The following is a 61,160-nucleotide window of genomic DNA, read 5'->3' as shown; positions in this document are numbered from 1 at the left end:
CTATAACAAAAAGGACAACTATATACATATACATATAGATAATCAAAAAATACTTGATATATATATATATATATATCTTAAATAGTAAAAAATATAAATAAATATATATGTTACCCTCTACAATGACATAGAACACTTCAAAGACAAATTCAACACTGTACAAAACTACATATGAATATACATTTGTATATATAAAATACAAATACAAATACAAATACATACACATACCCCCAAAAATTTTATAATACATTTGTGACATAATACAACTGTCTAATTGCAGTTGAACTACACATTTCTTCTTCTTTATGTAGGTGTCACAAATATTCTTACGAAAAAAAATCTTGTACTGCTCCTTTGATAACATTCCCTTAATACGTTCTTCAATATCATTGACTCTGCGTCATCCTATATGTGGTGCAAATCTTGGAAGTACTCTTTCCATGAATATTTGATCATGCGGCACCTATAGAACAAAATAATGACACAAATCTATATTACATGTACTTTTCAAAAGAAAAAATACAAAACACATAGTATGCATATTTTTTTTTTACATAATACATATTACATTACAAAACAAAATATATATAGCTCTGTATATGTATTTACAGAATACATTATATATATATATATATAGTTGTATTTGTTACTGTTTAAGATATGCATTTGTATTTTCTTGTTTTATATGTGTCACCTTTATATTTTGCAAATACATATGAAGATATATAACATAGTTATGTTTGTTACTTTTTAGTATGAATTTGATATGTATTTCGTAAATACATATTACAGTCATATTTTATATTTTTTGTATGGTAATATACATATGGATCAGAACATATATTGCACATCACCTATAAGCTAATAAGAATTCAAATATAGATACTACTTTAAACTAAACTAAGAACATTCCACGTGAAGTTCAAAAACTTCAAATATAGAGAATAATATTTCAAATTGCATGTTCAACAGGTCAAAATTAAGTTTCGAATTAGTTCCAAATTCAATTATGATGTATGCAGTTGAGTTTTTTCAATGTATATTTGGTAGTCAAAATTTTTCTTAATCTTCAATGTTTCATTGAAAAAAATACAATAATAATGAAACTTACCTGACGATGAGGAAGATGAACGATTAGCGGCAATCGGTGGAACTCAGAGCAGCTGGCGGAGACTTCAAAGACGTATAATTTCAATTTGGGAATAATTTGGAATCCGAATTTAAAAATTTGATGAAGCAGGATATTGATCTATAATATGAGAAAAATATGCGCAATTTAAAAAAAAGGTGATATTGGAGAGAAGTAAAATAATGGATTGAAAAAGAAAAAGATATGGTTAAATTGGAGAGACATAAAATAATAGAGTGAAAATAGAAAAAAAGAGTGAAACACGCATGTGTAGAGTTAATGGGCAAAAAATGCTACTTTTGCTATAAAATATAATTTTGTGAAAGTGTAGTTATTTCTTGTAATTATGTCTTAAGTTTGTAAGTTCCTATAATTTCTCCTATTTGTTTTCTCTGTATTTGGGCCTTTGCTTGCTTGTAATTGAGCTCCAAAATCTTAGGCCCAAATTGTGCCCTTGAGACTGGCCCATCTGTATGTCTAGATTATGCAAATAATCCAACTTTGACAAATAGCTCTTTTTTATTTAAAACACAGTCAAACCTTTTGGACTTTTGTCTTCTTCAATATTTTCCATAGTGATTCGTATTTTTAAGAGATTGTGTAACACCACACATTTTTTAGCTAGAATTTGAATCGTTCATTTTATGTGTATAGACCTAAACCCAATGATTTCTATTTAGATATAAGCGTGAATATCAATTCTTTAGGGTGGGAAAATCTTTGAAAATGGATTGAATTCATAAACATCTCTTAGCTCAAAATTGAGTTGAGAACTTTTTTACCTATTGAATTTTAGTTCATAATTTTAATTAGGTCAACTTTCAATGACTATTACTCCTAGACTATAACGAGTTATGTGGCCTACTATATATAAAATTAAATATCTTTGAGTCTTCTTTTCAAAACTACTGATCGTTTGTCAATCTAAATTTAGATTAAAAGGTTATGAGCATTTTAGTAAGACACTGTCCAGGGTGTATGATGGCCATGTGAGGCAATGTTTATGTGGTGCGAATGGGGTCGTGGGGTACAGATAGAGCAATGTGATGGGGCCCGCAGTATGACCCTCCCTTCCCAGTTGTTAAAATATGTTTTTTCCTTATTAAATCAAGGGCAAAATGGTCCTTTACCCCCTATAACTCCCCCAATCCATTTTTATAGCCCTAAAGTTGTCCTAAACTAGTAGAATCTCCCAAATTCCTCATTCTCTTCCTCCCAAGAACATTAAGAAGGATTTATCAATTCCAAAGCTTGTAGATTCCAAACTTAAGGTTCTTATTCAATTTTCCTCCTTCAAAAAGTATGTAGAATGACTTAAATTATATAGGGGTAGTACTTTAGCAAATTGTATAGGGGTAGTACTTCAAAAAGTTTCCAAATGAACTAATTCTTGAATGGAGGGGTAGTACTTCAAAAAGTTTCCAAGTGAACCAATTCTTGAATGGGGGTAGTACTTTATCACTTAGGGGTCTGCTTGTTTCGTACCTTAGAGCGAGAAAATAATATTCCAAGGATGTGTCTACCATATTGTTTGAGTTAAAGACTATAGTACAGAGACTCCAAATCTTAAGTCAGTTTAAGTAGTGAGGGAATTTCCAAATGTGTTTCTCAAAGATCTTCTCGGAGTGCCTTTCGAAAGGGAAATTAACTTTAAAATAGACCTTCTTCCAGATACCCAACCTATATTTATTCCTTCCTATAGAATTGCTCCATCAGAGCTTAGGAAGTTAAAATAATAGTTGAAAGATCTCTTAGATAAGGGATTCATCAAGCCTAGTGTTTCCCCATAGGGCGCTCCAATCATTTTCGTGTGAAAGAAAAATTTTTCTCTTAGAATGTGCATCGATTACCGTCAGTTGAACAAAGTCACAATCAAGAATAAGTACCCACTACCCAAAATTGATGACCTGTTCAACCAAATTTAGGGTGCCAGTTATTTCTCTAAGATCGACCTCAGATCCTGCTATCATCAGCTCAGAGTCAGAGAATGTGACATTCCAAAAATAGCTTTTAGAACTCGGTATGGTCACTTTGAATTTTTAGTCATGTTATTTGGTCTAACAAATTCCCTAGCAACTTTCATGGACTTTATGAATTGAGTGTTCAAACAGTACTTGGACATGTTCATTATAGTCTTCATAGATGATATCCTTATCTATTCCTGTAGTGAAAATGATTATGCAGACCACCTCAGAATAGTATTACAGACTCTTAGAGCCTATCAGTTTCTCACGAAATTTAGTAAGTGCGAGTTTTGTCTAAGATAAGTATTTTTCCTTGGCCATATTATTTTTGATGATGTCATTAGAGTCCACCCTCAAAATACTGAAGCAGTAAGAAATTAGCCCAGATCCATTTCTCCATCAAATATCGGGAGTTTCTTAGGTTTGGTTGGATATTATCAATGATTTGTTGAAGTTTTTTTATCTATTACATCCCCCATGTCCAGATTAACTCAAAAGAAAGTCAAGTTTCAGTGGGCAGATTCTTGTGAGAAGAGTTTTCAGGAGTTGAAGACTCGACTCACCTCAGCCCTAGTTTTGACCTTGCCAGATGGTTTAGATGGGTTTGTTGTTTACTATAATGGTTTTAGAGTTGGTTTGAGGTGTGTTTTAATGCAGAGAGGTAAGGTCATAGTCTATGCCTCTAGACAGCTTAAGCCCCATGAGAGAAGTTATCCTACCGGTGATCTTTAGTTAGCAGTGGTTATGTTTGCCTTGAAAATATAGAGGCATTATCTGTATGGGTGCAAGTTGATATGTTCATGGACCATAAGAGTTTGCAGTATGTGTTTTTACAGAGGGAGTTAAATCTTCATCGGAGAAGGTGGTTAGAATTGTTGAAAAACTATGATATGAGTGTTTTGTATTATCTGGGCAAGGCCAATGTAGTAGAAGATGCCCTTAGTAGATTATCTATAAGCAGTGTCGCTCATGTTGAGAATGATAAGAAGAAGTTAGTTTAGGAGGTTCATCAGTTGGCTAGGTTAGGCGTTCTTTTGGTTGACTTAGATGAGGGTAGTGTATGGGTACATAATAGTTCAGAATCTTCTTTGGTTTCCAAAGTGGAAGAAAAGCAAGATAGGGATCCCACTCTAGTTAGGTTAAAGGAGTCAACCAGAGATCATAAAGTAAAGGTTTTATCCCAAGGGGGAGATGGTGTGTTGCGTTGATAAGATAGACTATGTGTACCAGGTGTAGATGGTTTGAGACACTGAATTCTTCCAGAAGCGCATGGTGTGCGTTACTCTATTTACCCAGGAGATGCTAATAAGTACTGTAATTTGCGGGAAATATATTGATTGAGCGGTATGAAAAAGAATATTGCAAAGTTTGTAGCCAAGTGTGCTAATTATCAGAAGGTCAAGGTTGAGCACCAAAGACTTACTGGTACTATGCAGGAGTTCAGCATCCCCACTTAGAAGTGGGAAGAGGTGAACATGGACTTTGTGACAAGGTTGCTTTGTTCATGTCATCAGCATGATTTAATTTGGGTTATTGTAGACAGAATGACCAAATTAGCCCATTTCTTGCCAGTCCATACTTCTTATTCAGCCGAGGATTATGCCAAGATCTATATTAGAGAGTTGGTTAGGTTGCATGGAGTCCCATTGTCCATCATTTCAAGTAGAGGTACTCAGTTTACCTCTCTCTTTTGGAAAGCTTTTCAGAAGGGTCTTGGTACTCAAGTTTATCTCAGTCAGTCTTTCACCCTTAGGCAGATGTCAAGCAGAGAGAACTATTCAGAACTAATAGGACATGTTGAGAGCTTGTGTTATCAACTTTCAGGGCAGTTGGGACGATCACTTGACATTGATTGAATATGCCTACAATAACAACTATCATTCCAGTACTTAGATGGCTCCATTTGAGGCTCTATATGGGAGGAGATGTAGATATCCTATTGGTTGGTTTAAGGTAGGTGAGATTGTGTTGATAGGGCCAGATCCAGTATTTGATGCAGTGGAGAAAGTTCAGGTAATTAGAGGGAGGCTTAAGATAGCCTAAAGCCGTTAGAAATCATATGCAGATATGCGTAGGAGGGATATCGAGTTTGCAGTTGGAGACTTGGTTTATTTGAAAATCTCTCCTATAAAGGGAGTTTAGAAGTTTGGCAAGAAGGGAAAGCTTAGTCCTCGATATGTTGGCCCTTACAAAATCTTGAGCCAAATATCTTATGAGCTTAAGTTGCCTGTAGATTTGGCATCCGTTCACCCAGTATTCTATGTTTCTTTATTAAACAAGTGTATTGGTGATCCAGCTGTAGCTGTTTCCTTAGAAAGTACAGATGTTTAGGATGGCCTTTTCTTACAAAGAGATCCCAGTTGAGATCCTAGATCGTCAGATTCGAAGATTAAGGAACAAAGAAGTTTCCTTGGTTACAGTTTTATGGTGGAATAAGTCTGTTGAGGGAGCTACTTGGAAAGCAGAAGCAGATATGACAACCAAGTACCCTCACCTCTTTTCCACAAACTCAAATTTCAGTTTAATGTAACAGTTTTCCCTTAGATTATCTCTTTTCCATTCTCATTTCCAGCCATATAATCACATTCATGTCATTGCATGCATTCACGAACCAGTTGAGTCAGTCACCATGTTCAAACTCAGTCATGAAATCACATTTTAGTTGTGCATATTCCGCATGTGATCTCAATACCTCAAAAATTCTCAACTTAACCAGTCTTATTCGAGGATGAATGCTCCCAAGGGGGAGATATTGTAAGACCCTGCAAGATCCTAACTCGTTTCAGCTCACTCTTGCAAGCTAAAGGATTCTAAGACTTAGAAAAGTTCACTAGTGTTAAGACTTAGTCATTTCCAAATCCCCTTAAACTTTGACGATTTTAATTCCAAACTTCCCAACCTTAGAATGTCGATTTTTAAGTTGATTCATGATTGGGGTGGTCGATAGCATGTCTCGGGTAAGTTTTAGATTTTTCGGGCGAGGTGTGAGGCTTGTTTGGATGTTCAAACCAGCGAGTCAGTGCAATATGGTCGTCGTGCTACTTATCGCATTAGTGGGGTGCAACACGATACGTCACTTATCGAGTCACTGGCCACGTTCATCTTAATTAATTTTGGGTCTATGAGGGTATTTTAGTCTTTTTCCCTCACTTTATCTCAGCCATAACACGGGATTAGAGTCTTAAAATAGCATTATTTACCTCTTGTTTTAGATTTTCTCTCAATTGAAAACATTTCCTCTCAAGAACAAACCCTAGCCCTTTCAACATTCAAGATCAATCTTTAAGAAATTCACTAAGACTCTCACGAATTCTACAACGAAGGTATGTCATATATTCATTCATGGGTCCTTTTCACCCATAGAGTCTAAGAATCTGCTTTAAAGTTTAAATAATGATATTTACATGTTAATATGAATTGTATCCATGAACTTCCATGAATTTTGATTTTTATTCCATGTTTACATATGTTTTCGTTGGAATTAGCTCTTGACATGTTTGAAGGATAAAAATTGCATGTTAAATCCTTAAGCCGTAATTTTAGTATTAAAATTATGTTTCTATCACATATTTTAAACTATCTCCATGCTTTAACTCATGACCCTTAATTGTTTGGTGAAATACCTAAGTAATGATTTTGGGATAATGCTTACTTATTATGGTATCAAATACTCCCATGTGTTCTTATTGATATTTCTACCGAGTCCTGGGGGTTGTGAATACTCAAAAAACTTAGTTGTTTACTTAGTCTCAGTACTTTCAGAATGGTTTCAGATATCTTAGAGTATTAACAGTTTATCCAGTTATTATATCGGTCAAACTTAGATTAGTTCATTAATTCGTGTCAGTTCAGTTGGGAGTAGAATTTAGCACTGAGAGAACCCAGGGATGGGGACTCACCTGCCAATTGAGGGTGTGACTTTTAGCAGCAGTCCCTGCATTCCAAAACTATATAGCCAACGTAGATTTGAGATATTAACCTGCCAGTTAAGGGTTGACACATCTCACCAGAGCACCTTTCAGTAGAGAGTGACTCTTTAGTCTTTCGGTATTTTAGTGGATCCACACAGCTAGTGTTAATACCCGTGGCATGGTACTGACACCCTTCAGACTGGGGTCACAGGTTGGACCCCAATTAGCTCATATTGGGGCACGTCGATTAGATGATACCTCCTACAGTCTCAGTTAAGTATTCAGCATAGAGTTCAGTTTCCAGTTTGTTTGACCATAGCATACAATTATCAGTTATTCAGTGTCAGTATTTCAGTACTTCAGTTTATAGGCTATTTCAGTATCATGTTATATGCTTGGTCATGCATCCATAGATTTTACATCTTTCATGTATATCATGTATAAGTTATCTCATGTTATTCATTTAGTCAGCTATTATTCAAGTACATAAGCCCATATATATCAGCCTAACCCCATCTGGCATACCAGTACATCCAAAGTACTAACCGCATACTTATTTCTTGTGCTATAATGTATCATATCATAGGTTTGGATGCTCATATTCACGACCACACCTAGACCTCCCAGCGCATCAGTAGCAACAGCAGTGGTGAGTCCTTATATTCCAAAGACCATTTAGGTTTATTTCAGTTCAATAGTCAGCCGACGTTAGTTGGGGACTTGTCCCATCAATTCCACAGTCAGTTAGTTAAAGGCTTTCATACACTTTCAGACAGTTAGTCAGTTATCAGTTGTTATTGACAGTCTTTACAACATTGTTTTCAGTCATTATTTCTTAGGCATATTAATTTAAAGATATTTTTAAATGTTTAAACATTATGGCGTGTCCATCTTTGTTTTCCATATATGTGTATCCTTTGTTATCAGTTTGTTCAGTGCTCACAGCAGGTACCAACTCATGGGTTAACATGTGGTCACTTGTGACTGTAAACACCGTGTGACATCCAAGGTGTACTCTTTGGACATTACGTAAAGAGGCTAGAGGAAGTTAAGCATTGTGCCCTTGGAAGAAATGTCATAGCACGAAGTTAGTACTTTTTCTATAATAGTTTATTAGGGAGGGTCTAACAGTTATGTGTATAGGGATACCCCCAAGGTGCTAAGTGTTGTTCTTATAAATTTAATGAGAGGATATGTTTACAAGTTTAGGATAGTGACCTTTGAGCTAAGAGGTAGATAGTAAACTAAGGCTGATCTTGAATTTTCTCATGGTGGAGAGTTTCAGGAAAGAGTCATGATAAATCTACTCTAATTCTAGAAAATTCCTCCTACTTTGGTTTAAGAAGACATTCGACCAACATCTTATATATTCAAGTCATGTCTATGCGTAAGGTCAGAATTCCCTAAACAACTTATGTTCGTGCTCTAACCTCTAAACTATAAGTAATAACGACTCTTAGAAATCCAACCTTTCAATTACACAAGATTTATGTTATAAAGTTCATGATCCATAAACCTATGTCTCACTTTATGATTAGTTCTAAGAAACTATACTTTTTGTATGTTACTATAATACCCCACAAGATCCTAGATAAGTTTTCAACTATTCGTTATATGTTTAAAGGCCCCAAAGAAACTATGCCAATCCATAATTAAGTTTCATGACCTTTAACCTTGTGTATGAAGTGCTTTTGATGTGAATTATGATCATAGAAAGCACTTAGAGCAAAGTTGAGTTAAAAACACTAGCATCGATTGAGTTTTAGTATCCTATCCTACAAGGGTAAACTTTAAACGAGTTTAACATATAAAATATATAGAGTTTTGGAGCTCAAGAGCCACCAAATGATATCTCTTTGAGTCTTATTTCCATCGCTTCTGATTTCACCTTAATCCAATAGCGGAGTAGAAAGTTATGCTCATTTTACTTCGGAGTGTCCGTCTGTCAACAAGGTGATGGCTTGAGTGATAAGCCATCAACTAAGTAAGGACCTATCAACCTCGTCGTCAGCCTTAACTAGAAAATACCCAATATTACTTAGGAAAGGTGACAACTAGGTTGATAAGCTATCAACTAATTGATAAGCTATCAACCAAGTCATCACCCTTAACCAAAAAGTGTCCAAGTCCAGCTAAAGGGTGACGACTAGGTTGATAAGTCATCAACAAAAATTCCTACAATTCTTATTCAGTTTTCTTAGGGGTAATTTGTTCTTTTTCTCACAGTTAATTCCCTTTTCATGAATTAAAACCTCTAATACATGCTATTTTGCCCCATTCTCCATCAGCTATCAAACGTAAAAACTCTTCCTCTTTCCTCCAAGAACAAAAATTCAAGTTTCTTCTGAAGAATTCAAACATCCAAGGTCCCAATTCCAAGCTTCTTCTTCAAAGATTCAAACAATTAAGGTATGTGGGGTATTAATCAATGAGTTCCTTCCACCCATTGAGTCCCAAAATCCCTTTTTATTCAAGTATGAAATTTTATCCTTTTTTGTGAAAATATCTATTCTAATTATGCAATTAATCCATGTTTTCCTTAGTAGTTTTGAATTCAACTATGTCAATAAGTTTTACCATGTCAATTATGCTCTTATATGATTTAAGTCATAATCACACATACTATGTTCAAATTAATACCATGTCAATTTGTTAAATTAAGAATTTAAACCATGTGAACATATTGTCCTATCAAGTTTAACACACCCTCATACTCAAAATCATGATTTTCATCAGTTGAGTCAAATGCACTATGTTTTGGGATGACAAATTATGAAATTTTCTTACAAGTTTGCTATGATGTAATTTTACTTAAGTTATTATTCAGTGCTGGAGGGTTATGAATACCCGATACCTATATTTTTGTACATGTTTACTATTTTAAGTAACAAGTCATCAGTCAGATCATAATTCATTATCATCACATTCAGATTGTCACATTCATGATGAGCACTTAACAATTATGATATCCAGTTAACTTTAATCAGTCCCAGTGTCAGTTTAGTTAGGAGTACGATCTAGAACCAAGCGAACCTAGGGATGAAGGCTCACCAGCCAGTAGAGGACTAGACTATTAGTAGTAGTCCCAAAGTTCTAGAACTATGTAGCCATCGTAGGTTATGAGATGTCACCTGCCAGTAGAGGACTGACAATCTCTTAGGGGTTACCTGGTAGGACTGACACCCTATTTCTTTGGGACACCAGTTTCAAGGATTCACACAGCCAGTATCAGTACCCATGGCAAGGTACTGACACCCTTCTAACTAGGGTTATATGTTGGACTCTGATTAGCTTAGATTGGGGAATGTTGGTTATATCATAGCTCCCACAGTTTCAGTTAGTACTCAGTTTATATCAATTCAGGTTTTCTTGACGAAGTAATCAGATTACCAGTTATTCAGTCAGTTAGGTTTATAGATTATTCAGATCATGTCAGTACATGCTTTGCTTGGTCTTGCATTCATTTTACATGCTCATTATTCATACATGATCCTTAGTACAACTTTACAACATATCAAGCTTTACATGAGATTTACATACAACATTCATATTTTTACCGCTTCCCATATTAAAGAATTATTTTTAGCTCATGATTTATAAATTTCACTGTGACTTATCGTCTCTATGCACAAACATGTTTTAAAATGCATATTTCAGCAACTAACTTATTTCCTCGACTTTAAAGCATATTTTAAATATTTCTATGTTTAGTGCATATCCTATATACTCAGTACATTCCAAAGTAATGACCACATATGTATTTGTGGCTATATTCCTTCATAATGTAGGTACCAGATGCAGTCTACACACCAGGGCTAGATAGTTCTCAGCATTCAACTAGCAGGTGATAAGTTCTCTTATTTCAGGGACTCCAGTCAATTGCAGTTCATATATTATATTGTTATTATTCTTATGTATTAATTTGTGATAGTTGGAGGCATGTCCCATCCACCTACAATCAGTATAGTAGAGGCTTCATAGCTAGTCAGTCAGAATTATTTTATGTGATTCAAGTCCCTTCTTAAGATTTTATCATGTTGCAAACTTTTATAGTATCATATTTATTCAGATTATCTCATGATTATACGCTTAGTTATTTAACATTCATATATATATATATATATATATATATATATATCAAATCGGTTGCTTAAGTATCATGCCAGTACATGGGTTAGCTTGGGATCACTTGTGGTTCTAAGCACCATGTTACGACTAGGGGGTAGTCTTGGCTCGTGACAAACTTGGTGTCAGAGCACAAGGTTCAAGTTTCCTAGGGTGTCTATGAAGTCGTATCTAGTAGTGTCTATCAAAATGGTACGGAGATGACTGTACTTTTTTCGGGAGGCTAAAGGGCATTTAAGAAATATTCCCTTCTTTCATGTCTCAAATCATGCAGTAGAGATGTTCTCTAAGAAACTTATTCAAAATCTTACATTTCTCCATTTATGCCAACCCTGCCTTTATTTTGGGTAACAGAAATAGTTAAGCTTAAATTTCTACTAATAGAGTTTCCTCAGACAATCTCTACGGACAGTTATAGGATTACATGTGGGCTCAAAAGGGATCTCATCAGTGCCTTTGTGTTTCAAAGTTTTAAGGGTTTCAATCATGCTCATGAAAATCCTGCACTAAGCCAAAGTCAGATGTGCTCACAGATCCCTTCTTAGAATCCTATAATAGCATATGATCTAGAGTTAGAAGCATGAACCCAAAAGTTTAGCAACAGTAAATTGGGATAGTGTTTATCTAAATTTAGTTAATTATGCATCTATAGTGGTAGTTTTATGAAAGGTGAACAAGTAGGCTTGAAACAGTATATACAAGAATTTAAGTTTATTGATTTGAAATTAAGTATGATGATATGGGTATGATCCAGATGTGTACCCAAGGTGATATAGGATTGTATTATTTCTGATTTTTTAAATTGTGTGTGCTTAGACAGTACCTTTGAGTTGTTAAGTGTGAATGAGGCTAGTAATGTAGTATATGATATAGTATATTAGTAGGCTATGTAGGAAAAGAGGCATATTATGTGATTAGTGAGGCAAGTATGTTGTCGAGAAGGGTGTAAGTATGTGATGATGATTGCTAAAGCTAAAGAAAGTTAAGGATAGTATATATTAAGAGAGTGTTCAAGAATGAAGTTAGCGTAGTTCATTAGAAAGTTTAGGAATATCCATGTTAAGTGTTAGAATCTAAGTTTGAATCTTGGATGATTGAGCTAATAGAAAGAAAAGTTGAAATTCTAGATGGTATGAACTAAGGGTATGGTGATACCCCTGAAGATTCTAGGTTAGTAAGTGTTTAAGTTATTATATGATGACTTTGGGGCTGTAGAAAGCTAAGAGTTGTATCTCAGAAGAAAGTACTAGCAGTGGGCTTTGCACTTTAAGATACAGTCTTTTAGGGTGAATTTATTATTTATGTGTATAGTTATATCTCGGACTTTAGAGTAGAGTGGTTGTAGTTCAGTTTAGAGATTATTGCAGGGGTCTACAGACTTAGAATGATGGTTGAAATCTAAGGGGGAGATGATAGATAAAAAGAACCAAGTCAGGTTCTCAGATTCTAGTAGTGATGATAGTGTATTGTAGAACACCTGTAGGGGAGGAATATGTCTGGCCCATTCTTATCTTTGTGAAAATTTTTGTACTTCAGTCATCACGACATCTACACATGCCTTACAAATCAGCTCCATGATCATAGCTTATATTCATGAAATTTCCATAGAATCATGTACTCTCCCAGTTCCAAGTTTAAGAAGTTTCAATTCACTCAGAAGCACGACTCCTATTACAAGAATTTATGAACTCCAAACTCAAGTCATGCAACTCATGACCGATGTATTCATGATTTATAGTATACTCAGTTCCCATAACTCATGGTGCACCCTTAATGACCAGCGAAATTCAAATTATGTCATGTGTGTCCTCAGTTTAGATCTTTTTAATAAAATCATGCCTTTGATACTCTATTCATATAACCTCATTTAAGTGTCAAAGTTATGTATAGTTTCATGCTTTAGGTCCTCATGTTCTAACCATGCAGTGACCTTTTCTTATGAAATAATAGTGGTGATGAATAATGGTTTAGATAAAAGAGAGTAAATATTCCTCGTTAGGGAAGGATTGTGGTATGCATGCTTTATCTAAGGCTATAACTATGAAGGAATATTGAGGCAAAGCTTTGGTATATGTCATGGTTAGTTGAGAATTATACGTGTGTCTTCTTGGTAATAATGCAAGAAAGTTGTCATTGATAGAGATGTAAAATTCCAAGGTGGTTTGGTTGACCAGAAGTTTATATGCGGTTATAATGATAGGCTTGAATGTTATGTTTGTGTATATATGGATAAATATATTATGTGTTAGTAAATTCCTAGTAAGAGGTTGAAGTTAATTGAGGTAAGGAGTATTATTCTTGAGATGAGAGCTGTGAAAACACATGGGATATTAAATCCATGGTAAATACTAAAGTTATGGTATTATGTGTAGTACCTTGTGATTTTGAGTTAGGCTTGAATCTGGTGAGAGTATGTAGTTCAACTCAGACTTTGGCTAGAATGGTTATATGTATCCATGTGAGAATTATAAGGTGTATCAAATGAGCCTAGTATTTGAGAGGAAAAACATAGTTGAGGGAGTATTTGAGAAGTGTAGCTAAGCTTGAAAGTGGCCAGTTGCATTGCCTAAGGCATAGTAATTCTACCTAGCTTATGTTTTATAGGCCTCTATTCCACATTATAAAGTTGTAGCTATATTGTGATTCCTTATTCAGATCATGCCTAAGATTTTTTACTCCCTAATGTTACTAGAATTTGTTGGAAAGATGATTGGAGAAATACTCCAGTTGGGTATAAACTTTTGGTATGAGTTAGTCTATATAGCCAATAATTCAGTTTAGCAATCAGACAAATAAGCTCCTATGGTTTTCCATCTTTCCATCTAGTCTTACTATCTAAAGTTTCATGAGTATGGCTATTCCATGAGGTAACTTATTCACATCCATGCAAATTGTGAATTCAGTTCAGTCTATGCATCATGTTTCGAATTCAGATATTTAGATATGATTTAGTTCATGAGTGTTCAGTGCATGATCTCAATTTTCTTAGTATTCCAGCGCAGACAATTTTATTCGAGGACGAATGATCCTAAGGGGGAGATATTGTAATACCCCACAAGCTTTTAGATAAGTTTCCAACTATTAGCTATATGTTTAAAGGCCCCAAAGTGATTATGTCAAGCCATAATTAAGTTTCATGACCTTTAACCTTGTGTATGAAGTGTTTTCGATATGAATCATGGTCATAGGAAACACTTAAGAGTAAAGTTGAGTTGAGAACACTAGTATTGATTGAGTTTTAGTATCCCATCCAACAAGGGTCAACTTTAAACGAGTGTAACATCTATAATATATATATAGAGAGAGAGCTCAAGACCCACTAAATGAAATATCTTTGAGTCTTCTTTCCAACGCATCTAATTTCACCTTAATCCGATAACAGAGTAAAAAGTTATGCTCATTTTACTTCGAAGTGTCCATCTGTCAATAAGGTGACGACTTGAGTGATAAGCCTTCAACTAAGTGATGAGATATAAACTTCATCATCAGGATTAACTAGAAAATACCCTATATCACTTAAGAAAGGTGACAACTAGGTTGATAAGCCATCAACTAGTTGATAATCTATCAGTTGTCACCCTTAACCAGAAAGTGTCCAAGTCCATCTAGAGAGTGACGACTAGGTTGATAAGTCATCAACTAGTTGATAAGCTATCAACTAAAAATTTTTGCAATTTTTATACAGTTTTCCTAGAGGTAATTTGGTATTTTCCTCACATAAAACTCCTCTTCCACAAATTAAAACAACCAATACATGCTATTTTGCCCCATTCTCCATCAGTTATCATACGTAAAAACCCTTCCCATTTCCCCCAAGAACAAAAATTCAAGTTTCTTCTGAAGAATTCAAGCATCCAAGGTCCCAATTCCAAGCTTCTTCTTCAAGGAATCAAACAATTAAGGTATGTGGGGTATTTATCAATGGATTCCTTCCACCCATTGAGTCCCAAAATTCCTTTTTGTTCAAGTATGAAATTTTATCCTCTTTTTTGAACATATCCATTCTAATTATGCAATTAATCTATGTTTTTCTTAGTAGTTTTGAATTCAAGTCATGTCAATATTTTTTCCATGTTAATTATGTTATTATATGATTTAAGCCTCAATCACTCATATTATGTTCAAGTTAATATCATGTCAATTTGTTAAATTATGAATTTAAACCATGTGAGCATGTGGTCCTATCAAGTTTAACATACCCCCATACTCAAAATCATGATTTTCATCAGTTGAATCAAATGCACTATGTTTTGGGACTATGAATTATGAAATTTCCTTACAAGGTTGTGATAATGTTATTGTACTTAAGTTATTATTTAGTGCTCAGGGTAATGAATACCTGATACCTATATGTTTGTACATGTTTCCTATTTTAAGTAATAATTCATTTAGATTATGATTCGTTATCATTACATTCAGATTATCATATTCATGATAAGCACTTAATAGTTGTGATGTTTAGTTAACTTTAATCAATCCCAGTGTCAGTTCCATTGGGAGTAGGATTTAGCACCAAGAAAACCTTGGGATGAAGACTCACCCACCAGTAGAAGACTGAGACCTTTAGTAGAAATCCCTAAGTTCCAGAACTACGTATCCAGCATAAGTTATGAGATGTCACCCGCTAGTAGAGGATTAACAATCTCTTTGGGGTCACCCGTCAGTAGAGTACTGACACTCTATTCCTTTGGGACACCAATTTAGTAGATTCACACAATCAGTATCGGTACCCGTGGCAAGGTACTGACACCCTTTCAAATGGGGTTACAGGTTGGACCTCGATTAACTTAGATTAGGAAATGTCGGTTACATTATAGCTCCCATAGTTTCAGTCAGTACTCAGCTTATATTAGTTTAGGTTTTCTTGACCAAGTAATCATATTACTGATTATTTAGTCAGTTAGTTTTATAGATTATTCAGTATTCAAATCATGTCAGTACATGCTTTGCTTGGTCTTGCATCCATTTTACATGCTCATGTTTTTCTACTCAGTATTCAAGCATGATCCTCAGTATAACTTTATAACATATACAGCTTTTAATGAGATTTACATACAATATTTATATTTCTACCGCTTCCCAGCTTGCAGAATTATTTTCAGCTCATGATTTATAAATTTCATTGTGACTTACCGTCTCTATGTATAGATAAATTTTAAAATGCATATTTCAGCAATTAACTTGTGTCCTCAGCTTCAAAGTATGTTTTAAATATTTTCATGATCTAGTGCATATCCCATATACTCAGTACATTCCAAAGTACTAACCATATATATACGTTTATGGCTACATTCCTTCATATATAGGTACCAGATGTAGTCCACACACCAAGGTCAGGTAGTTCTCAGCATTCAACTAGCGGGTTATGAGTTCTCTTATTTTGAGGACTCTAGTCAGTTGTAGTTCATATACTATATTGTTATTATTCTTATGTATTGATTTGTGGTAGTTGGAGGCATGTCCCAGCCACCTACAATCAATAAAGTAGAGACTTTATAGATAGTCAGTCAGAGTCATTATATGTAATTCAAGTCCCTTCTTAAGATTTTATCATGTTGTAAACTTTCATAGTATCATATTTATTCAGATTATCTCATGATTATGCTTTTGCTCAGTTATTTAACAATCATATATATATTAAATCAGGTGCTCATGTATCATGCTAATACATGGGTTATCTTATGATCACTTATGGTTTTAAGCATTGTGTTATGACTAGGGGGTAGTCTCGGGTCATGATAGTTACCGACTCATTTTATGTTATGTCTAGCCTAAAGCGATACTATCTATGTAAATTCTTGATCATTCTCGGTTCTTAAAATAAGAAGCAATAGCTTCAAGAAGCATCCTTGTTATATTGCTCAAATTTATGAGCCTCGAATTTTATTATACAACTCATGATAAATATGCTCATGTTTCTCACTGTGGCTAGTCCTAAGAACTTATGTTGTGTTATGTTTATGCCCGAACGACCCTTTATTTATGATCTGGGCATTTGATATTTGAAGCACTTCGTGCCCACTGTATTGTATCTTACATCACAGACCCTACCTTGAGTAGTGCAACAAAAATACATTCTAATTGAAAGGTACAGCTCCTATTCCTGATGCCTGCACTCTAGTCCCTCAATGACCCTTCTCATGTTACGATAATAATGGTTATGGAAGTATAATACTATTTTAGATAAGAGAGTAAATGTTATTTATTGTAGTGTGACCACTCGAGCTAAGGTTATAGGTGATGATTGAAAAGAGAGATGAACTTTCGTTATGTAAAATGGTTAGAAAGGGAATGTGTGGCAAATATCTTTGTGAAAGTGATTGAAGTTACTAGATTTTGGTGGGGAGATCCATAAAATGGGTGTAGCAAATATAGGCTTGAATGTTGTGATAGATATACAAATCATTGGGTTATGTAGCTAGTACTCCTTGATTAAGACTTGATATTATTTGATTATAGTGATAAGGCAGAGTAGTATTCTTGAAAGGATGTAAAGTGTAGGGTCTCATAGCTTAAGCTATCACCTTTACACTATAGTTAGGCTTCAATAAGGAAGCACCTTGCAGTGAGACTCGGACACTTGTAGTTATGTATGTTTCATGGGAATTGTGAGTTGGAAATAATGGAATATGTTATTCATACCAGAAAATATAGTTGAGAAGTGTCGTTTTATTGAAGTGCTATTTGGCCATATCATTTAAGGTGGAGAATACTTCTATTCCTACGTATAGTAAAATCTTATTTCATGTTAAGTGTCAATGTAAATCTGAACCTACGTTCACCAAATAAATTCATGTCTTACATTTTTATGATTATGTTCCATAGAACTCATGTCCAAGATCATCCCTATGTCAAGTCTCATTATCTTATGTTTTATGCTTACACGATTCACTTGGTGATGTCATGAAGCTCTTCTTGATTCCTATGTATGTTTTGATAAGGGAGAATTCCTATTGTGAGGTTACGTATTTTATTCCATACTTCTTGAGCATCAACAAGTTCCTATCCATCATTCGAGGATGAATGATCCCAGGGGGCAGGATAATATAACACCCCACATTTTTGTTCAAGAATTTAAACCATTCATCATACGTGTATCAACCTGAACCCAATGGTTTCCATTTATATATAAGTATGAATATTAATTCTTTAGGGTGGGAACATCATTGGAGATGTATTGAAGTCATTAATATCTCCTAGCTCAAAGTTGAGTTGTGAACTTTCTTACCTATTGAATTTTAGTATATAATTTTACTTGGGTAAATTTATAATGACCATTACTCCTAGAATATAATAATTTATGTGGACTACTATATATCAAATTAAACCCCTCCGAGTCTTCTTTTCAACACCACTGACCATTCATCAATCCGAGTGTAGATTAAAAAGTTCTGGGCATTTTAGTGAGACACTATCTAGGGTGCGCGATGGCCACACGAGGCAATGTTCATGCCGCGCGATTGGGGTTGCAGGGCACAACTAGAGCCAAGTGATAGGGCCCAAGGCGCGACTCTCCCTTCCCAGATGTTAAAATGTCTCCTTTTTACTTATTAAATCAAGGGCAAAATGATCATTTCACCCCCTATAACTCCCCCAATCAATTTTCATAACCCTAAAGTCATTCTAAACTAGTAGAAGCTCCCAAAATCCTCATTTTCTTTCTCCCAAGAACATCAGGAAGGATTTCTCAATCCCAAAGCTTGTAGATTCCAAACTAAAGGTTCTTATTTCTCAACCCCAAAGCTTGTAGATTCCAAACTAAATGTTCTTATTCAATTTTTCTCCATCAAAAAGTATGTAGAACGACCTAAATCTTATGGGATTTCATTTACAATCTTTTAATCTCTTCTAAGTATTGAAACTATGAGATTTCATTTAATTACAAGAGCATGAACTACTAGATTTTTATTTCAACCTCAATTATGTACTTTCGTGAGTATATACATATACATATACATGTTAAACTGTGATTTATGAAAAGAATGAGGTTGTGAATAGTTGTCTTATCCAAATATGCATGTGAAAGGGTTTTAATGACGTTATTTATATGGGTGTTGCTCTTATTTTATTTATGGTGGTTGCTTGAATATGATTGAAAAGGGGTAAGTCTCCTCCTAAAGCTTTTACAGAATTTATCATTTAGAAATGTTTACCTAAACCACTATGTTTACTAAAGGAGTCTTGCTTTGTGACATTTTGGAGCATCTTATGATGGTAAACGATTCATGTCATGTAAGTGGTAAAAATAGAACATGTTACATGGCTAATACAACTTACAAGTCTTGGTATAGAGATACTAAATCAGATAAATGCCATGAAAGACTACAGATTATTTCAGACTACAGACCCTTTTTAGACTTCAGACCATGTTTTAAGAAAGATGCATATTTTTAAAAGGCTAAAAAATAGGTTTAAAGAGAGTTGTGTGGATAACCGAGAAGGCACGAGCTCAGATAACTCATAGTCCAAAATCGTCTTTACCGATGCGGAATTGATCTTGTTCTGGTATATGGATGATCATTGTATACTTGTTAAATGCTTTTATATATCAGACCAGACACTCTAATCTTTGTGGCAAACTCAAATTGGGGACTTGACCGATGAGTCAATGTAGAACCCTACATAGCCCATGGGGTTTTTCAGGCCATGTTGGGTATGTCATTTAACTCAAAACTAAAGCAAAGAGTGAGTCTTTATTTTACGAGATTGATTGAAGTTTTCTTTTTATGCTCATGTGTTTTGATCTCTATTATGTTAAATTGTTTAAACAATGCTTTTGATTATTCTATATGAAATATATGTTATTTTTTGGATTGTTCTGTGAACCAGTACATTCCAAGTATTGACCATTCTCGGGAGACTACATTGTCTCATAATGTAGATTCTAAGGCTCAGTCCCGTGGTCCATCATAGCAGTAGAACCTTTGAAAACATAAAAGTTGGTGAGTCATTCATCTTTTGAAAGGTATTTTATTTATATGTTCATTTCTTTCAGTTTATGGTCCAGTCGGGGGCCTTGTCCCGGTCTAGACAATTTAGAGTTGATTAGAGGCTTCGTAAACTGGATATTGATAGATGCATTTTATGTTGTTTTATTGAGTGTCTAGGATTTCTATCTCATTTAGATTAAAGGACTTTCTTTGATTTTCATTATACTTTCACATTTCAGTTTATATTATGCTTATGGTAGTATGCCAAGGGGTATTCTTGGGTCTTCGCGCTTTGGGATGCCCATCGCAGCTAGGGCCTCAGCGTGGGTCATGATAGATTGATTCTTATCCAACATCCCCCCTCAAATTGAAGGGTAATGAAGAAATCCCCAATTTGTTCAATATTTCTATGTGAATCTCATGAAAGGGTTTTAGTGAAAAGATCGACCTATTAATGACTGGATGGTAAAAATGAGAGTAAAATGAGACCAGCTTGGGGTGTTGACAAACAAAATGATAGTAAAGATCCAAATGCCTAGTTCTTTCATGAAAAATAAAGTTTCGAGCAATGTGTATGACAACTTGACTATTTGAGTGAACTAGAACCGGTAGTGATAGAGAATTGAGAGATCTGCACGAAGATGAACTAGGTAAGTTAGTTTTGCATTCACGTTCCTCATGGATCAATGTTCCTCCTCTGTAGATGAAAGGGAAATCGAGGCCTGTTTTTTTTATTCCATGAGATCGGTGCACCTCCTAGACACAAATATCCTTTTGGATTGAAAATCTAAAAATGTATAACTATATATCCCTTTTAATTTGGTCTAGAGATTCTAAGAGTTCACAAGTCCTAGCTCTTTCATCAAACTTCCCTCTTCCTTGACTCAAAGTAGAAGCATTATATAGACAACCAAAGGTCTTGAGGGAATGAAAATCTGATTTCCTCCAAAATAGGATCTGGTAAGGACTTTTCCCTTTGAGAACTATGAAGGATAGTCTATTGATCAAGTGAGTAGCAGCTGGAATACAATCTCCCTAATAGAAAACTGAGACTTTAGACTGAAAAAATAGACCTCTGACAATTTTAAAAGGTGCATGTGCTTTCTCTCTACCACCCTATTCTGTTGAAGTGGGCAGTACAGCTTCTCTAATGCAAAATTCCATGGCTGGTAAGCAAAGTTGCTTCTTGTGTTCCCCTACCAATTCAAAAGAAGTCTGGTCTAATACACTTTACTTTGAGATCAAATTGTGTTTCCACCATTGAAAGAAATTTTCAAAATAGGAAAAGCATTACATTTGGTTGTCAACAAAAATGTCCATGTTCCTCTGCTATACTCATCAACTATAGTGAGAAAATACTTGTATGTAATTTCCCCAAAAGAAATTAAAATGTCAACTCTACACAGAATATTATCAAGAATTTTTTTCTTAGAGTTCATCTCATTACACGCATATACAAAGAGTTTGATTCTTCCAGGAATTTACTTTAGTAGTGTTATTCCTTAGTTCGTCTATCCATCAACATATTGGCCCAATTTTTTATTTTTTAAATTAAAAGGGCCTAAAAGGTTTTTTATTACCAATATATTTACAAGCCCAATACTATATTTGAAAAGCCCAAACCGGTTTTGAAAAGAAACAAAATACAAAAATTAACAAAAAAAAACAAAAAGACAACTACTAAAATCTGAAAATAATAGAAAGGGAGCTAGGAAGTCTCTAGATATTGTGGATACTGTGCATCGTCTTTTCTGATATGGCGACGCTGAGACTGCTCTGATTGCCGACGGTGTGTGCGAAATAACTACAGATCTATGAAAACAATGCCAAAATTGTTCGAAAGCTGAGTTATGGTGGACTTCATTTCGGACATTTACCAACGTCTCACAAATGCCATGAAATCGAGCCATAGAAAGACTTATTCAACTCTTCTTAGCACAAGACTGACTAATTGAGTTGTTCGTACTTTGCCCTTCAATTACCTATCATCTATAGCAACCAAACCGACTAAGTCATACCCTCGACAGATTGAGCTCAACGGGGAACTGATACCACTGCGTAAGAGTACTGATTCAGTTGATTCTACTAACTCCGGAGAAGGTAAGATGCAAATCTTAATCGAAATCCTGAAATGCACTTGTTTGCATGTTTTTATGTTGATGACTAAAAAAACCCGATTTTTTGCTATTGCCTGTCTAATCCATTGTCCCTCGACTTGATTTCGGAGCCATTGTATGTTCTAGTCTAGTTATACGCGTCTCGCGCGTGTATCTCAATTTAATGAGTTCAAATATTATACTAAATAAAATATTTGTTTAAATAATAAAAAAGGAGATAATAATTAAATTCAATATTTTTGAACATGTAGAGATGGAGAATTTGTTTGATTAAACCTAACATATACCAAAAAAAAATTCTCAAAGCCAATGGAAATAGATTATCTACCACATATAAAGTACAATAAAATACTACGATGATAGAGATATTAAAATAATATAATTAAACTTAACTTTTGCAAAAAGAATTCCTCAAAGTCGATCGACATTCATCTGCCACCTGTCAAGTACAATAAAACAATACGATAATAGAGACATCAAAACAATACAACCAAATCTAACCTTTATACAATAAAAAAATTCTCAAAGTAGAGACATCAAAATAATGCAATTAAGCCTAATCTTTTACTGAAATAGTTTTTTCAAAACCGACCGATATTTATCTACTACATGTAAATTACAACAAGATAATATGATAATAAAGATATCAAAACAATATAATTAAACCTAATCTTTACACAAAAATTCATAAACTTATTATTTGAATAGAAGCCACAAAGTTACTTAATAACGAAAGTTACTTGAAACCTAGAAACAACAAAATTACGTTGTAGATTCAATGATGAAAGTTACATATATACAAACACAAAAAGATGTTTTGATCAACAAAACCAGCATAGTAGAAAAGAAAATTCGAAACTTGGAAATTAAACTAAAACATTATATTAGAGATCCAATAACTAATCTATTCACAAACATAAAAGGATGATTTGTTATTTATGAGTAATAAAATCAAAACGTAATATAAATAAAAATTTAAAATTGAAAAATCACAAAGTTACCCAATAACAAAGCTACGAGCACAATAAAGTAATATTATCCAAATAATGTATATGTATAAACCTAAAAAAAGACTTGTAAAATTGGAAAAAGGAAAGAAATACAAGAACTTCTAAACTAAAATATTATAACAAAAGAATAATAATCCTAACTTAAAAAAATAGTACCTTTCTATTTATGAAGTCTACTATCCTTTATTAATTGGAATACACGCATTGCAATTATTTTTGGAAGAATTTTCTTTCTTCTTCTTTTAGGAGTCTTAATAATCTATTTTATGTAAAATAGTCAATTTAAAAAAAAAAAATATTAAAACCTATTTATATAATATAATTTCTTTGAAGTTGGATTCTCTCTAACAAAATATTGCCATAAATTTAGGAATTCAACTAAAGTAGAAAATCTTTTCCATTTTACTTTTTTATGTATTTATTGTAGTCAATATTCAATAATATAAATTGAAGAAAAATATGAAAAGACGATTTTATCTATTACAGAATCTTTTAATGAAGGGCAAAAAAATTCAAATCACTTTTCTAAGGGTCTTCACACTTTTAATATGTTCTAGATCTAGATTGGAATAGATATAGATGTTTATCTTCTGTAGATGTAGATGTTTATCTTCTATGTTTACATCTGAATTGTAGTCTACCTTGGTTGCCATTTAGATATAAAAATTATTGTTTTGGCATTTGACAATCCTTATTGAGTGTATCTGGTACTTGTCCATTGTTACAATTATTTTTTCTCCGCCTATAATATCCTGCAGTGATTTATATTCTCTATTTTGATATCCTGCAAACAAGAAAACTTTGTTAGCAAAAAAATTTGGCAGTTTGTTTCCTTCCCTTTGTGTGTGCACCACTTCCACCTGAAATTGTTTCATCTACCATAGAATCCTCCTAATATCCATTGCAATCTTTCAAGGAACTTCCCAAACTCCATCTAGGATCTTCTTTAAGATAAGAGTGACACAATACTCCAAACCCCTCTTAAAAGCACAAACTTCTGCCTCCAAGCTAGTTAATATACCATAATTGAAAGAATTGGCATAAATGAATTCACCTTCACTATTTCTATTACAGAAAGCACCAGCACTAGGGTCAGGATTGCCTCTAGATGCTCCATCGGAATTACACTTGATAACACCAATGATCAGGGGTTTCCAGTTTACCATAGTAGCCTGAATGCTAAGCTTGTAAGCTTCCAGAATCATGACCAACATAGACTAATTATTAGGCAGATTTCTAAATGAAGGATACCTTATCTTACCAAAAGATGGATATTCCTATTCACTTCAAGTTTCATGCCATGAATTGACAACTTACCTCCATGTTTAATGGTATTTCTTTTCTTCCAAAGTTGACACAGTATAAAAACAGGTGCGGTAATAAGTAGTGGTCTAAGTTTAGTATTCCACCACTTATAAATTGTATCTTTTAGCTGAATAAATAGATCCTTGATTCCAACTGCTGCCTAACTTTCCTAGTTAATAATATGACTTTTATGTGTGATGACAATTCGAATCTTATGTTCTTTAGATGTTCAAAACAATTTTTTCTGATTAATTTAATAATTAGACCAACTTCGTAATTTCCTTACAAATACACTTTGTTTGTTATTCATCAAAACGACAAATGAATCAACAAATACAAAGAAAAGCAATTGATTGGCCAAACATAAGCGGCATCTCTCAGGAAATATTTTCTGAAAAAGCTATCTTGGCAAAAGTAAAAACTTGGCCTAACAAGCTCGTTGTTCATTAGTTGAATTCATTTGCAATTGATATAAACCTAATTGCCTTATGCAACTATAATTTGGGTTGAAATTGAGGCATCTTCATTAGTAGGACCCTCAATAAAATCACCATTAATTAAAGAGATAATGGTCAAAAACACACCTGAAGTATCACACTTCACATTTTTGCGAGGTTTCTGCCTGAACTATCAAATGTTTGTGTTTTCTACTTGAACTATCACCAACTATTTATCCAAACACACCTTGAAGCTGACTAGTCCATTTGTAATAAAATTGTTTGGCAATTTCTAAGAGTTCTTGTAAGGATTCTGAAGTTTTCAATATTTCAATACTTCCTGATGAACATGGTTTTTGGATCGCAAAAATTTGAACTTTTCTTTTCAGAGAAATAAAAAAAATACTGCAAAATAAGGAACAAAAACCCATATTCAAACATTTGACCTCTACATTTACAATATCATCCTCACATTTCTCCGGGAGAACATATTGATTTGATTCCATAAGCGGGATATTGCGTATTTCGAGAATCTCCTAATTATTTCAGAGCAACTAGAAAGAGATTCTTCAACCAAAAATAATTCAGCTTAGAATTCTGATGTAGGGTATCTATGCAAAAGTTTTCACAGCTCAATCATATAAATGATCGAATCATAAAAAAGACTTTTTTCGAACTTTAACTCGTTGCTCGTGCTTGTTTATAACTTTATCAAGAAGAGGTCAACATTGTCCTTCTCAGTCGGTTTTTCTTTCCTTATCGGAACTAAGCTCTCCTTATAACTCATAGCCCAATCGGAGCCACAACCTAGTTCGAAAAATTGAAATCCAAAACTTGTAAGTTGTTTAGCTGTTTGATCATAAAACACCAACTTGCAAGTTTGTGTGTTCAAAAATAAACTTGTCATACTCCCAAATCCCAATAGGCCAATGTGATGGTATTGATGGATTCACAGTATAAACTTTGATCCAATTATTTTCTCGAATCATTACCCATATATCGTAACAAGCCGTCATTTCCTGTGTAACATCATCACTAGACATAGTTGCAAGTGTACTACCTCGTAACATTAACGATGTCCAATGGTCACCTGGAATTGGTGGTCCTTCCAATTGCCCGAATAATTCAGTTGAAAAATCAAATGTTCGAATAAAATACACGTTTTTCTCTTTGTTGCAAAACCTCCTGCTAGTACTAATCCAATAGTACATACCATTCTTGTAGGTGCAATTTTGGGATAAACATAGTTGACATTCATGTGAGAAATTCGGCTCCAAGTGCTTCCATTAGTTATTTTTCGTCGAATAGACAACAGCATAAACCTTAAGGAAAACATCGCTCTGCAAATCATCCCAAAATAACCGTACCCATATGATTTTATAATCATGATTCGCTAGGTCTATTCCTATTCCAACACTACGATTGTTGTCTTCGAAATATTTTTGTACCTCGAAAACAGCACGAGGAATAAGCCTACACTCTTTCGTTACAGGGTTCCATCAGACAAATCGACCGTTATCTATGTAATGTCCTTTCTCTAATAAGAATAAGCCATTAATTGGACCATAAATACATCTAAAATCACCAACATCATCGCAACGGTAAATCAGCTGATGAGTAGGGACACATCCGGTAAATATTTATCAGGGAGCAAGTACGCATCGAAAATCTTTATGGGATCTTTCTGGTTGTTAACACCAAACTTGCAAATCGTTAGACGGAGACGATTACCATCACTGTTGAAGTGTTTTTCAATGAACTCGAGTTTTTGATAAGATCGTTCCAATTTTTGCATACACATTTGATGTGGGACATCTCATTGGTGGTACGCGATTGGTGCTAGGAACTAGGCTTGAACTTTGGATGTGGATTGTGGTGATAAGAATGTTAACTGAAGAATTGTGATGCAAGATTTGTGGGAATGAATTAGTAGGCTTGATGTAATGTGTGAAAGGGGCCTAGGTTGACAACTTATGAGAAGTTTGAGTGAAAATTTTTGATATATATATATATATATATATATGGATACGAGGATTAGTGTTGTAGCAAAGATTTTGTAACAGTTGGGTGTTTGTGGAGTCTAAATTGTGCTTAAAACGAGCTTACGTGATCCCAAGATTGAATATAAGACGTCCTGAGATAGGTTTTAATGCATTGGGGAAAGTTTGGGCATGGAAATTAGATTGTGCGTCGCAAAGAGGTGAGTTTACAGTGGCTTCGCACCACAAGGGAGCCGTGACGGCTCACTACCTCAGCTTCGCACTGGGCTATGCATCGCGGATGCTGCTTTGCATTGGGCTTCGCGCCGCAGAGCTGGAGGTTCACTTTGGGCTTCATGCCAAGGACCTCCCTTCTTTCGTCGACGGGAGTTCGTTTTTAAAGTGTATTAAGGTTATCTTGGTCCTTTTATGTCCTATAAACCATCCAATCTTTTCATAGCCCGTCTTTAAGCCTTAAAACTTTCGCTTTCTCTCAAAAGGGTCACTCTTTATTTCCAAACTAAGGTTGAAAGGCAGTGAGGTTAGAGTTCAAGCTTGGAGGCTAGAGGAAGTTGAGAGTAGTGCCCTTGGAAGGAATGTCTTAGCAAGAAGTTAGTACTTTTCCTATATAGTTTATCAGGGCGAGGGCAGGGCGAGGGCGAGTCTGATGTTCGAGGGCGAGTCTGATGTTCAACTGTATAGTGATGCCCCTCCCCCGCAATTGTGTTGAGAGTTGTGATTATAGATCTGATGAGAGGATATGTCCGTAAATCTAGGAATGTGACTTTGATCTAAGAGGGAGATGGTGAATTAAGGTAGTTCTCAAATTATGTCATTGTGGCGAGTTTTAGGGAAGAGTCATGATAAATCTATTCCTATTCAAGCAAACTCCTCCTACTTCAATGTCTTATGTATTCAAGTCATGCCTATGCTTAAGGTTTGAGTTCTCCCTACACTTATGTCATGTTTCGACCTCAAAACTAGAAGACATAATGTCTCTTAACAATCCAAGCTTACAAGTATTTAAGCTCTATGTTATGATGCTCATGATCCATAAATCAATGTCTCACATTATGTTTGGTTCTAAGAAACTATGCTTTCTATATGTTATCGATTCATTTTATGTCGGGTCTTTCTCAAAGCGATAAGGTTTATGCAAACTCATGGTCATTACTCCCTCCGTCCCATTTTATGTGTCGCCATTTGATCGGGCACGGAGTTTAAGAAATAAGGGAAGACTTGATAATATTTACCAAATTGTCCTTTATAAAAAAATGTGTTTCTATCTTTTTTTTTAATTAAGTGGGACCAATAAGGGTAAAAGTGTAGTTGTGTTTTTAAATATTTGCCAAATAAGGAAACATGACATTCTTTTTGGGACGAACTAAAAAGGAAATGATGACACATAAAATGGGACGGAGGGAGTATTAAAAGTTAATTGTTGTTGAATCAGCAGCTCCATTAATAAATGAAAAAAAGATTTCTTAATCAGTTAACTGATTTTGTAAAAAAGAAAGAATTTTTTTTCCACATCTTTGATGTTGTTGACAATGGTGAAGAATCGTTACTCATTTTGTGCTTAATGGAGTTTCTCCTTTCTTTGATGTTGTCTTCAATGGTGAAGATTGATTAGTGATTTTGTTGTTGTTAATGGAGTTGCTGAATTATCGATAATGGAGTTGTTATTGACATATATTGATCATAGGATCAACTTGAATTTTGTTCTCTCTTCCGCACTTTGATTTATGTTTAGATTATGCTTATGATAGTATGCTAAGGGGTCTCTGGGGCCTTCGTGGTTCGGAATACCCATCACGGCGATGGCCTCGGCTCGGTTCGTGACAGAAGCGCTGTCCCGAGACAGCTGTCAGAGGAAGCTGGTGTATCTACCCCTGCTTGAAGGAGTTTAACTAGATTGGATCAATGTTTGGTATTTTTACATTTGACCTATGTTTTACTTTCTACTAGCATGTAGATAGCATAGGAGGGCCTAATTAAAATTAAAGTTACAAACATTGACCTAAGCATACTTCCAATTAACTGACAAATGAAGGGAAAATACTCAACCAGCTAAAAATTAAACTGAAGGAGCTAAAGGTTAAAATCACAACAATGTCAGCAGCTCATTTTTGGGCTGCTACAACTACACAACATAGACATCAAGATCAAGTACACTAAAATGTATTGGCTTTCTTCGTTCAATCTTCAATAGTAGCATTTCTGGACCAAAGTTTTAATCCTAAAGTCATACTTTCATCTTTTATTGTGCAAGAACAGCACACAGTCATCGGATAATTCCACACTTCAGCACAGAATAAGACTGAATGGGGCAGGTTCTTTTTTCTTCCAATCTTTTTCCCTTTGTTTATCCTGGCAAGGATAATTGTCCAATGTATCTACACATATTTTTACAGGGAAACCTTGCCACATTTATGCGTTTGACTTATAATTAATTGCTTTATTCTTCTATATAAGTAGGTAAGCTCACAACAGATGAACTTTTAAGTTAGGAACTTTTCCAGTAAGCCTCCAAAGAAAAAGCTTGTCTTAGCCAGACCACCAGTTTCAGGTACCTTTGCAGATGTTGGGTCTTTCTTCACATTAAGCATCATCGTCTGTCCAATTTCCTCACGCAGTCTTTCAATCGTCTTCATCTCGACAGGTTTTCCAGATGCATCTCTTATGTAGAAGACATTCTTTGCTTTCTCCCCAATAGTTGTGACACCAGCTCTGGTCACTGATAGCCCATTTTCTCGTAGGACTCTTGTAACTTCAGAAAGTAAGCCAACTCGGTCCTTGGCACACAGCTCTAGGCTGAAACCCTGCATATCAAAGGAATTAAGTATGTTCTACCTGGTGGCATCGAATCTTGAGAAACGTTCAGGACTAAGAAGAGTAGGTAATCTCCCTTACATCACTTATCCTTCGTCGAATTGCAGCTTCAATACACTTCACAACCCTTTCCTTCTCCGCTTCAGATTCCAGAGTGCAACCATCCATATGGCGAATAAAATACTCCTATAAATTCAGTAATCTTCATATTACATTTTGGAATCAAAGCTTAATGACACTCCATCAGTAATTCCAGTGTAGAGCCACGTTTATACTGGAAAGAATCTCAGGAACTATGGCACAAGTTATATAAAATGATCTACCTTCCGTACTTAAGTTTATCTTAGCAGTTATCAGAATTACATAATCAGATTACCTGTGATGCAGAGGGACCAGCTGATGAGATAGTGGCATGGAAAACAGCATACTGCATGTCTGTGAGGGTGCATACAATGTCAAACATAAGCTTTGGTCTATCCTTGCAACTTACACTGACCACTGAGTACCCTTTCTCAACACAGCTTTCAATTCTGACGTCTGGTTTGGAGTTAGGAGGGTATTCTATCTCCATTTCGAGACAACCACCTTCGTAATCCCTATCAGCAACGAACATCTGATGAAGCCTCCGATCAACATGAGTACTACCAACTGACAAAGTAGCATGAGCCCCACTCTCATCATCCTCACGTCCACGAAGAATGTTATTGAGTTGCTCTTCCATGACACACAATCTGGATTCTTCATCCTCATCAAGGGATGAACAATTATCATTGATATAAAGGACACATGCTATGCGCCTATTATGAGTCCAAACCTCGGCAGCAGCGACATTAAAATGAAGATTGGCTAGAACAGCAGAAATTTCTGATAGAAGACCTGGACGATCCCTGCCGATCAGCTCAATTGTGGTGTAATCACCCACAGAGCTCTCTCCTACCTTTCTACCTGGCCAAGTCTTCAGTATGCCTGATGTGTAACCTTCTGGTCCTAGAGCCTAATATAAGAAATTCAATGGCATCGTTAATAACTTGGATAAAAACTAGGTCTTTTTTCCTCGGGTAGCTACATTTTCAGTGTCAGTCAACCTAGATGACAGCTACATTTTCTCCACATGAATACGATTTTACTGGTAGTCATTGGGGTAAATAGATCTTGAATACAAAGTTCAGGAAGGCTTCAAGTGAAAAAAAAGAAAAGCTGTAGTAAAAGTGAGGATTACAATAGCAATAAACTCATGACAATAACACACAGGTAAATTAGGCAAATCCAAACACATTATCAGGAACTATTCAGTTTGTGGAATTGGTAACTCTTATCTAACAAATGAGCAGCTATTCTGTAACAATTTTTGTCACCAGCGATATGTTCCTAAAGTAATAAGTGTCCGAAAGTAACACACTCATATATGCTAGGTGCAACAAAATGCATGTGTGGAAATGTCGACAATGCCTGCATATAAACCCAAAGTAATATAATATCAACTACAATGGCTAGCTTGGAGTGTGTGATTTATAACAAAATTTGGAAGATTCTACGTTTTAATTCATCCCTCTTTCCCTTTTCTGTATCCTATCATACAAGAATACAAGAAACTGTCAGAGTAATTGTTGTCTTATCCCCGCAGTTATTGCATATAAACCATAAAAAAATATGAAATCAACAGGCGAGGAAATAAGGGATATTTTACCTTTTGTATATGACCAATAGTATTGCTGTCTGTAACCTTATTGCCATGCTGATCGGTAACATGAAAAACTGTTAATGTTGAAAAGAAATGAAATTAGTACAAATTTTCCCAACTGAGTTCCCTAAGTCTTTAGAGTATTATATGCAGATGGGACAATAACAACATACCCAGTATATTATATGCAGATGGGATATTATATGAAGATGGGACAGAACTAGAAAAGATTGTTAACAGAGGAACATCGCAGAAGGTTGACACTTTCTCAATGGCCCAAAAGCTGGCAAAGTGAAAAAGGTATACCTGGCCGCCAATTCAAACCTACTACTTTGTTTTCATAAGAGGAATTGAGACATACTAGTAAATCTAAAACCACCATGGCTGAAGAAACCTGAATTTGGGTATTTATATGGATAGCAGTCTGAGCTTGTAACTAAATAGTGTAAAACATGATTCATATCAGTAGCGAAAAAGAAGTTGATACAAGTCAAATGACCATCTTAATTTTTGAAGACATGATTGGAGATCATCATTTAAAGGCTCAAGACTTGGTCACCCCGAGGGCACAAGAATATGCAAAGAAGACCCCTTTTTGAGCACTAGCAAGGCCGTGTGTGGAAGATTGCTTGGAGCATTGAAGACTTGAGGACTCACGGTTTTGGACAACACTTAATGGGTCATGATTTGGTCATCTTCATTAAGGGTATTTTGGTCACTTCATTGGGTTCAAATGCACTCCATGGCTACCCCACCCTTTAAGGGCATTGTTGTCATTTTGCCTTGTCTAGAATATAAATAAAACATTTTAGATCTTTTTCTCATTAGTTGTTCATTGATGTAAGACTTGAAACATGAAACACCTTTAGTTGTAGGGCTTGGAATAGCCACACACCGAAATGAGGGCAACAAGTGTGGATATCATTTGTGTTGCAATGTTGGCTTGAGACGTTGGTGTTTAGAGGAGGTAAAGTTCCTCTTGTGTCAACGTAGGAGTTAGGTTAACCGTTGTGTGTAGTGTTAAAGGTTTAAGATTATCATATTCTTGGATTCTTAAGATTATACCAAGGTCTAACTATCTATCCATTTTGTGTAGGTTGTAATCGTTTGTGTTTTTGTAATTCAAATCCGTGACTTGTTGTTTTGTAGCCGTGTGTTGCTGTTATTACATCTTGTTCATCAAGTGTTGTTGCTGTTTTAGTGTGTTTTACTCTTGATATCACTTTCCTTCTTGTTCTTCTTGCGAATTCGAGAGAGGTCATCAAAAGGGTACTCAGATCTTTAATCTTGTGGACTAATTTTGAAGTGTGTTTCGTGTTGTCCTTGTAATTCTTGTATCATTTGGTATCAAAACAATCTTTGATTTTGTTCTAACAAGATCCATCTTGGGCTTGAGAGTTGAAAAAAAATATATTAAAAAAAAGAATTGAAAAACTAAAAAAAAAGATTTCAGAAAAGGAGTAATCTGCCCGTTCAAGTTGTTCTTGTTGTTATCCTGGCCGAGACATGTTTCTTTGTGACTAGATTTTGTAGTCTTTTGTTGTTTAGAGTGTTTCTAGTGTTGGTTTCTTTCTCACCAACACTAAAAAGTGTCCAAATCTAAGCTTGAACTTGAATTTGTTGAAGTTGTTAATGTGAAACAAAGTGTGGCTGATTTGATGTTGTTGTCCTTCTAAGCCTTAACCGTGTTGACGGCCTTGTTGATGTGGAGTTGGGCGTTGGAATTTGTTGTTGTTCTTGGAGAATATTGTTGTTGTTCTTGGTGTTGTTATTGTGTTCTTGTTGTTCTTCACCCTTTTTATCTTTTGTTAAAACAAAAAGTGAACATTCGATGACAGAATCAGTCTCTAAGTGGGAGAATTGTTAGGTTGTGAAGCCTGATTAATATGTGACGTACTGTTATATATTAATGTTCGACTGTACCTTTTATTCTCATTTCTCTGTGTAACTGTACTCTGAGTCATTGTTATAAATAGCTCGTCCGCCGTGGAGTTTACTCACGGGTGTTACCACGTAATTCATTCTCATTTATCTCTCTTCTCAAGAACTTTCTCTCTAATTTTCATCCTTTCCATAAATTTAGTGTGTGCGCACACAAATCGATCCTAACAACTGGTATCAAAGCTTGGGAGATTAATCACGATCACTGAAGATGGAAGGATCGAAGCTTGGAATTGAGAAGTTTGATGGATCCGATTTCGGTTTCTGGAAGATGCAGATCGAAGACTATTTGTACCAGAAAGATCTTCACGAACCCTTGATCGGGGTGAAGCCGGAGTCCATGACGGAGGAGAAGTGGAAGTTCAAGGATCGACAGGCTCTAAGGCTGATCCGGTTGACTTTGTCGAGAAATATGGCGTTCAACATCGTCAAGGAGAAAACCATGTCTGATCTGTTGAAGGCACTATCAAATATGTACGAAAAACCATCTGCAATGAACAAAGTATATTTGATGCGTAGATTGTTCAATTTACAGATGTCTGAGAATGGATCTATTGCTGATCATATAAACGAGTTCAATATGATTATTAGTCAACTGTGTTCTGTGGATATTAATTTCGAAGATGAAATTAAAGCATTGATTTTGATGTCATCTCTGCCCGAGTCTTGGGATATTATTGTTGCGATTAGCAGTTCCCGTGGATCTGAGAAACTAAAATTTTATGAAATTCAAGATGTTGTTCTTAGCGAAAGCATTCGTAAACAACAAATTGGGGAGTCGTCTGGTAGTGTTCTCAGTGTTGACCGAAATGGGAGTCGTCTGGTAGTGTTCTCAGTGTTGACCGAAATGGGAGAGACCAATCGAGGGGCCAGAATACACATGGTAGATCAAAATCGAAGAATCGTAGAAAATCTCCATAAAAATCCAATGTGACATGTTGGAATTATGGAGAGAAAGGACACTTTCGGGAGAGTGCAAGAAACCCAAGAAGAAGAAGAATAGAAATCTGGAGATGATAATGATTCTGTTAATTCAGCAAAAGACATTGGGGATGCTCTAATCCTTAGTGTGGACAGCCCGGTTGAATCCTGAATATTGGATTCTGGTGCATCTTTTCATTTATCTCCAAGCAAGGAATTGTTCCAAAATTTCAAGTCTGGAAATTTTAGAAAGGTGTATCTTGCTGACAACAAGTTGTTAGCGATTGAAGGAAAGGGGTTGTCTGCATAAAAACTCAAGCAGGAAATTAGTGGACATTGGAAGATGTCAGATATATTCCTGGTCTCAAGAAGAATCTGATCTTTGTTGGTTAGTTGGATAGCACAGGCTACACAACAAAGTTTGGAAAAGATTCGTGGAAGATTGTGAAGGGTGATATGGTTGTAGCACGTGGCACAAAATCTGGAACTTTGTACACCACTGCAGGGTGTATAAACATGGCTGTTGTTACTGAGGGTGTACAGACTTGGACACATGAGTGCCAAAGGAATGAAGGTGTCGACCGCAAAAGAAGCTTTAGAGGGGCTGAAATCTGTTGATTGGGTTTTTGTGAGAGTTGTGTTATGGGTAAATAGAAACGAGTAAGCTTCACAAAGACTGCGATAGAGTCGAAGAAAGTACGACTAAAAATGGTCCATACAGATATTTGGGGACCATCTCCTGTTTCATCACTTGGTGGATCCAGATTCTATGTCACCTCTATTTATGATTTCAGCAGGAAGGTATGGGTTTACTTCTTGAAACATAAGTCAAGTCAGATGTGTTTTCTACTTTCAAAAGGTGGAAAGCTGAAGTTGAAAATTAGACTGGCTTGAAAATAAAATGCCTGAGGTCTGATAATGGAGGAGAATATGACAAGTCAGAATTCAAACAATTCTATGCAGTTGAGGAATCAGATTAATGAGGACAGTTCCAGGAAGGCAAGGCAGAATGGAGTTGAAAGGATGAACAAACTATTGAATGAGCGTGCAAGGAGCATGAGGATACACTGTGGGCTGCCTAAGCCATTTTGGGCAGATGCTGTGAGCAAAGCTGCATACTTGATCAACAGGGGACCATCAGTTTCTCTGGGGTTCAAGATTCCGAAAGAAGTATGGACAGGAAAAGAGCTCAAGTATTCTCACTTGAGAACTTTTGGATGCACTGCTTATGTCCATGTTGATCCAGAGAAAGAGATAAGCTTGATGCTAAAGCTATAAAGTGCTACTTTATAGGTTATGGTTCTGACATGTTTGGGTATAGGCTTTGGGATGACAGGAACAAGAAGATCCTAAGACATTGTGATGTGACATTTGATGAAAATGTCTTGTACAAGGACAGAGAGCAAAAGGTTCAAGAGACTACAAAGCAAGTGAGAGTTGAGCTTGAGTTGCCAAAGAGTACACCCAAAGATCTTACAGTAGAAACTCAACAAACTCCAGAGACTGTCGTTGAAGAACCAGAGGTGGAACAAGCGACACCTAAGCAGGCTGAAAGGAGATCATCCAGGACAATTAGAGCACCAGATAGGTATTCACCATCATTACATTATCTGTTGCTGACTGATAAAGAGGAACCAGAGTTTCATCATTACATTATCTGTTGCTGACTGATGAAGAGGAACCAGAGTCTGTTGCTGAGGCCCTGTAGGTGGAGGATTCAATTAAGTAGGAGCAAGCCATGGGTGATGAGATGAGCTCACTTAAGAAGAATACCACGTGGATGTTGGCTGAGTTACCTGTAGGGAAGAGAGCCTTGTTGAACAAGTGGGTGTTCAGAATCAAGGCAGAACCAGATGGCAAAAGAAGGTTCAAGGCTCGATTCGTAGTTAAAGGATATTCACAAAGGAAAGGTATTGATTATGCTGAAATATTTTCTCTTGTTGTGGAATTAACTATTTTAATTTTATTGAGTATTGTTGCTTCGGAGAATTTGCATCTTGAGCAAATGGATGTAAAAACTGCGTTTTTACATGGAGATTTGGATAAGGAAATCTATATGCAGCAACCAGAGGGGTTTGTAGTTCCAGGCAAGGAACACATGGTGTGCAGGCTCAATTGTATAGGCTGAAGCAAGCACTTAGACAGTGGTACAAGAAGTTTGACTCTTTTATGAGCAAGAGTGGCTTCCGCAAGAGTGAAAAGGATCAGTGTTGCTACTTTAATAAATACACTGACTCTTATCTATTTTTACTCTTGTATGTGGATGATATGTTGATTGCAGGATCCAGTATGAAGGAGATAAACTCTCTGAAGGTAAGTCTGTCTTCTGAGTTTGAGAAAGATTTAGGTGCAACGAAGCAGATTCTTGGGATGCGGATTTCTCGGGATAGATCTACTGGCACTTTGAATCTATCCCTAGAGTAGTACATTGAGAAGGTGCGCAAATCACATAAAATTGTCAAAGGAGTAGTCACCGAAGATGGCTAAGGAGCGGGAGCACATGGCACTTGTTCCATATGCTTTTGTAGTTGGGACAAAGATGTATGCTATGGTCTGCACTAGACCTGACATAGAACATACAGTGGGAGTTGTTAGCACGTACATGGTAAACCCCGAGAAAGAGCATTGGGAAGTTGTGAAGTGGCTTATAAGATATCTGAGAGGTACATCCAGTACTTCACTTTGTTTTGGCAATGGCAAGGTGATTCTGCAAGGTTTTATTGATGCTGATCTTGGTGGGGATGTGGACTCGAGCAAGATCACTTCCGGATACATTTACACCGTAGGTGGTACAGCAGTGTGTTGGATGTCCAGGCTTCAGAAGTGCATTGCTCTTTCATCTACTAAAGCTGAGTATATGACAATAGCTGAAGCTGGAAAGGAGATGATATGGCTTGCAGATTATCTGGAAGAACTGAGCAAGAAGCAGCGTGAGAAGATTCTTTACACAGATAGCCAGAGTGCCATACAGGTGGTGAAGAACCCGGCCTATCATTCGAAGACGAAGCACATTAAAATGCGGTACCATTTCACTCACAGGGCAGTGGAATAAGGTGATATGTGTTTGGAAAAGATAGAGGGTGCAAAGAATCCAGCAGACATGTTGACAAAATGTGTTGATGTTGGTAAACTAAGGTTGTGCAAAACCTTATTTGGTCTTCTGTAGTTGTGTCTACAGATGTTGCGGTGTGGCGAACATATTGATGATGGAGGAATATTATTTATTTTTTGAGAATGTAATTCTTGGATGACAGAATCAGTCTCTAAGTGGGAGAATTGTTAGGTTGTGAAGCCTGATTAATATGTGACGTACTGTTATATATTAATGTTCGGCTGTACCTTTTATTCTCATTTCTCTGTGTAACTGTACTCTGAGTTATTGTTATAAATAGCTCGTCCATCGTGGAGTTTACTCACGGGTGTTACCACATAATTCATTCTTACTTATCTCTCTCTCAAGAACTTTCTCTCTCGTTTTTTTAGATTTAGTGTGTGTACGCAAATCGATCCTAACACCTATGACCTAAATCCAAGGGCAGAACTATTTGTTAGAAATTCACAGAACATGTACAAACAATAGACTTCAAATTCTGGATCCACCTTTACCTAAAACAACTTTTGCATTCCCTTCACTACACTAGAATCGTCCTATTATGTCAAGGGAATTCACCTGTTGTTTATAATTGACATCAAATATAGGATTGTTGTTGTACACAAACTCCATTTTAGTAGTCTGGCTATCCACTTCACTGTATGGTAGAGTGTACCTTCCTTCTTAATTGAGAGAAGGACTCGGAATTGACTCCCCTCGATTGGAGATCCAAAAGAAGGGTATGGAGTTTATCCAAGGAAGGATCTCAAAAGAATTTGCTTTAACCTTGTTTTGTATCGTATCATTTTTCTAGGAACAGGATTCAATTGATCTCACTTATACCTATTTCCACCCGTAATATCCAGTCCCATTGAGAAGCACTGCAAATTGCAACTAAGAGAGGTTTTAAATGAACTCAAATGAGAACAGAGAACCTCGAGCAAAAATACTTGGATGTGCCTTGTTTACCTTTAAATAGTAACAAGAAACAATAGACTTACCATCCATGAACCACCCGCCATCAGAGGATATGTAGGCTTTTGTAATTACAAGATCAAGGTCTGTCAGGATCTGCACCACTTCCAGCAGTATTCCAGGTTTGTTGATACTGTCAACCTGAGGAAAAACATGAAAATCTCAAGAGGTTATTTTTTATTTTAATTATTAATAATAATAGAAAATTGATGTTCTATATGCTCCATTCAGCTTCTTAAAAACTATTAAAAATGATAAAAGAAAAAAGATAATGTCCAGATACTACTCCACCATAAGCATGTAAAGTCATATAAGCTTAGCTGATTATCACATACAAGACCAAATATAACTTTTGCACTAAGCTTGTAAGTAAATTTATGCACCTCTTGAAGAGCAACTGAAGGCTGTTCATTGGACATTAAGATACTTCGAAGGTTCTCCAAGGAAAGGATTATTCTTTGGAAACATGAGCATCAAAGTACTGAAGCCTATATGGAAAGCTGACTGGGCAGGTCTTACGGTACACAAAAGGTGTAGTAACCTAGAGGAACCTAAAACAGAATATTGACCACAAAGTGTAGTGCAGAAACAGAATTTCGTGCCATGGCCAATGTAGTATGTGAAAGAATTTGGCTCAAGAGGATTTTGGAGTCGTCAAGATAAGACCTGTTACAACGCCTATGAGACTATACTGATACAACAAAGCAACAATCAACATTGCTCACGACCTAATCCAACATGATAAGAACAAAACAGGTTGCAGGTAAATAGACATTTCATTGAAGAAAAGGTGGAAGATGGAGAAATTTGCATACCCTTTGTTCCAACTTCTCAACAAGCGACCATCGTTTCACTAGGAGTTTAAAGCCGCAATTTGAACATCTAGTAAGTAAGTTAGGAATGATTGATATCTATGAGGCAACTGGAGGGGAGTGTCGAGATTAAAGAAAAAAGATTATGATATCAATTTAGGATATATGGTGTAGATATCTAGGAAAATAGTTAAAACAGAAAATTCCGGAAATAACAAATCTCCTGGAGTAAAGACATTGTTACTCTTTTTCATGTGATCCATTTTGTATAAATTTGTGCCACTTGTACAAAGATCCATTTTGAATAAATTTGTGCCACTTGTACAAAGTTCATTCAATTAATAGAAAAATATTTTCTTCTTAAACCCTACAGAACTACAAAGTTTACATGCTTTAGCCTTCTAATGTCTGAATGATGTGCAGAACCTTCACCAAAACACCATCTACCCAAGCAGCGGGATTAAGGAGGATGGCTAGATAGCTTTTATAAACTCTCTTACAGGCATAGCCTAATGGTCCATTCTTTGAACACGCCTAATTGTTCATTCTTTGAACATGTTCATCAATAAATTGCTGTATTTTACATAGCAAAAAGATGTACCAACTACATTGACAAAGCAACTGAATGACATAGAGTTAATATGGGATCCCTTATATGACTCAGACTCGGGGTTTAAAATCATGCCTCTCAGATCACCAGGATTCAGCTTACTAGTAAATAGTAATTCTGCTTTGACAGCATATAAAAGGTTTGACAAATAAAATTAGCGAAATATGCTCCAATGTTTTCAAAATTTCTTCAATATGCTACTTTCTTCCAGTAAAACTATTGACCATGTACATAGCTAGTTGATATGACCAGATTCTCACTAATCTATCAAGAGTTATCATTGCAATCGTAAGAGCTTCATGAACTGTGGCAAGAGAGCTTCATCTCATCAAAAGTTCTTCCGCGTCTAGAAATAAATATCACTCAAGATTCTTAAGGTTGGAAAAAATTACCTTCACTAGAGTGCAATCCTTACTACTCGCATTATCCACAGATACCCTAATAGCATCAAATAATCATATTAGTAAAACCACATGAAAACAATGAGGTGTTAAATATGAAGCAATTCAATTGACATCCATGATATTTTTCCATTGGTTCAAAGAAGACTGACAGCAGGTTTCCATATCTTGGTAGAATTGACATTCTAGATAGGCACCAGAACTGTGATGCTGTCACAGTGAATAGTATCTAGGCTGGCCAATTGAAGTAAACAAAACACAGAGAAGGCAAGCAGTGGATGTGGTAAAATGGAAAAGCTGAAAGTAGAAAAGCTCAACCTTGGAGGATTTATTCTGATACTTAAAGTCTCATAGTCAGGATCAAAGTAAGGCCCATAACTCCTTGCCATATGAACAACGCTTCTGTAGTCAACAAAGATACTTCTCCTTTTCTCTTTACATCGAAAGTAGCCAAATTTTCTCTATAAGGAACTGACTGGCCTAGTAATCCATGATGTCAATGATAGCAAATTAGACCAGCATTTTACCTGCCAAAGATGACATGATGTCAATGATAGCAAATTAGACCAGCATTTTACCTGCCAAAGATGACATAATAAGTGTGTGGCTGAAAGTAGCAGGCCCTTGAAACAGATATACAATAAACCGAAGTATTTTTTCTAGATAGATTTAACTAAAGCATTTAAAGCTTACCGTTATTATACAACATATGCATAGAGAACCAAGCAAATAGTTGTACTACTCAACAGTTCCATTCACTCAATTTTCTTGACATGCTTCATGTTATGGTAGAATATAGTCAATTCTAGATTCTACAAGAGGAAAAATCACATGCAATCCTACGATCAAGGAGAAAGCAACATGAATCCATAATCTAAAGCCATTCCTTGATAGCTTTTACCTAACAAGATTCATGCAGTTCAAAGTTTTAACATTTATCATTGCTCTGATTACGAAATTGTTAAGGTCAATCTATCAAATGCAAAGCAGAGTTTCAAGAATAATGATGAAAAACACAATCTTCTGCACTTTAACGCATAGGTCCTTGTAAAGTGCTCACAGGCCATAATAGAATACAATGTTCTTAAGCTAGCACTTGAGGTTGTTGACAAGTCATCTATTGCTTAAGATCTCCTGGTGTTTGTGATTTTGCATAATTGCTTATGTGAACTTAGTTCTCGAGCTTTTCCAAAAAGTGTTTGCTGGAATGTAATTGAAATAAAATACAATAAAAACAGTTCCTAGAAATCTTCAAAAAAAAAAAAAAAAAAACTTGCAAAACAACTCAAACAAACAAGGTTTGCAATTGAAAAAAGAAACAAATTGCTAATTTATTTTTGGATTTCTTCAAACAAACAACTTAGTATGCTTAAAGGAAAATCTCCTACTAATGAGAAGAGGTCATTATTTTATCTTTAAGCTTCTTATTTTGGGAAGTGTTTTTGTTAGAACTCTCTTTTGGAAAACTTTTTTGTTGACTAGTTGTTTTTGTTTGGCTAATTAATTGGAACTGCTTACAAAAACAACTTGAACAACTCAATAAGAAAAGTTTAGTTTATTTTTATTACAAAGTGAGTAGGTATCTTGACAGTTATGCGTGAGATAATTCCCGCTCCACATCCAAAGTAGGATAGAAAACGAATTTTAGAGAATTCTGACCAAAAAGAAAAGAAGGAATCTTGGGGGAGGGGGTAAAAAGGAAATTGAGGTGGTTATGAGATGACCAAAATAAAAAGAAAAATCCGAGGGAGAGGGGTAACAAAGTAATTAACAAGAGCAAATAGCTCACCTATGAACATCCCTCACTTCTAACAAAAGATTATGTATTCTAGTCATAAAAGAGATTCCGGTGAGAGATTTAAAAAAGGGGTCAAAAAAGGAAATGAGGGGTTATGACCAAGAAGGGAAAAAAAAAAAAGAATTTGAGGGGAGAGGTGTAAATTGAAGGATTTGACTCCAAGACATTGAGACACTAGCAAAATAACTAGTAAGGGTCTTAATCAGGAGTTTGAACCACAAAATTTGCACGGTCCAGATTTAACAAGAATAGAACTCACCACCAATTTGACCGTAAAATCTAATCCATATGGAGATGTGTATCCAACACACCTTTAACAATACATCGCCCAGAAAATAAGACCATATTTGACACAAACTTTCTCGGGAAAACGACTGCCATGAAGTTACTAGAAAACTACTTTTTTTGCTAGTACTAGACAGAGTGTAGTGATCTCTTATTAATAACAAAGTAAGAAACCTCAACGTGAATGAGCACAAGTGTTAGACCTTACCTTCACTCTTACTAGAAGATTTCTTTTATTTAATCAATTTCCCTCTTCATTTGAAGAAATAGGCAAGGGCATAAGCTCACTAAAATTTCAATACAGAAAAGCTCTAATTTAGAACTTACTGAAAATGAGAAACTTGTGGAAACAGGGAGATAATCCAGAATATAGAGGTGCCTTGCAAAGTGTTAAGAGAAAATTAAGTAGAAATCAAGTTCCTCAAATTGACTTGGTGAGAGTTGGAAGTTAATGATTCAAAGTGGAGGTTATATATAAGGGAGTAAAAGGAAAAGTGGAAAAGCTTTCGACGTAAGAGTAGCACTTGTGCTGCTCCTCCTCTGCTTCCACTCTCTCTCTCACTCTAATGAATGGCTCAAGTGCAGTGCCTATATCTAGTAGCCTATAGCCTATAGCTAAAGTGGTGGAAATGTGCGTCCGTGTGTATAAACAATTCCACCCCCCCTTCACCTTTTTGAGACATTTTTTATTATTGCAGAATATATGTAATTCCTCTGTTAAAAAAAGAATGATCTATTTTTTTTTTTAGTCTGTTTTAAAAATAATGATCTCTTTCTTTTTTTGGCAATACTTTAATTTTAACTTTTCACATGGCATGTTTAGGACCATAAGATTAAAGGACATTTTGATACATTTGACACAACTTTAATTTAAGGCCATAAAATTCAAAAATCTTCTTTATTTTCTTAAACTTTGTGTTAAGTTAAAGTAGGTCATTCTTTTAAAACAGAGGGAGTATATAATGTCCATTTTTTTAATCATGATAATGACGTGGCACCCAAATGTTTCCTTGGACAAATACAACAACGAGATGCTAAACTACCAGCCTCCAAGGTGGACTCTACTCTTGTTGTATTATGGGGAAAAATAAGTCTTAATAAGTACGGCCCGACGCGGATCGGGTAAGTGATACAGGATAAAGAGGCCTCTTAACTTTCGAGGACATGATTGGAGACCAATACGTTGAGACCCGAGCTTGGGGGCTTCCCAACCAAGAAGGACACACCTTGAAGTGTCAAGAAGGCCTTTCAAAACACTCCAAGGCTGCCCAATTCTACATGTCAAAGCCGCCCCTTTGTAATGGCTCATTAAGGGCATTTTAGTCATTTTGTAATAAGTTGTAACCTAGCTTATAAATAGAATATGTTAGGTCATTTTCTCACAACTTTTGATGATATATTTGAAAACTCTAAAGAGAGAGAGTCTTGCAAGGTGGATTCCTTGTAAACAAGTGTGGAATCACTTGTGTTGGTAGCTAGTTTGAGACGTTGATTGCTTGGGGATCCCGTTCCCTTAAGGTCACGTAAGAGATAGTTTTATATTGTGTGTGGTATTAAAGGTCTAAGAGTGGAATAAGCTCTTGGGTTGTTAATATTATACCATCCATTTGTCTATCTTTCTATCTTTGTTTTAGTGTAATCTTGTAACCGATTCTATGTTGTTATTGTGAAGCCGTGTATGTGTTGTTGTTCTTTACATTGTTATTGTTCATTTTACTCTTCATAAATTGTTGTTAACATTAGTTTGGGTTGTTGTTTTGGTGCCAAAAATATCATTAATTCTTGTATTATTGTTGTTGGTAGCGAATCCAAGAGTGGTCTCCATCTTGGTCCTCGGATCCTTAAGATTGTGGACTAATTTGGTGTATTTTTTTGTGTCTTCTTTGTCGTTCTTGTATCATTTGGTATCAAAGTCATCTTTGATTTTGTTTTAACAAGATCGATCTTGAGCTTGAGAGTTGAATTTTTTTAAAAAAAAATGAAGTGTCCTTGAGATTGTTCTTGACCGAAAGTTGGGTCTTGTTGTTATCTTGGCCGAGACATGTTTCTTTGTGACTAGATCATGTAGTCTTTTGTTTGTTTAGATTGTTTCTAGTGTTGGTTTCTTTCTCACCAACACTAAAGTGTCTAGATCTAAAGGTTTGAGCTTATGTTGTTGTAAATTTGAAGTTGACCGTGTGTTGATTGACTTGATCTTGGCCGTGTGTTGCAATGTGTTGTGGACTTGGAGGTGAATGTTGGTGGTGGTGGTGTTCTTAAGAAATTGTTGTTGAGATCTTGTTGTTCTTCACCTTTTGACATCTTTTGACCAGTATAAAGTATGACATAGATCCAAAAAGGTGTAAGATAAAGTGAAAAAGTAGTTGGTGAAGATACTTGAACACATCACCTCAAAGACTTGCCAACCACTTTTTCATATTTCAAGGACCTTGTTTTGTGGGAATAGTACAAGTCAAATCTCACCTTTTTGAGTTGAATTTGAAAAAGTTTCAAAGACTTGAATTTTCCCACCAAAAGACAAACTCTTCCATTCCAAATTGTATCAAGACAAAAGCTTCAAGTTGGTGATTAAAAATTGTGTGGGACCGTGACTAATTGCGTGACTGCCACATCATCACATCTTACTGTTCACGCAATATAATTAAGCTTAAATTTTAGATTTCTTAGTTTCTAATCTTTGTTTCTTAGTTGCATTTTGTTGATTCTATTGCTAATTAACAAACTAGTAATTGTCTACTAGGTTGTAAATTAGTTCTGGGGTCCGTTTATTCGTGTCTACATTTCTTTGTGTGCTTTTATCTTTTTAAAATTCGTTGTAGTTTCTTGGTTCAAGTCCGTACATATTTTCTTTAAGTTGTTTCAAAAGAGAATCTATTCTGACCTCGAGCCCCAATTGGTACCAAGTAATCTCCTTGGAGTATAAATGAGTTACCAACACTTGTGAGGCCAATTGAGAGACATTTCAAAATATGAGAGCTTGAGAATTTGTAAGGATGTTTTCTTTTCTAACATTAACTAGTTTTTTTTTGTATTTTTGTTTTAGAATTTCTCTTGTTAGGTATTATGGCATTGGAAAAGGTGACCATGAACGATTTGATGACTTTCATAATAGGTATGAAACATGACCTTAGTAGTCGAATTGGGAGAATGGAAAGAATAATGGGTCGAATGGAAGAATAAAAGAGATGGAAAGCTCTCTTTGCAAGGAATTGGATAACTTAATAGAGCATGCAAGCCTTCCTAATCAACTTACCGTGAGTGGACATGCTCCACGTGAGCTACAAAGTAATCAAACTAACTCTTGCACTCTAGTGAATGAGGCTAGTAGCCAACTAAGTGTGAATGATAGTTTATCTTTAGGTGAGTCAAATGTTCCTTCATTTTGTGATGATAATGTACAACTTGAGATTGTAGATACACTAGTTGATCCTAATGATGACAAAATTTTTTCTTCTAGAAAGATCGATTTATGTCCACCTAGTGTTGAAGCTATTGTGAGAAGTGATAGTACATTGTCTTGTGGAAGTCATGAAGATCAACTTGTGTATGAAAATGGTAATGTTGAAAATATTGGCTGAATGACTAAGGATAACCCTCTAATTGTTTTTGTTGTTGACCATATTAGTATAGAGGGGACATATGATCGTATTAGTGGTAGTATTGGGGAAAGAAAGTGTGTCCTAAACCCGTGCCCATGGACACTCTACCCATTTGATCCCGGTGATCATTTGAAATATAGTGATGATGTCTTTTGGAATGACTTGAATGTGTGTGGAATTTATGGCCTTCCTATCTCGATTTTCAAGTCTATTTGTTATTCCAAGAAGAGTCTATGTTTTCCACTTGATAAACAACTATTCTTTTGTGTCTTTAGTCACTCTTATGTGGATAGACTAGTTGATTGTTTCTTGAAAGGGTGTTCGGGTAAGAGGGAGATGCGGTATTTAGACATGGCTTCTTGTGATTGGAAGGGTAGTCTACTTCCTAAAGGCTCCTTGCTTCCACCCTTAGTTGTTAGTTATTCCAACATATGATGGTTTGCTTGGTTTTGTTTTTAATGGAACTCACTTGAGGGAAATTCTTGATGTTAGTCTTAGCCAATTCCTTTGTCCTGTAAATGTTGACTTTTCTCCCAATGTCGTGAAAGATGTTTGGCTATATGTGAAGTTTGAGCAACCTTGGCAGGATACTATGATTGATTACACTAACCCTAACCCTCATACCTTGAGGAACTTGTATTTTCTTGTCCTTTCTATTATTTTTTAAGTTTCGGATTCGAGGTCGAATCCTTTTCAAGAAGGGGAGGATGATACAAGACAAAAAAGCCTCTTAACTTTCGAGGACATAACTGGAGACCAATACATTGATACCTGAGCTTGGGGGATACCCAACCAAGAAGGACAATCCTTGAAGTGTCAAGAAGGCCTTTCAAAACACTCCAAGGCTACCCAATTTTACATGCCAAAGTTGCCCCTTTGTAATGGCTCATTAAAGGCATTTTAGTTATTTTGTAATAAGTTGTAACCTAGCTTATAAATAGAATATGTTAGGTCATTTTCTCACAACTTTTGATGATATATTTGAAAACTTTAGAGAGAGAGAGTCTTGCAAGGTGGATTCCTTGTAAACAAGTGTGGAATCACTTGTGTTGGTAGCTAGTTTGACACATTGATTGCTTGGGGATCTCGTTCCCTTGAGGTCACGTAAGATATAAGTTTATGTTATGTATGGTATTAAAGGTCCAAGAGTGGAATAAGCTCTTGGGTTGTTAATATTATACCATCCATTTGTCTATCTTTCTATCTTTGTCTTATTGTAATCTTGTAACCGATTCTATGTTGTTATTGAGAAGCCGTGTATGTGTTGTTGTTCTTCACATTGTTATTGTTCATTTTACTCTTCATAAATTGTTGTTAACATTAGTTTGGGTTGCTGTTTTGGTGCCCAAAATACCACTAATTCTTGTCTTATTGTTGTTGGTAGCAAATCCGAGAGTGGTCTTTATCTTGGTCCTCAGATCATTAAGATTGTGGACTGATTTGGTGTATGTTTTTATGTCTTCCTTATCGTTCTTGTATCAGTAAGGGAGACGATCCTCGTGGGTATGCCCAGTATGCAAAGCCGAGATGAAAAAGCACTCTCTCGAGCGAGGAAAGCATGGTATGTGACCATCGACGATGGTGATCGTAGGCGAAAGGATAGACAAAAGGCCAATTTGCCAAGGCTCTTAGATACACAGACGATCCTTAGCAGGCCCGTATCAGATGTGGGATATTTGACTGGCATCCCCTAATGGCTCATCAGCAAGTGGCTCTTGCCCATTGAATGAGGTACTGTAAGGTCTGAGTGGTAGTCTCATGTTGGTCCAAAATAATCCTTGAACAATATAAATAGACACACCCTCCGCATTGTAACATCATCCAATTTTGCTCATCTCTACTTTTAGCTGTGTCCTTAAACTTTCTCTATTGTCTTTAGTTTTGCTTATTGTGCTTGTTGCCTAAGTTATATAACAACTCTGGTTGAGGCCAGCTTGTGGCCTGAAGATTTCAGTTATACGCTCTGTGTCGTCTCTAAGATTTATTCTCTAACTCATTCATAACTTACAATGTTGCTAACCTTTAGTTGTCATTCTTTGAACTGTCATGACTAACTTGAAGCTAAGCTGTAATATATGTTTTTGACCTACAAATCTAACTGTCCCAAATCAACGGTAAATAATTTGACACTTATTATAGGGCCAGAGCAATTGTGTGGGTCTTAGCTTATCTTTTTACCATTTTTTTCTGTGTTTTGCTTTGCAGGAAAGTAGGTTATAACTGCCTACGACAAATATCGTATAAAAGATTTGGCTCTTCAAGAAGTATTAGGGACTCAACTGACGGATCACGCTCTAATTGACTCGAGCACGTAGAGCAAAAAAACTATGGCAGTGAGATAGAAGCCCATTACCAGTTGGGAAGGAGCAAGGTATCATTTTCTAAGAAAGAGAATGTATCTTATAGTTACTGGAAAAAGTCACGTCGGGAGAATGGCCCTGAAATAGTCTTACGGGAAGAGAACTTAGATTGGCAAAAGGGCTTTCAAAACAACTCCCTGATAATATCTTTGGATATAGACTATTGCAATATGAAAAGAGTATTGGTTGACCTAGGAGCGTAGCCAACATTATCCATAAGATTGTCATTGATCGAAAAGAGTTGAGCATTGCCATGTTGCCTGTATCCACGAACTTGGTCGAGTTTAATATGGCCAACAAGGTAACAATGTGTGAGGTGACGCTCGTAACCAGGGCTAGTAAGCTAGAAAAATTCACATTATTTGATATCTTTGACAGATATATAGGTATCTTTGACAGATATATAGGCTATAATATCATCTTAGTGAGGTCGTGGATCTATTTCATGAAGGTTTTCTCATTAACGTACCACCAAGTGATCAAGTTCCCAACTCCAAACGGCGTATGATAGAGAAGAAGGGGTCATGATTAAACTGAAAAAGTATGTTTCATCTCAAAAAGCGGTCCAAAGCAAGCCCTTTAGACAAAAGCAATAGAAGGCCTCCCGGAGCCGCATGCTGGAGAGATAAAATGTATGAAATACAAAGAGCTTATTATGTCCTAGACGAGAAGGACACAATAAAGGCCATGACTACAGAGCTCAACCAGATCGTTCTTTTCCCTTGCTTGCCCGAATGGAAGGTATACCTAGTCTCGAGACTAATCCCCAAGCTCAGAATTGTTTACCTTGAATTTCTTCTAAGTAACTTCAATTGTTTGCGTGCTCCCATCTTTACATTATAGGCATTCCTCTTGAGGTAGCCAAGCACAAGCTAGGAATCGCCCTAAATTTTCTTGGGTAAAGCAAAAGTGACAATAGATCTTAGATGAGAATGATAAGTTCATCAAAGAAGAGGTCACCTGCTTATGTGGGATAGGCTCTATCTGAGCAGTCCAATATCCAAAATGGCTGGTGAATGTGGTGATGGTGCCCAAGAAAATTAATAAGTTTAGAATGTATATAGATTTTAAGAATCTAAATAAGGTGGGTACTAAAGATCCTTTTTCCTGTCCAAACATTGATCTCATGATTGATGTTAAGGTCGGGTATGAGATCATGAGTTTTCTCGATATGTACTCTGGAAACAATTAGATCCAAATGGATCTAAAGGACCAAGAGAAAACCTTATTTTTTACTAACCATGGTACTTTTTGTTATAATATGATGTCTTTCATGTTAAAAATGCAAATGTCACTTACCAATGGTTAACCAGATATATGAAAAGAAAATAGGGAAACAATGAAAATTTACATTGATGACATGTTAGTTAAATCATAAGAAGCTCGAGACTATTTAGCACATCTCGAGGAGGCATTTGCGATATTGAGAAAGCATAACATAAAGTTGAACCCCGAAAAGTGCACTTTTGGGGTTGGATCTAGGAAATTCCTAGGTTTCCTCTTATCGAATAGAGGGGTCAAGGTAAATCTGAACAAGATTAAGGCTATCAAATAAATACCAGACATACTAAGCAACATTAAAGTAGTGCAAAGGCTCACGGTACAATTCTCCAACTTCATCTGACCCATATCGAGATCCTTAGAGAGATGTCATTGCTTCTTTCTGTTGCTAAGAAAGAATGTGAGCTTTGAATAGATCCCTGGATATCAGCAATCCTTATGAGATTTGAAGTCTTACTTATCGAACTCATCCGTACTGGTCAAGCCAAAGGAAAAAGAGCAGTTGTTCTTGCACCTAACAGATATATAGTTAACCAGATATATGAAACGCAAATAGGGAAACAATGAAAGTCTACATTGATGATATGTTAGTTAAATCATAAGAATCTCTAGACCATTTGTCACATCTCGAGGAGGCATTTGCGATATTGAGAAAGCATAACATAAAGTTGAACCCCAAAAAGTGCACTTTTGGGGTAGGATCTAGGAAATTCCTAGGTTTCCTCGTATCGAATAGAGGAGTCAAAGTAAATCTAGACAAGATTAAGGCTATCAAAGAAATACCAGACATACTAAGCAACATCAAAGTAGTGAAAAGGCTCACAGCATAATTCTCCACCTTCATCCGACCCATATCGGGATCCTTAGAGAGATGTCATCGCTTCTTTCTGTTGCTAAGAAAGAATGTGAGCTTTGAATAGATCCCTGGATATCAGCAATCCCTATGAGATTTGAAGTCTTACTTATCGAGTTCATCCGTACTGGTCAAGCCAAATAAAAGAGAGCAGTTGTTCTTGTACCTAACAGTGGTGGAGAAAGCAGCCAGTGCCATGTTATCACGTGATGAGAGAGGTCCATAAGAAATTATATGACAACTATTTTAGGTCAGTTTTACTAGAACACAAGATCGTGAGGAAAGGGTATTATTTTCCTAGCTTAGAATGGCCACCAAGAAATTTGTCAGGCTATATAATTGCATCATTATCGTAATAATGTTACTATCTTTGCTACCGTTTACTTTGGATCCGGTGATGACTAGATGAGGACCTAATAAATATTATAAAGTAGCAGCAAGAAGCTTCACCCACAACTCAAGATAAGAAGCATCAAAGTAAGAGCAAAAATGAAACAATGGCTTGTTTGAGAGGTTTCTTGACTTAGGGTGGAAGGTTCTGTGATATTTATTTTTCATTTTTTATCGTATAGTGTCATATATAAAAAGTGAAGAGACTATCTGTATGGAATAAAGTGAGTTTTATAATATGGGCCAACTCAGGTCGGGTAGAAATAGACACAATTCGCAGAGTATCACCCCAAATGTAAAGCCAAAATTAAAAAGCATTTTCTCGGGAAAAGAAAGCATGGAACAAAACCATCAGAGATGGAGACCACGGGTGAAAGAATAGATAGGAGACTAATGTGTCAGGGATCTCAGATGTATAGATAATCTTCGACGGGCCCATATCAGATATAAAATATTTGGCTAGCATCCCCCAATGGTTCATTAGTAAGTGGATCTTAACCATTGGACGAGGTACTACAATGTATGAGAGGAACTCTTCCATTGGTCCAAAATAGTCCTTGTACACTATAAATAGACAACCATCTCAAGAATCATTTCACCCACTCATGCAGATCCCAAATACCATAATACAACTTTGAGGAAGGATAAAAATGATCAAAAAATGCAAAAACTAAAAATTCACTATACGGTACAATTGCTAATGGTAATGACTATTGATGGAGATTATGGGTACCAAGTGAACATTATATAGTGATGGTTGTGGACGTTTAGTAATTAGAGATAATCATGAAAGACAATAGTAATTAGTAAAGGTTGTTAATTATTGTAGTTGCTGGTGACATCTAATGGTGGATGATAATCTAGCTAATATGAATGTTGATATATAATGGTCATTGATGCTGGTGATTGTTGATAGTGATTGATAGTTGTAATATACTAGTGGTTGGTCGTGATCATGAATATAAAAAAACAAATTATCATTTTGAATTTGACTGTAATTATTCACGATGGATATAATTTTGGCTGAGGATAGTGAATGGTGGTAGAGTGGATTTATGATACAAGTACAATCACGTAGATGGACTTATAAGGGCATATGTTGAACCTGAGACTTGGTGTGTGCAAATGAAGTGCAAAGGAGGGCCTAAAAAGGCTCCAAAACAGTCCAAATTCTACACACCAATGGCACCTAAAGTGAAGCATTTGACTAAGGGGCCTTTTGAACATTTCACACTATTTTTGTAACCTACTATAAATAGAATATGTTAGATTATTTGCCACTTAGATTTTGATGAATATGAATGTGTAACACTTAAAAATATTTCTCTTGAGAGAAAGACCCTCCTTGGCCGAAATTGTAACTAGGTTTCAACTTGAGTGTGGAATCACTCTTGTTGGATTCAAGCTTGGAAATGTTGGATTCTTGGGAGATCGAGGTCCCTCTTGAGCCAACGTAAGAGATAGGTGAATTATTGTGTGTAGTGTTAAGGGTCCAAGAGTGGAATAGGCTCTTGGAATCTTAAGATTACATCTTCATGTAGTCTAGCTATCTATCCTTTATTTTGTTGTAATCATTGTTTCTTGTTCTTGTTAATATAACCCGTGAGGTATGTTATTGTTACCACATTGTTGTTGTTCATCTTTTCTTCATATTGTTGTTGTTAAATATAATTTGGGTGGTTGTTTAGGTGTTGAAATACACCCCTATCTCGTGTATTTTTGTTCTTGTTTGTGAATTTGAGTATGGTCATCAAAAGGGTCCTCGATTCTTTGAACTTGTGGACTGATTTTGGTGTTTGTTTCATGTTTCCTAGTCTTTATCATATAATTTGGTATCAGATAATGGCTTGATCTTATTCCCACAAGATCAATCTTGGGCTTGTAAACTTGAAAATACAAAAAAAATTATTGAAAAAACTGAAAATTTCAGAAAAGGTGCAATCTGCCCGTGTTGTGTTCTTGGCCGAGAATTGTGTTATTGTTGTGTCTTGGCCGAGATTTTTTACTTGTTTTATTTTTTCTAGTGTTAGTTCTCTTCATCTCTTGTTATTGCGAACATAACTTGGCCGATTGTGTTGGCATTGTTATTGTGGCTTTACCTTTGGCCGTGTATTGGTGACATTGTTGATTGTAGTGGACGTTGAAGTTGTTGTTCTTAAGCTTAGAAGTGAATGTTATTATAAATTGGTGGCCTAAGAATATTTTGTTGAAGTGTTGTAGTCTTGGCCGTGTGAGACATTGTTGTTGTGGGGCTGGCCGTGTGAAAAATTGTTGGTGTTCTTGGAGATTATTGTTGTAGTTCTTGGTGTTGTTGTTGTTTTTCTTGATGTTCATCACCACCTTCATATATTGTTGGACATAAAGTGAATGATAAATCCAAAAAGTTGAAGGAAAAGGGGTGTATTATTTGTTAATCGTGAAATACAATACAACCAACCAAAACCTATCAATCAAGTCTCAAACACTTTCCAACACTTTTTCATGATTTAAGATCCATGTTTTAAGGAGAAGTACAAGAAAAAGTCAAGTCTTGAAAATTGAAAAAGGCTCCAAGATTTACTTTTCCCTCATAAAACAAAATTCCACCAATCCAAATTGAATTTTTGACCAAGACATAAACATTTGAGAATAACCATTCGTTAGAAAGACCGCAACCAATACGTGGCTGCCACATCATTAAGTTACTATTCACACATCAAATTTTGGATTAAATTTCCAATTTTGTAGTTTCCGTTTGTTGTTCCTTAGTTTCAATTTTGTTGGTTCTAATACTAATTAACAAACTAGTACTCATCTACTAGATTATTGGTTAGTCTTTGTATTCGTTCATTCGTGTTAAGAGTTTGTTGTGTGCTTTTCTCTTTGGTGAATTCATTGTATCTTGTTGGTTCAAGTCCGTAAATAAATTTTCCTTGAGTCAACTCAAACAAAAATCTATTCCGGGCAAGAGTAGACTCGACCCTCAATCGCTCGCGAAGTATAAGTCGGCTTGCAACACTTATGAAACCAAGTGTGAGACAATCAAGTGTATGAGAGTGTGGTGAGGTTGTTTCGGACTAACTTGTGTTTTGTTTTGTAGGCGTATTCTTTTCTTTCTTTTTTTAGGTACAATTACAAGGGAACCGAACCCGCGGCTTCAACCTCTCAACCCATGGACAACAATGCCACCAATGTCATTTTGGCCTACCTTGACACTATGTCCCGAGACCTAGCTATGGCAAATGAAAGGTTGGATCATATGGTAGTCAAAGGGAACAAGTGGCCTGCCCGAACATATGTCAATAGGAAATTCGTAGCTCGTGTGAGCTACGATGTAAAAACGATATCCCCTACACTCCTATAAGCTTAAAATGTTGTGATGTGGCTAGTAGTGGCCAATTGGATGTAGTTGCGGATTTATCTAGAGTAGAGGTGTTTGAGCCTCCCTATGGTGATACTCTTGGTGTGTTAGGTCATGTAAGGACCAAACTCTTGTTGTAAGTATGCAAGCACTAGTTGATCCTTTAGTTGACGAAATTGATTCTTCTTGTAAGAATGATTTATGTCTATCTAGTGCAAACCTTTATAACTTGAACAAGGTTCCATTACCAATTGACAAGAGTACTCATACACTAGTGGACCCTTGTGTAAACCAAGGTGAGTCTACATTGGTATTCGGGTTACCAACAACTAGTGAGGGCGTGCAAAATGATCAATCGGGTGAAGATGAACTTAATTTGTTTTAAAGTATAGGAAACCTGAATTGTGATTATACTTATGAAAATGTTTTGGTCGTAACCCCTCAGCTGTCCGTGATAGTGTGAAGCTAAGCGCGGGTTACCCTTTTGAAATAGAGTATGACTGAAACCTATGCCCAGGGCTACTTCTCCCATTTGACCCCGGTGCTATCTTAGAGTATGGTATGAGTAGTTTCGGCCTTTGTTCCTTATTTCTTGAGTGTGGTCCCTTTGCTGCCCATGATAGTTTATGTCTATGTAGGGACTACTCTCTTGAAAGAGAAAACATTGCATGCCTAGAAATGCTATTTACTCCTTCTTCGTATGTTTCCTATGTTGAGCATACTAATGACGATGAACTTGAAATTAGTAACTACTTACATGAGGACACCCTAGTTGGAGTTGACTTGTGTGACACCTTTCTCTACCCTTTTTATGCTCATGATATTTTCCATAGTGATATAGAGGGTATGCCTAATTTTGAGGACGGTACCATAGGGGAAAGTAGGAGTGGCCGACACCGAAGCCCTTGGTTACGATTACCATTTTATCCTGGTGCCAACTTAGGATGGGAAAGGATTATTCTTGGTTTAGGCTCATTTTGTTTTGATGTTTATCCGAGCCACTTCTTTTGTAACATTTGTACTAGTCTTTCCATGTTTAATACAAAGGACCCATGGATATACTTCAAATTTGTTCCCCCTCGGCATGGCATGTTGATGTGTATATTTTTTTAACCCTAACCCTCATGTCATGAGGATGTGTGCTTGTTTGTTTTCTCTTGATTTTGCAAGGTACGGATTCGAGGTTGACTCCTTTTCAAAAAGGGGAGGATGATACAAGTACGATCACGTAGATGGACTTATGAGGGCGTATGTTGGACTCGAGACTCGATATGTGCAAATAAAGTGCAAAGGAGGTCCTAAAAAGGCTCTAAAACAGTCCACATTCTACACACCAAGGGCACCTAAAGTGAAGTATTTGACTAAGGGGTCTTTTGATATTTCACACTATTTTTGTAACCTACTATAAATAGAATATGTTAGGCCATTTACTACTTAGATTTTGATGAATATGAAAGTGTAACACTTAGAAACATTTCTCTTGAGAGAAAGACCCACCTTGGCGAAATTATAACTAGGTTTCAACTTGAGTGTGGAATCACTCGCGTTAGATTCAAGCTAGGAAATGTTGGATGCTTGGGAGATCGGGGTCCCCCTTGTGCCAACGTAAGAGATAGGTGAATTGTTATGTGTAGTGTTAAGGGTCCAAGAGTGGAATAGGCTCTTAGGTTCTTAAGATTACATCTTCATGTAGTCTATCTATCTATCTATCCTTTGTTTTGTTGTAATCGTTGTTTCTTGTTCTTATTAATGTAACCCGTGAGGTGTGTTATTTTTACCATATTGTTGTTGTTTATCTTGAATTCATATTGTTGTTGTTAAATCTAGTTTAGATGGTTGTTTAGGAGTTGAAACACACCCCTATCTCGTGTATTGTTGTTCTTGTTTGTGAATTCGAGTGTGGTCATCAAAAGGGTCTTCAATTCTTTGAACTTGTGGACTGATTTTGGTGTTTGTTTCGTGTTTCCTAGTCGTTATAGTATCAATTTATTACCTAAGTTATAGCTTACGTTAACCCCGGTCTCTGTGGAACTATTAATGTATATATTTTCTAAAATTGATCTAATATTAGTTGTTGGTTCATATTCTCTATAAATGTTAAATGGTGCCTTTTAGTAAATGTTGATAGGGTGATTGACTCTTTCACCTTCTGATCTCTGATTGACTCTTTCAACTTAACAAGACTGGGATCTCTATCTTGCTTTTCTTTTACGTCGGATACTAGAGATGATTCTGAGCTGTTCTAAACCCATATACTACCTTCTACTGAATCAACTAAGCGGACACCTAGTAGGGCAAACTGATGGACTTCCTGAGCTAACTTTTTCTTACTGTCCTCAACATGAGCAACACTACCCATAAACAGTCTACAGAGCATCAGCTACTACATTGGCCTTGCCCAGATGATAAAGGACACTCATGTCGTAATTTTTCAAGAGCTCTAACCACTTTCTCTGATGGAGGTTAAGATCTTTCTGAGAGAATACGTACTGAAGGCTCTTGTGATCTATGAATACATCTACATAAAAACCATACAAGTAATGCCTCCAAATCTTTAAGGGAAAAACTAAGGCTGCTAACTCAAGATTATGAGTCGGATAATTTTTCTCATGGGGTTTAAGCTGTCTGGAGGCATAGGCTATGACCTTACCATGCTGCATGAGGACATAACCCAAACCTACTCTGGATGCATCACAGTACACTATGAATCCATCTGAACCGTCTGGAAGAGTCAAAATTGAAACTAAGGTGAGTCGAGTCTTCAACTCCTGAAAACTTTTTTTGTATGAATTTGACCACTGAAATTGAACTTTCTTCTAAGTCAATCTGGACATAGGGGATGCAATAGATGAAAATCCTTCAACAAATTATCGGTAATAGCCAACCAACCCCAAAAAACTCCTAATATCTGATAGATAGATGGGTCTGGGCCAGTTTCTCACTGCTTCGATCTTTTGAGGATCAACTCTAATACCATCACCGAAGACGATATGACCAAGGAATGCTACTGACCTTAGCTAAAATTTACACTTACTGAATTTGACAAACAGCTGATAATTTCTGAGAGTCTGCAGTACTATTCTGAGATGGTCTACATGATCATGCTCACTGCGGGAATAGACAAGAATGTCATCTATGAAGACTATGATGAACATCTCCAAGTACTGCTTGAACACATGGTTCATCAAGTCTATGAAGGCTGCTGGGGCATTAGTAAGACCAAAGGACATGACTAAGAATTCAAAGTGACCATACCAAGTACGGAAAGCTATTTTTGGAAAATCACATTCTCTGACCCTGAGATGATGATAGCCTGATCTGAGATCTATCTTAGAAAAATAGCTGGCACCCTGAAGTTGATTGAACAAGTCATCGATTTTGAGAAGTGGAAACTTGTTCGTGACGGTGACTTTATTGAGCTGACGGTAGTCTATACACATTCTGAGAGAACCGTCTTTCTTGCGCACGAATAAGACTAGTCTACCCCATGAGGACACACTGGGTCTGATGAAACCCTTATCTAGGAGATCCTTCAACTGATCTTTCAATTCTCGAAGTTCTGCTGGTGCCATTCTGTATGGCGGAATAGATATAGGCTGAGTATCTGGAAGAAGATCAATGTCGAAGCCTATTTTCCTTTCGAGAGAAATTCCTAGAAGATCTTCGGGAAAGACATCTGAATATTCATTCACTACTGGGACTGATTCGAGATTAGGATTTTTGGAACTGGTGTCCTTAACTCGAACAAAATGATAGACACATCCTTTAGATATCATATTTCGTGCCCAAAGGTAGGAAACAAGATGACCTCTGAAAACTGAAGTACTACTGGCAGTACTGAAAGAGGCACCCTATTGATTCGGGTGACCGAACTAAGCTGAAGGGTGATTATGCTGACCTTGAGGACCTGGCTGGGGATAATCTCTGACTCTGTGGCCTGGCTTACCACATCCGAAGCAAACATCACTGCCAGCTCTGCAAGTACCCTGATGGTGCTTGCCACATATCTGACAAAGAGGATAGGTTAGGGCACTGCTAACACTACCCTGAGACTTAGAGCCTGGCACCCTATATTTATTGCCGTCTTTGAATTTCGGCACTGGAGTACTGGCTGAGAGAAGAGCTGGAATGGATGACTTTGGGCGAAATTGAGAATGACTTCCACCCTCTGACTTAGGCTAAGCAAAGTTGAAACTACCTATCCTTGCTCTCTTATTATGCTTCTCCCTCATCTTAATCTTTTGCTCTTCTATCTGTTGAGCATAGATCATAAGTCTGGCTATGTCCATCTCACTAATCTCCATTGCAGATCTGCACTCATTGACCACACTATCATTCACCCCAGAAACTAACTTACTCATCTTAGCCCTGCTGTCTGCCACTATATGAGGATCATATCTAGCTAATTGAGTAAACTTAAAAGAATACTCTTTTATTGTCATGTTTCCCTGCCTGAGGTTGATAAACTCTAACACCTTAGTTTTCCTCAGCTCTAGGGGAAAGAATCTATCAAGAAAAATAGTGGATAAATCCTTCCACTCTATAGGCCCTGCATCTGCGTCCCTCTGTGCCTTCCATTGCTTGAACCATGTGTGAGCCATATTCTGCAACTGATATGCAGCTAGCTCAACACTCTCACAAGCAGTAACCCCCATAATATTTGTAACCTTCTGCACCTGATCAAGGAATACCTAAGGGTCCTCATCTGACTTAGACCCAAAAAAGGATAGTGGATTCATTTGGGTGAAGTCCCGAATCCTGGCTGCAGCTGAATTGGCCACTGGGTTGGCCAGAATGACAGTTGGTCGTTCATTCTGGGCAGCAACTAAATTAGAAAGAGTAGTGAATGCAGCTCTGAACTCTGCATGAGAAACATGTTCGTCCAAGGGATCTACTTGGACAGGCTGATTTCTTCTTTTGGGAGACATATTCTGTAAATGAAAGGGAGAAACGGATTAGACCGAGGGTTAAATTTGAGCTCATGCTCACAGAAACGACATGAATACTGAAAGAAAGGAAACTGTTCCTAAAACATCTTATAGCCTCATGTACATAAATATGGTGCGCAATACACCCATGCACAAAACTCTACTAGATGCGTCTTTCAGACTTCCTAGGATACTATTGAACCTTAGGCTTTGATACCAAGTTTGTAACCCCCCAAATTTGGTACCCGAAATGCTACATGATGCTCATGACCTGAAAGGATCACAAGCTAGACTATGTTTGATATCTGTAACTGGGCATTGTATAAAATACTGTATAAATACAGAAAAAGGGCTGAAAGGCCATAAGGTTCAAATATCTGATAAAACATAACATCTAAAAATATAGTATATCAATATCAAAATAAAACTAAAATAACTGTTTGAACATGCTATAGTATGGAAGCCTCTAAACTGTCTAAAACTGTGGAGTTGATGGGACATGTCCCCAACTTGCTCTGGACTACTGAAATAATAAAGTAATAAAATAAGTATGCTATCCTCGAATGATAAGGACTCACTACTAGTCTGGCTGCTGAACGTCTGATCTACTAAGGATGCTCTAGAGCTCGTGCTTCTGAACCTATAGTATAAAACACCATAGTACAAATATGTCAGTACGATTGAATGTACTGGTATGCAAAGCTGAATACAAGGGGTTTATATGCATGAACAATACTAACTGACCGAATAACATGAACGTGAGAATACATGAATGAATATGTGAATTGTGATTGAGATCATGACATCACTGAATCTGAATATTGATAACATAAGTTTCGTATAACTAATATACTATTATCTGAATGACTGTGTCTGACAGTTCTGTTTCTGATGGAACTAGCTGAGTTCTATGCTGAACTGGGTGACTGTATCTTACAGTCCTGAATTCTGTAGAACTATTTGAGTTCTATTACTGAGACTAAGACTGAGACTATAACTGTGGGAAGTAGTCATCTAAACGATATGCCCCAAATAAGCTATTATAACTGAGTTGGGGTCCAATTTGTAACCCCGATTGGAAGGGTGTCAATACAGCACCACTGGTAAGGACAAGCTGTGGGTGACCCTCATCTGACAGTGTCCCCAAAAGAGAATGGTGGGACTCTCATCTGATAGTGTTAATCCACCTCATCAACCCTTATCTGTCGGTGTTGTCTCAACCTATGCTGGCTACATAGTTCTGGAATGCAAAGATTTCTTCTAAGGACACACCCTCAACTGTCAGTGTGTGCCCTCATCCTTGGGTTCACTCGGTGCTAATTCCTACTCCCATCTGAATAGACACTGAAACATGATTAAATGAACTGAACTGGACTGGGCTCAGTAAGTTTTGTTAACTGACGGAATACTACTGAGATTACTGGGATTTCTGAGTTTTTATGAGTCATGAGTCTGACTGAATTCTACTGAGCATGCCTTGACTGAGAGTATCTTGAAAACTAACACTGGCTCTAAGCACACAACTAAATTATCAGGTATAAGTACCCCTAGAACTCGATAGCATGAAACTGATTAGACTTGACACTTCTTGGACTCACGACCATAATTAACAATCCATAATACAATCATTGGGGAATTTCATGAGGCACTTGATTATCATGGGTTAGTACATGAATAGGAATGCATATAAACATGTCATAATTTCATAGGTCTAATCTCATGAACAATCCATCAAACAATTTCAATGCATAACAATAAAATGGAAGTCATTTTGAACATAAGGGTAAAGCATGGGTTCATCAATTTGGTCATAATTGAGTCCTAAAGCAAGATTCTTGTTCTCTTGGGCATTTTATCAAACACATTACATGTATAACCATAGGCTTAGGCATATACACTAGTTCATACATCATGGTTACTTTAATCAACTCAATTTAAAAGTTTCCAACCCACGTACTAGCATAATTTCATGAAAAGTACATAAATACTCCAACTTGGGATTCATACAACCACATCAACATAACTAAAATCAACTCACCACATGGAGATCACAATTCATGAGTTTAAAATGGGATTCTTGAGCTTCATGGGTGAAATAAACCCATGAATCAATACTTTACATACCTGGGTGGATGATTTCTTGAAGATTTGATAC

At 36.2% G+C, this 61,160-nt stretch overlaps 1 protein-coding gene and 1 long non-coding RNA gene across 9 annotated transcripts; one reads left to right on the top strand and one right to left on the bottom strand.

The window, feature by feature from the left end:
- Positions 1-18,976: 18,976 nt before the first annotated feature.
- Positions 18,977-32,642, top strand: LOC124899742. Of its 2 annotated transcripts, none has more exons than XR_007057275.1 (2): positions 18,977-22,159; positions 31,612-32,642. It is a non-coding gene; the product is annotated as an uncharacterized LOC124899742 (long non-coding RNA). The 2 variants fall into 2 exon arrangements; XR_007057274.1 differs by having other exon boundaries at positions 31,574-32,642.
- LOC107873023 (ACT domain-containing protein ACR3) lies at positions 28,956-42,912 on the bottom strand. Of its 7 annotated transcripts, none has more exons than XM_047414973.1 (9): positions 42,582-42,867; positions 40,865-41,010; positions 40,490-40,698; positions 40,163-40,208; positions 38,375-38,489; positions 31,427-31,494; positions 30,116-30,733; positions 29,821-29,925; positions 28,956-29,729 (listed from the first exon to the last, which is right to left on the bottom strand). In XM_047414973.1, exons 3-9 carry the CDS (start codon positions 40,558-40,560, stop codon positions 29,409-29,411), a joined length of 1,344 nt encoding a protein of 447 aa, XP_047270929.1. In that variant the 5' UTR covers positions 40,561-40,698; positions 40,865-41,010; positions 42,582-42,867; the 3' UTR covers positions 28,956-29,408. The 7 variants fall into 7 exon arrangements, with proteins under 7 accessions (XP_047270929.1, XP_047270931.1, XP_016575204.1 ...); XM_047414975.1 differs by having other exon boundaries at positions 40,865-40,947; XM_016719718.2 differs by lacking the exon at positions 40,865-41,010 and having other exon boundaries at positions 42,582-42,912.
- Between the last annotated feature and the right edge of the window lie 18,248 nt (positions 42,913-61,160).

The sequence above is a fragment of the Capsicum annuum genome, chromosome 6 (genome assembly GCF_002878395.1).
Source record: "Capsicum annuum cultivar UCD-10X-F1 chromosome 6, UCD10Xv1.1, whole genome shotgun sequence".
Classification (NCBI taxonomy): domain Eukaryota; kingdom Viridiplantae; phylum Streptophyta; class Magnoliopsida; order Solanales; family Solanaceae; genus Capsicum; species Capsicum annuum.
This window is presented reverse-complemented; position numbering and strand designations above follow the sequence as displayed.

Coding starts and splice junctions, on each gene's coding strand:
- LOC107873023 (XM_016719718.2), bottom strand. CDS start 40,560: ATGGCAAGGAGTTATGGGCCTTACTTTGATCCTGACTATGAGACTTTA. Junction 40,209..40,489: donor ATCAGAATAAATCCTCCAAG/GTTGAGCTTTTC, acceptor TGATGCTATTAG/GGTATCTGTGGATAATGCGA. Junction 29,926..30,115: donor CTGGTCCCTCTGCATCACAG/GTAATCTGATTA, acceptor CTGAATTTATAG/GAGTATTTTATTCGCCATAT.